The 72,089-nt window shown below is 32.5% G+C and overlaps 1 protein-coding gene and 2 pseudogenes across 1 annotated transcript; 1 reads left to right on the forward strand and 2 right to left on the reverse strand.

The window, feature by feature from the left end:
* Nucleotides 1–4,819: 4,819 nt before the first annotated feature.
* On the reverse strand, nt 4,820–12,478 carry LOC132609045 (UDP-glycosyltransferase 75C1-like; annotated as a pseudogene).
* A 20,377-nt stretch (nt 12,479–32,855) lies between these two features.
* LOC132609040 (UDP-glycosyltransferase 75C1-like) lies at nt 32,856–34,455 on the reverse strand. Its single transcript, XM_060322866.1, has one exon. It carries the CDS (start codon nt 34,447–34,449, stop codon nt 32,995–32,997), a length of 1,455 nt encoding a protein of 484 aa, XP_060178849.1. The 5' UTR covers nt 34,450–34,455; the 3' UTR covers nt 32,856–32,994.
* Nucleotides 34,456–69,155: 34,700 nt separating this feature from the next.
* Nucleotides 69,156–72,089, forward strand: part of LOC132609039 (sesquiterpene synthase 14b-like) — a 4,525-nt pseudogene continuing 1,591 nt past the window's right edge.

Genomic DNA, 72,089 nt, shown 5'->3' on the forward strand with positions numbered 1-72,089 from the left:
GACAACAATCATAGTTGATAATACTGCACGGTACTTGCTAGAGTATCTAGTGCAGGATTTTTTGTTTTGTATTTAATAACAGAACACCGTTTAGCGTAATGACTAACTACGTCTGTGCTGACAAAACCCAATCTATTTTTTTTTTTTGTGTTAAGTAGCCGTCATTATCATAAATAAAATCATTATCCTTTTCGATACCACTACAAATTTAAGTTGCGTCTACGAGGTTGACACTTGACACGATGATGTTGGAATAGTCAAGAAATGTTTTAGCCTCTAACAGTCTAAATAACTCATGATTTTGTAATTCTTGATTAAAGTATTTCTAGGAATAATTTTGAAATTAGCTATGAATTTCGTCATTAATCTGTCGCTAAATATAATTAGTGATGAATTTTATTGTTTAGCAACAGAACTTATCCGTTACTAATATTTCGATTTTTTAAATAGTGTTTTACGTGTATTGTTTTAATTTAAAACTTGTGAATTTGTAACACTTGTAAAAGGTACAGACGTATAATGTTAATACTAGAACATGTTTATCCATTACTTAATTTACTTGATTCCAATAAGATTCATCATGACAAGGGATACGAAAAAGGGTTAAAATTGTCATTGAGATTAAAATTGTCATTGAGATATTGAATTTGGTTTAAAAATGTCGTGTTAATCTATAGGACCCTACTATTATTATTATTATTATTATTATTATTATTATTATTATTATTATTATTATTATTATTATTATTATTGTTGTTGTTGTTGTTGTTGTTGTTATTATTATTATTATTATTATTATTATTATTATACCTAATAATTAAAAGATTAGAAAAAAGGAAGCGATAAATAAGAACATTATAACTAGGAAAATTTGTTAAAAAATAGCTAAGCAACAATAACAAGAACACATAGGGCTAGTGTAATTCCACAAGTGGGGTCTGGAGAAGATAGAGTACGCAGATCTTATCTCTACCTTGATAGATAGGAGGCGGTTTTGGATAGACCCTCGGCTCAGGTAAGAAATTATCTAAGCACAAACCAAGATATTAGCTTCATGTATAATAACTATGACCTAATTCCAAACATGCCCTGAAAAATAGAAATGGTTTAAGTACCTAATTCCAAACATGCCCTGAATAATAGAAATGGTTTAAGTATATTCTTAAGCAGCTAAGAAGGTTCAAATACATATTTGATGTGGCTCCACCATAAGTGTTGGGAGCATGGCTTGCTAACCTTCGGCCATAGTGACTAGTGACGAGAGAAGTTGCTTAGGGACCTACGGAGCTAGTGACCAAAGCGGAGTCAATATTAAAGGAAAAATTTCAATAATGTACAATCTAGCATACAAAATTACATTTGTGTAGCCACATTTTTAAATTAAACCCCGCTTAGCTACTTTTTCACGATATACAACGTTATACAACAATATACAACTTTATATATTTGGAGTAGACAATGCATCAACCTTGTATAAAGTGTATAATAATATATAGAGTGTATAATAATGTATAAGAGGTGTTTATATCCAAGAAAATTCAATTGTATACAACAATATACAATATTTTTTCAATTGTAGTGAGGGTACAAATATACAACACGCTTTTGAAGTTAGGGGTAGAAATGGGGTCATTTCGAGTAATTTTTCGAACCTGAGCTATTTTGGCTAATTATGTTTCCTAAATAGTCATAGAGGGTTATTTTGTCCTTTTTCGAATTTATCCTCTATTAGCTTCTAATTATCGAGTTAGGTCAAATCAATGATGAGAGCAGACAACTAATGCGTTTTACATGATTTTATTGTTTCTCCATGAGCCCTGCATGTTGAAGGCATCATTGGGTGATCTCATATATAGTTTTTATGTGGTTGAGATGACGGGGTTGGTCTATGATTTTTTTTTTCTTTTGCTGCATTTCGCTCAAAGGCTTGAAGGAATAATTATAATTTATATGCACGCATGCAATTGTGAGTAAAGCTACAGTCAATTAAATCCAATCAGTCTATGATTATATCTCGGGTCTTACTATTGTAATCTTATTAGAGGTAATAATTTTCTTTTAAAATGACGTGACATGCTAATAATTAAATGTGTTGGTTGAAAGGTGATATGCATTACATATAAAAAGGATTTAATTTATAACTACAGGGTCGGTTCACTTGGATAAATAGGTAGAACTATAATTTGGACCAAGATGAACAGAGAAGTGGAAGCTTGCACACTTATCGCAACATACAAATCATACAAATATAGTACTGTAATGATCAAACAGAAATTAAAATAACTTATTTCAATATCTCTAATATAATAATGCTGATATTAATCCAAATTCTCAAAGTTGAGATCCAAAGAACGCTTCCTCCTATATTTTGATCACTTTGCATGTCATCGTTTGAAGCGCACACTTTTATGAAGCGCATGACTTCAGCATGAATAACCCTTTGCTTCGTATCATTTCGAATAGTCCAAGTAGACTTGGACATTTTGTAATAAAAATCACCCATTCAATGAAGGATAAATCAACTTCTCTTGAACTTGTAATTTAAAGATCAATTTAATTTGTGCAAATTAATTCTTATTGATGATTATGCTAGTGCAAGAAGTTCATAAATTTTTTGTCAAGAATTTCAGAAATAATATGGCCCATTGATTATGTTGGTTATATTAGTAAATGAGATCCAGAAAATATTATTTACGTGTATGGACTAGAGAGTGATTTCCAAAAAGACTACATACATCTCAATAACAATCACTCATTATATCAATATTTCACTATAACCATCAAGTTTATCGTAGAACTGATTTTTTTATGTTGTATTGTGCCTCTCTCTATAACATTTCCCCCCCTATAATAGCAACATATATCAATATAATACTATAATCTCTTTCTAAAATTCTCCATTTATAACAGTCTTACTCAAATAATGTTGATTTTACTATTTCTCACTTCAGTTGCTAGTCATTTAATTTTCATAAAAAAAAAAAAAAAAAACTAGTATGTTGCTTTGATTTGTTTTCAGAAAGACACATACAGAAATAAAATATCTAAAATAACTAATAAAAATCTAGTACAACAACAACATACCCAATGAAATTTCACAAAGTGAGGTTTGGAGAATGCAGAGTATACACAGATCTTACCCTTATCTTGAGAGGTACAAAAATTATTTTCGATAGACCCTCAGCACATGAATAATAACAAATTCAGTATTTTAAACAAATATTTAAATTTTAATACACCAAATTTAGCAAGAATATAATATAATACATATACTTTGTAGAACACTAGGAAAATTTGGGGGCCCCAAAATTATGGGCCTAGAACGGCAGCTTCTGCTGCATTTTTTGCGTGGACTGTCCTTCTTTTGGGGTGGTCTTTAATTTTTGACCCTCAAATTGTTGGTCTTTAATTTTTTTGCGTTTGCCTATAATACCCCGATATTATGTGGGATCTACTGCTATATATGGAAATTGCTTTGTTGAATTATTTCATTTCAAACATGCCTCTCTATTATTGCAGCTATTTTTGGTCTGTTCAATGTGGTTGCAGATTTACCTTTAATTATTGCATGTGACGTGAAATAATTGACGCTAAACTTTTTTAACAACAGAATCACTTTATTTTTTCCACATTTTTTTTTCACTTTATTTGAAAATTCAGCGTTTGACCAAAATTGTATTTGAAATTTTTGAAAACACCTAAAAGGGTAAAACCCTATTTTCACTTTTTACACTTTCAGTACATTCAAACAACCAAATATTCTTTATAAAAATTATAACCAAACACAACTCCATCTTCAACTCCTAACTTCAAAAATTGCAAATAAAGTGAAAATATTTGATTTTAATTAAGGCCAAACGCCTACTTAATACTTTCTCCGTCCATTTTTACTTGTCTACGTTTTGACAGATAGAGCAATAAATAAAAAGACAAATTGTACTACAATATCACCCCTAATTATTATACATCGTCCAAATAATTGAAATCAATCAAACATACTTTAAAAGTTATGCAATCACTAATAATTTCTTGAAGTTTCCAATCAATAATGAATAATAAGGGTAAAATAGATATGAAATGAATTATTATCTCTTTATTTTCTAAATTGGACAAGTTAAAAATGGGCATTTATTTTTATATACTGGACAAGTAACAATAGACGGAGGGAGTACTTAACTTCGTGCACAATGACAATATGAAGCTCCTGTATCTAATTGCCTTTGCCAGCTTAGAAGGTTCATAAACTTTTATAATGCAATTGAGACGATTAAATCAATTCTGCTTGCATCTGTCTTAGTTTTAACTTTAATTATTCTCTCCCAGTTAATATTTAACAAATATTATTCACTTTTAGCATAGAAAAGTTATGTCGAAACAGTTTTCAATCTAACAATAATACTATTAAACTTATTTAAAATATATCTTTACTCACCAATAACATTATTTTTATAAAACTATTTTTTTAATGTAAATAAGTTCATCATACCTAACACGCATATATAAATTAATTTTTTACTTTGGACATTTGAAAACCTGCTAAGCTGACAAGAGTAGGTGTGACCTCAAGAATGGATAAGAATATATAAACCGCGGTATATTCTTTGTTTGCCAATATGCCATGCTAGCTCAATAAACAACAAAAAGGATGTTTCACCAACAACCGACACTTAAAACACATACAGTAACCACAGTAACAGAGCTAGAATTTTAAATTTATGAATTTTAAATTTTAAAAAACACAACTTATTAGGTTTTTAATAACTTATTTATACATATTAATAAAAAGATTACTAATCAAATATTTAAGAAACAGGAACCATCTCTGCAAGCTGCAATTGATTAGCTAATGTTTTGAAGTAATCAGTTGAGAGGTTGAAATTCCCTCTCCTATACTAATTTATTAAGGTCATCAATAGAGTGACTAATAATCTTCACTCTCTAGATGAAAAATAGACAATCTACTATGACATAGGAATAATAAAACACTTCATTTTCTTATCTTAACAATGACGACCAAGTAAAAACTCATTAACATAAGCTTTGAGATTCACATTTGATGAATCATTTTCCTTCATAGCTGCCTTAGCCAAATCCCTCCATTTCTTGGCATTCTTTCTCAATTCCTCCCCTTCCTTGCTACCTCCCATCGCGATCTCTATACACCTCTCGAACTCAATTCTTTGAGTGATACTTCCTTCACCAACATTCACTCTGACGCCATTCTTCCACACATCTTGAACGAGCTTCGCATTACAAACTTGATCATTCCAAATAGGACACGCCACGACAGGCACGCCAGAAGCTATGCTCTCTAGAGTCGAGTTCCACCCGCAATGAGTCAGGAAACAACCTATAGAAGGGTGTTTCAAGACTTCTACTTGCGAGCACCAACGCACTATTTCCCCCTTCTTTTCCAATGCGTCTTTGCAACTCAACTTTTCCTCCGGTTTTTCCCCGTTTGGTCCTTCCCTAATCACCCACAAAAATGGCCTCCCACATTTCAACAACCCTTGGCCAATCTCTTCCATCAATTGAGTTGATATCTCGGTATAGCTACCAAATGCTATGTAAATAACTGATTCATTTGGCCTTAAATCCAGCCACTCCATGTAATTTTTTGAACTAATCTCAATCATATCAGCTCCAAATGAATTATCACAAGGATTCTTCTTTTCATCAAGAAAATTTGAAGGAATTGTAGGGCCAATTGCCACCATAGTAACATTTTTCAAAATCCTCAAAGCATCAAATTCCAAATCATCAAAAGTATTAACAAGAATGCTTGGATATTCTTCATTATTCAATATCTCAATTTGCCTTTTAATAGACTCAACAGCCCAATTGTTACACTCCACATCATCAAACACAAAAGAAGGAAAATCAATGGGACTAAGTGGTGGCAATCCTGGTAACTCTATGATTTTATCCTGAGAATCACAATTCTTGAAATAATCAGAATAATCAGTAAATCTATAGTAGTAAATATCAAAAACTGTGGCTGGTTGAGTCCAAAATAATGTAGATGGGATATTAATTTTTTTTGCTACTGAACCAGCCCAATCCATAAGCGGAGTGTAAATAACATATGAAAAAGGGGGACCATTTTTTGAATTTGATTTGATTAAATTTAAAATAAATTCTGACCCATGAGACATTATTGAAGAATTTAACAAATGGTACTCATCAAATGAACCTTTGAATTTGCCATCATAGCCATCAGAGAAAGGAGCAAACCTTAGTCCTTGAATATTTGGGAGTTTTTTAATTTTATTGAAAGCTGATAGGCTAGAGGATAAAGTGACTTCAACACCTAATTTGATTAATTGTTTGGAAAGTTGAAGAGACGGATTAATGTGACCTTGGCCTGGGAATATTGCAATAAGAACATGGGATTTTTCATTCTTCAAATTTTCCATTTTCTTGGGTGGTGAAAGAGAGAATTTTTCAAGTAGCTAATGGAGTGTTTGCATTGGTATGGAGTACATAATTTTAGAGTTTATTTATATAAGAGTAATTTTGGGACACTAGTGACGGATGACATTTGCGCTTACAACATACAGTATTGTATTAATTCATTTATGTTGTTACGTCATCAATTTGTATTTTAATTATATAGAAGAGCCGTTTGGCTCAACGTTTTCTCCGTCCGTTTCATTAAAAAAAAAAGTGTGGGTCTCATATTATACACCAATCAATATTAAAAAAAAAAGTGAAACCCATCACCTCCAAACTCACGGAAAAAAAAAGTGAATCCCATATTAACAAAATCAAGCAATATTAAAAAAAAAGTGAATCCCATATTAAAAAAACAAACAATGTAAAAAAAAAAAGTGCATCCCATATTAAAAAATCAAATAATATTCATGTAATTTCCAAAGTATCTCATTAAATCAATAATGATGGATTCATTGCCACATGCGTATCAACCCATTAGTGAGGGCAATTATTGTACAACAACATACTTAAAATACTTATATATTAAAATAAGATATAATTTAATTACTTTTTCATTTTTCCTTACTCTAATAAATGTGAAAAGAGATTAATGTCATAAAAGAAAAAATAATATTAAATGGAGATCAAATAATTAATAAGGTAAATTAGCGAAATTATAATTCTAATTGGCGTTTCCTTAAAAAACCGTGTAAAAGTTAACATGACAAGTAAAATGAGTTAAACAAAAAATATTTACTAAAAATTTAAAAATCGAAGTTCTTCATTTAAATAGAAAATCAAATTTCTACTTTGTTTCATTTTAAACATGTAAAATTAATATAATAATTTGAATTAGAATTACCCAAATCAAAATTTGATAAAAAATAATAGGTATTGTTTAGGCCAAATCTACATACATTAACAATAGAATATTTTACACCTTTAAATTAATCGAATGAAATTTCAAAGTATCAACTAATGCTTAAATATTGCTATTGTTTTATCTCAAAGAGAGAAAAATAGTTTCCTTTTAAATAAGTCTTCTCTTTTAAAAAGTATTAATAAATTTTTGCCAACTTTGTATTCGTAGCAAACACTAACATAGTAAAGTTTTGGATACAGAGCAGAAACTCGTTGTTATATAAATCGTGTTTTGAACATAATATATGTATTACTTTACTACTATATAGAAGAGCCGGTTTATAGAGGCAAGATCGTTGTCTGTGTTCGGTCCCACTTTTTTATTTAAGGGCAAAAAAATCTTTTGTGGTCCCACCCACATTTTTATTTAAGGGCAAAAAAATGACATTTTATACTTTATATTACCAACTCTTCTAAAAAGTAGATATAAATACTTTATTATATTTCTATTTTTCTACTATAGAGAAGCATCAGTTTACCTTATGCTTCGTCGTCAGTCACTATTAAAAAACAAAAAAAGGTGGACCCCACACTAAAATGGCCAAACAATATTAAAAAAAAAAAAAGAAAAAAAGTGGACCCCACCTTCTCTAAACTAATGAAAAAAAAAGTGGACCCCATATTAGAAAAAAAAAATGCACCTCATATATTAAAAAATCAAATAATATTCATCTAATTCTCAAAGTATCCCCATCAAGTCAATAATAGTGGATTCATTGCCACATGCGTATTAACCTATTAGTGGGAGCAAATGAAATTATTGCACAGCAAAAAATATGGACCCCATATTATTACTTTTCTTCAAAATATTTAATTGATGTATTTGTTATTCCGCCATGTCATTTATTTGTTATGTTTAATAAAATAAATATACTTAAAATATTTATATTTTAAAATAAGATACAACTTAATTAATTTTTTATTTTTATTCTTACTCTAATAAATGTGAAAAGAGATTAATATCAAATGAAGATCAAATAATGAATAAGGTAAATTAGTCAAATTATAATTCTAATTCATGTTTTCTTAAAAAATCACGCAAAAGACAACATGACGAGTAAAATGAGCTAAACCGAGAATATTACCAAAAATAAAAAAATAGCATTTCTTCGTTTAAATAGAAAATCAATTTCTATTTTGTTTCATTTTAAACATGTAAAATTAATTTAATAATTTGAATTAGAATTATCCAAATCAAAATTTGATAAAAAATAATAAGTATTTTACACCTTTAAATTAAACGAATTAAAATTAAAAGTATCAAATGATGCTTAAATATTGCTATTGTTTTATCTCAAAGAGAGGAAAAATAGTTTTTTTTAAACAAGTTTTCTCTTTTAAAAAGTATTAATAAATTTTCGTAACAAATATGAATATAATAAAGTTTTAGATACGGAGCATAAACTATAATATTATATTAATTATATTTTGAATATAATATATATATATATATAGATTCATTATAATTTAAAGTGCTGTGCAAAGGCATAAGCAGGATAAGAATTAAGAGTAATTTTGGGACACTAGTGACTGATGACGTGCGCTGACAACATACAATATTGTACTAATTCATTTATATTGTTACGTCATCAATTCGTATAGGATAAGAATTCAGGTACATAGCCTCTATTATTAGCTCGGCCAGTCTCTGTTTCTGTTTTTTTTTTTTGGTCACATTAATTTCTCCTTTAATTATGTGGGCGAAATTGTCCTAGTGGCATGCACAAATTTTGCACAAGCATTAGAAGACAATCCGTGCAAATCATTCCACGTTAGCAGATACTACAAGGGCCGTACCCTTGATGTGGACATCCTATCATAGACATCTATTATAATTCAATTTGTATACGTGTTTGGCTTTGGAGAATTCGAAGGCTTATTTTTATCACTAATTAGTGTGTACATTTCTATTATTTTATTTTGATAAAAGTTTATAGTGTTTACATCTAATTAATAAATGCATGACATATATTTGAATACACATGACTATGAGTTAATAATGGTTATTTTACGTATATTCATTTCATTAAGTCACTTAACCCTGATAAATTAAATTGTCTAGAGATAAAAACACTTGAGCGGATAAGTTTTACCTTTTTAGACTATGTCAACCTTTGTATATACGCATTCTTTATAGAATATACATATACATGCGTAGAATTAATTTTTTTTGCAAAGGCAGTGACGGATGACACCACCTAGTTGAATGAAGGAAAAATTATTCCCTATCAAAGATTTCTCGATTCACAGTGCTTGAATCAAATATCTCTGATTAAAGGTGGCTCATGTGTCATATTGATCTCATCCGTTCCACCAACTCCCTTAGCAATGAATTAAGGTGTCTGTGCCACCCTTAACCAAAGGTCAAAATGAATTTTCCTGTAATAGTTGAATTTCTTTTAATGTATATTTCTAAATATGGTGTTTGTATAAATATGATCAATTTAAATTTAAGAAGAATATTTTTTAGAAAAGGTGGGAGAGAGAAAGTATACAGCACATGATTTTGAACCAAGAATCTGCAGAAAAAGTGCAGAAACAATAAAATAATACAGTGAATTGAGTTTCTTTTATTTGTTTGAATCAAAACTGACATTTATAGGGAAAAAAAGGGAATCTAACAACTAATGTCACGAGAAAAGTTTTTAGGATCCAAGACAAGGTTCCAGCTGATGCTCAGATTAATTCTTTTTGTATATTAAACTTCTTTTTAGTATATGATATTTTCCTATGCTCTGTAGTTACCTTTTTTAAACATAATTTTTTTCTATTTTTATGTAAAATGCCGTAAATTTTGGACACTAAGTTAAGCTTAACAAGGACCTCAAACCAAAAAGTGTTCGAGTAGCAAGAGCTGGAGGAAACACCGCCACCGGGAAAACAAAAAGACAAAAGAAAATTACATGGTGATGCTAATTAATTTCAATTTTAAGAGCAAGTATTCACCTTCTCTTTGTGGGAACCTACATTGATTATGACATGGATACGTAGGTTTTGCAGACGACGGCATAACAAGCTAGAGAAGAAAGATTGTTGGTGAGCTCAGCTCTTTACTACCATGAAGACTCAATATTTTCCCCATTCAGTTTACTCTTTTATTTGATCGTTTTGAGGATTAGTCTGGAAATTCATGTCCTGTGCAATCCGCTCATTTATTCAGTTAGAGCCTTCACATAGTGATATAGTTTTAGAGTTGGGTAATGGTTTCACTTTGCATAATGTTTTGCACTATATTTAATATTTAATTTGATGTAAATATTCTGTATAAATAAGTTTTTACCTAACTTTTTGTCGATCTCTCTCTCTTTTTTTTTTTTTTTTTTTTTTTTTTTTTGTGTGTGTGTGGTCTGAACTGGTGTGACTACGATGTTTCTCAATTGAGGAGTTTTCTACACCTAAACACATTTCTATAGACATTATCATGTGCCCATCATTCTCAAAAGTACAAACAACTCAAATACAAACAAAAACTTAACTAATGTCATTAACCAAAATATGATGCTTAATTACTCTTTGCACAAATTTTGAAATTATGCATAATACGATCTAACATAGGCCAAGGTATTATAAGAACGATACTCAATTTATTTTCTATTTTTAACAATGACTCAGTAAAATCTCATTAACGTAAGCTTTCAGATTTACATTTGATGAACCATTTTCCTTCATAGCTTCCTTAGCCAAATCCTTCCATTTCTTGGCATTCTTCTTAAACTCTTCCCTTTTCTCTCCATCTTCCATCACCATATCTATACACCTCCCAAACTCATCTCTTTCGACGATACCGTCTTCATTGGCATTCACTCTGACGCCAGTCTTCCAAACATCTTGAACGAGCTTAGCGTTGCAACTTTGATCGCTCCACAACGGACACGCCACGACCGGCACTCCAGAACACAGGCTCTCCAAAGTCGAATTCCATCCGCAGTGAGTCAAGAAACAAGCTAAAGAAGGGTGCTGTAAAACTTCCACTTGTGAGCACCAACGCACAATTTTTCCATGTTTTTCCAATTCCTCTTTACAAGTCAAATTTTCCTCTGGATTTTCCCCATTTTATCCTTCTCTAATCACCCACAAAAATGGCCTTCCACATTTGACTAACCCTTGACCAATCTCCTCCATCAATTGACTAGATATCTCAGAGAAACTACCAAATGCTATGTAAATTACTGAATCTTTAGTCCTTTTGTCCAGCCACTCCATGTAATCTTCCGAACTTCGTATCAAATCAGCTCCAAATGACTTATCAAAAGGATCATATTCATCACGAAAAGCTGAAGGAATTGAAGGGCCAATTCCAACCATTGTTAAATTCTTCAAATCCCTCAAAGCATCATGTTCCAAATCATCAAAAGTATTCACAAGTACTCTTGGATTTTCTTCACCATTCAATAACTCAATTTGGTCTATGATAGCTTTAAATACCAAACCATAGGTAGAATTCGCATCGCTGAGCACAAACGAGGGAAAATCGCGAGGACTTAACCGAGGCAATCCTGGAAGCTCGACTACTTGATCTTGAGAACAATTCTTGAAATAATCAGCATAGTCAGTGAAGCAATAATAGTAAATATCCCAGACCGTGGCCGGTTGGATCCAAAAAATGTGGAGGGGACATTAATGCTCTTGGTCACTATACCGACCCATGCCATAATGGTTGTGTAAATAATACGCGTGAAAGGAGGGCCCTCGGCCGCCCTGGAATTTATGATTTGAGTTACGAATTCAGACCCCTGACTCATTAGGGAAGAATAGAATGAATCGAACTCATTCATCAATCCCTTAAATTTTCCATCATAGCCATCAGAAAAAGGTGCAAAGCTTAATCCTTCAATATTTGGAAGCTTGGAGATTCGATTAAAAGCTGATAGGCTAGTCGAAAAAGTGACTTTTACACCTAAGTTAACTAATCTTTTGGCAAATTGAAGAGATGGATTAATATGACCTTGACCTGGAAATGTTACAAGAAGAACATGGCAATCATACTTCAAGTTTTCCATAATTCTTTGGTGTTTATTAAGATAGAATTTTCAGGTAGTGTTTATGTGCATTTGTACAAGGTTTTGGAGTTTGTTATCTATAAGGGAAAACTCTTGAAATGTGACTGGTTGATGAGTGACACGTTTGTGGTGACAACATGTATTTTGTACAGATCATTTCTTCGATTTTTTTAAAGAAACGCAGGCCACCAATTCATGTAGGATAAGAGTTCTTGTAAGAATTTGCCAAAGAAATATGTCAAAATATGTCCTTTTAGACAATGATAGCCAAGAAATATGTCTCGAATTTAAAAGGTAAAAATACCAAAAGAGGAAGAACCTATCACTTAACTCCATCTCTCTCAATTTATATGACGCATTTTCATTTTTTTGTCGGTATAAAAAAGAATTGCACATTTCCTTATTTGAAAATATTTTATTTTAAATTTTACCTTTTACGATTAACGAGATGATTTATAACCATACAAATATCTTAAACCACAAATTCAAAAATCTTCCTTTATTTCTTAAACTCCGTGTCCAGTCAAAATACATCATATAAATTGGGATGGAGGGGTCTAATATGTAGACCAAGATAGCGACACATTAATTAGGTTAGGTGTTTGAAACTTTTATTTGTCGAAAGAACACCACAAAATGACAGTGTAAATGGTGTCTGGACGAAACAACACATAAGAATCTAAAGGGTTTATAATAAAAAAATACCAAAAGGTGAGGGGTTTAGAGAGAGTCACAAATGCAAGGAAAGAAAAAACACAGAAACTCTGTTATAGTATTCAATAATCAACGTTTAGTCAAAATTTTGCAAGAGGATGGCTATACAAATCCGAAAAACAAACTTAAAGACATGATTATCATCAAGTGAATTTTAAGCAAACAATATACATTGGTTACATAACGTAGAAATATTGATGGATTAAACTTAGTATATTCTTGTAGTAACACATTAAGGACTCATAACACCTTCAACTCTAACATGCAACTGCTCCGACTACGCTTTGGGATAAGGAGGTCCCTGTTGGGTTTTTGAGTTTTCCCTTCCTATGTGGAATTGGATTAATAAAACCCAATCCACTTTTGGACCAGATCACTTTTGTCCTAAAATCCTCTATATATAGTGTTAGACCTCGTATTTTATACGTCGAGTTATTCGCGAAGGAATCGACGTGAGATAGAAACCTCGGATTTTTAATTTCTAAACTAGAACTAATCGGTTATAAATTTTAATTAGTATAAGAATGTTGTTGGAAATTAGGAACTACTTAATTGTGGTGTTAAGTAAAAATTAGTGGCAACAATGAGCCAATATGAACATTAACATGCCATGTCCAAAAGATGACTCAAAGTCATCTAAAACAAGGCTATTATGGAAGACATACAAATATGCATGTAATGTTGATTCATCCACTACACTTTCATTATATTATGGACAACCAAATGGAAAGAAAAAGGGATGTGAAATTCGGCCAAGATGACTGAAAATAAGAGGAGAAAAAGTTGAGGCATGCATTTGAATATTGAAAGTATTCATTATTTTATGAAGGCATGCATTATTTTATGAAGGTATACAAGTTGGATGAGTCATTGCACATTTAAATAATGACCATTCATCTTTGTATGATTGCAATGGACAAAAGTTAGTGTATGAATCATGTCACACCCCATTTTTAACCCCGGAGAGTTAAATTAGAAGTACGACGTATTGGAGATTCTTGTTTTTTTGTTTGTTTTAAGGAGTCGCCACCTAATTATTTACGGTGAATTAGGACACCTAAAGTTTATTAAAGTTATGTTTAAAGTTAGCTGTGTTTAAAGTCTGCGAAAACTTAAGATTCTAGGTAAGGGTTCAATTAGTCTAAAGGGAAGGTATTAGGCACCCTTTAAGACCCATTAACAATGGTTGACCGACCGGACTTATGATTAGTTAGGCTACGTGTAAATAGTATTATAGGATAGAAAATAGCTCTGTAAATATGGCTAAAGTTGTAAATAGCCATGTAAGAATGCTATTTAAAATAGGACTTGTAAAAAATAATAATTTGTATAAAAGAGTACTTCTAATGCTATTTTGAAGACACGACTTATAAACGTTGTTAAGGTTTTAAACGAAAGTATAATAGTGTTGTTTAAAATAATACTTGTGGAAAACATAGTATTTTGCGTAAAAGAAGACTCTAAATGTTTAAATGAGACTTAAAAGATATTGCTAAAGCCTTAAATGAAAATATAATAATGTTATTCAAAAATAGGATTTGTAGAAAATAGGATAATTTGCCTATGAATAATAGCCTTTTAAAAGATTATTTGACAATATGATCTTTAGATAAAATGATATTATGTGAATATGGTGGTGTAGAAATGCCTAGACTTATATTCTTAAATATGATGAAAAGGCCATTTGAAATCTGGAAACGAGAGAAAGGACGTTGGGTGTTTTAGTCTTTAAACTCAAGTCATATTCTATGTGAGAAAGAAAATTATTATAGCTATTGCCCTCAGGGACGTGTAATGCTATATGTGCTAAATATGCTTTAGGTTGTTTAAAATATATGAATGTATGTTAAATGTTCAGCGTCAGTACCAATGGTCTCTTTTAAAACGGAACGTTGAAAAACAAGTCGTGATTAAGGTGAAACCTGCAATACTTCATTCATTTCTGGAAATATTACTAACCGGGCAGAGGATCTAAATGTTCAGCATCAGTATCGTGACTTTAACAGCTGATTTTATAGTTGAAATTTACTTAAAACAAAAGTCATTCTTACCAAAAGTACTTGCTCAATACCCTTTATATTCTACATGTTCCATTCCAAACAAATGCTTTCAGTCTATTGCCAACGATAGGGAACTTTTAAGTAAATTTTGTTATAACTATATAGTGCCTCACGTTAATCAATCAATGACATTAAAATGGAAATAAAGAGGTTAGTCCTATAAGGAGTTTTAAACACAATAATGAGCAAATCAAAGGAACGTAGGATGATAATAGGAAAGCTATTTTGGCCTTCGTAAAGGGGCAGCAATATTCTGCCAATTTCAGTCAAGTGAAATAAGAGTATAGGTGATGGAAGGGTGTGAACTCCGTAAGCGGTGTCGTTGAGTTTCGAAGTGAAACTCTTCGGCTCCGGTTGTACATGCGAAAGAAAAAAAAAATAGGATTAGAAAGAAAACCCGATTAAAGAAATTATGGAGGAGAAAGAATAAAATTAAAGGACTCATGCCAAACAAATTCAAAACATCATGTGTAATTAGAATGTTGATAATCTGCAGAAACAAACAAATTTCAATATCGAGGGCGACAAACTATAACCGATGTGAAAGTTGCAAGAAAACTTATGGGTATGATCGAGTGGGTAAAAATAGACAAAGAAATTGTATGCAAACAAGTGAACTACCACGATAGACAAAGAGAGATGTATGCAAACAGTAGGCAAAATAAAGATATGCAAACAGCGCACAAACAAACAGTTTTGTTTATCTGATAAGCGGTCTAAACACCCTAAACTATTCTAATTCAAACAACCAACCAGATGAGTACTGAAATTAATGCAAACACCAGTGAAGAAACCAAACAGAGATGGGACTGGTCAAAATTTCCTAAAACTAAACCGTGATTCCGAGAGGATAGCAAAACGAAGGAGAAGCGATATTCCTTTTTGTAAGCACAATGAACTAAAGAAAACGCATTAACTCGAATGGAGTTAATCCTTAGACATACAAGCAAATAATCTCCCTGATACCAAGGTTTATCATGAGCGAACACGAACATAACAGTCCATTTCTATCTTTAAATCTAACTAGTACTTCAAACAGTCATGAGATGAAGGAGCGGTTTTATGATTTGCAAAAAAAATGGCAATTTGAATAGCTATCATGTTAAACTACATATTCCGAATTGATCTATTCCAAAACCAACACATAGTACACGCCAAATCTCAAACATTATTTTCTAAATGCACAGCTAACAGTTTCAACTATAGGACAGTGATGCTTTTATTTGTTTGGAAGGAGGCAGAGTGAAATAAAGGATCAAAAATCATATTACAAACTTGACTATATAGATTCATTCAAAACCAGAAAAACAGGACAGAGAGTAGGCTGGTTACAGAAATGAATTTCGATCACTTAAGTTAACCCGTCTTGAAATCGTCATAGCACACAGCAGCCCAAAACAATGCTCAAAATCAGTCACTATTCTTTTAACATGGAGAGGACTCATATATACTTGTCGTAATCAACAATATTCGCACACGCACAGATTGACTAAACCAACTTATATTAAGAAACTAAGCTACGACTGACCCAAGATCGAAGAGGCGTAACTATCAATCGATATGCATTCTAAACCAAAAACACCGTATAACTAAGTAAAACTGAAAACTAAACTAAGGTAAGACACAAACATACAAGTATTGTTAACTTTTAAACTGAAATTAAACCGACTGCAACACCAACATACACGAACACATAAAAAATTTATGATTCGAGATAAAGAAAAAGAAAAACACACTGACCTTTTGTGGGTGCAGCGAACGAGGCGTCGGGGTCTCGAATCTAAACTCGAACGTAAACGACACTCGAATTCTTTTTGAGTTCTAAACTCAACAAATCCGCAGAAGAAAATTTCAAATCCAAAGAAAATCAAATTGAATTTGTTGGAAACCCTTTGTCGCGGCTAAAGTTCACCGGAAAAGGAAAAATCAAGTGTTAGAAGATAGTTGGGTCTCCCAAACACTGAATAATTCGTTCTTTCTAAAAATATGATGAGTCCTTGTTGTTCAAAGTGTAAGCTTTTGTTTTATGGAGAGATTTTTTTTGGATTTCAGATCTTGGGATTTTTTGTCCGTTTCTTTATTTCTTTGATCTTGTTTCTTGCTAAAAAAGGATGGGGTCTTTTTCGTTCCAAAAAAATCCTCCTCCAGAAGGTGGAGTCGTCCCCCTTTTTATAGGGAATTTTGAGGTGAGTGGAGGAGTGGGGTGCGGTGGTGATGATGAAAAAATGAAAAGAGAGGAGCGTGTGTCGGTTGTGGGTGAGTGGGACGAGGGAGATGAGGCGAGAATGAGGGAAAAGGGAGAGACGGCTAGGGTTAGAGAGGGAAAAGAAGGAGAAAGGGAAAGAGAAAGGAGAAAAATAAAAAATGAGGGGCGGCTGAGGGTTTTAGGTTTTAGGGAAAAATTGGGCCGGGTCGGGTAGTTTTGGTTTGGGCCGGGTAGGACAAATGGGTAATGGGCTGAGGGAATTAAATGGTAGTGGGCTGAAAAAATGTGGGTTGTTTATTTGGGTAAAAAATAATATTGTGTTTGTATTTTTGGCTATTAATTTGGCTAAAAAATATTGATCCTTCCTCCGCTATTTAATTATTTTTTGGGCTTCTAATTTAATAACATATACTATGTAAAGACAATAAATAATTAATATATATATATATATATATATATATATATATAAATAAATATTTTACAAAGTGTTGTCTTGTAATTAATTTAACGAATCCAAACCCGAAAAAATAGAATGATGACGAATCATCTAAAATTTGTAGTAAAGTAATACTTGTAATGTCGAAAATAAAAGTAATGATATTAGTAGTAGTAGCAATAAAATATTATAAAAAAATAAAGTATTTAGCTTGTCAGTAAATTTAGAAACCCGAGTAAATTAAATAAAAGAGGGAAAAAATTGGGTGTCAACAAATCATCCACTACACATGCAATTGTCTTATAAACAATTAAAAGGAAAGGAGAGACAAGGGAGGCTCGGCCAAACATATAGCCGAAAGTGAGGGAGAAAGAATTGAATTTTAGTTCAAAGTTAATTGAGTGCTCAATGTCATGAGTGGAGCATGTGTTGTTTCCAACTTGTAGTCATCTTAGTTTAATCAAATGGATGACTAAGAGAGCTCATCTTTTCATTTCAACTTCACAACACAAAAATAGAAAGACTTAGAGGTAAGGGGAGAAGCTCTCGGCCAAAGGGCTGAAAATTGAGCTCTTTGTGTGTTGATCAAAAAAATAATTCTTCAAGCATTTCAACCCTTTAGAAGGTCCCTAGAAACGTGAAGATAGTCATTGGAGCAACAAGAACCATTATCATTTCAATTCACAAACTCTAGCCAAGTTGAGAAGTCGGATTGTCAAGGTAAGATCTAACTTTCTTTTACATGTGTTAAGGGTGATGTAGATGTGTGAATATAAGTTTCATGCATGAAATGATGTATGTTGATGTTGGAACATGATAGTAGACATGAACTTATATATGTTAATGTTGAAGTATGGTTGTAACTTGATGAACATGAATTGCATGCCTAAGATCATGAATGTTGGTGTTGGAATGTTAATGTGGCCGTAGGGACTGTTTTAGTGGCCATGGTGGACTGATTTTCTTTAGTAATTATGGATGTTGCTATCATAGATTGCATGGTAAAAAGAATGAAAAGAATTGGAAGGTTAAAGGTGAAGTTGTGTGAATATAAATTGAATCCATGAAATCTTGTGTGTGATGTTGAAGCATGTTGAAACCTTGTAGGGACTGTTTTGTGTGGAAGATAATGAACTGATTTTACTTGATATTTTGAGTGTTATTGTCAAGAATTTTATGATGGAAATGAATGTGTTTAATGGTTGGAGTTGGAACTAAAATCGTTTGTGGGTTGTTGTAAGGATTATGGTGATGACAAGGTAACTTAGTTGCGTATGAATTGATGATGTACATGGCGTGTGGTTGCTGGTCATAACTTACTGAAATTATATGAAAAGAAGACATGAAATAAGGTGTAAGAATCGTATGTGGATTGCTTAATATGTTCGTAAACGTTTGCAAGAATTCCGAGCATCTTTATGTTGTTGGTTAGGGATTGTTTTGGACGTATTGTTATTTTTGTTAAGCTGGAAAAACTAATTATAATTAAGAGTATACATCATGTTGTCATAGTAATTGGGCTGTTATAGAATCATTTTGATGAAGTATTACGACTATAGACTAATGAGAATAAAATAGAGGTGTCATAACCGCATGTAAACTATTATCATTGATTTGAAATCGCATACGGGCTGTTTTGACACGTTGTTGTTGTTCTTATTGAACTTGGAAGAATAATGATAATTAAGATTATGCATTGTGTTGTATGTTGGATGGGCTGTTATAAAGTTGATACATGCAAACGTTAAGGCTACAAACTATTACGAATAACTTGAGAATGTAGTAGCCGTATGTGAATCGCTATTGAATGTTGTGAATGTGGACTGTTTGGAATGTTGTGTGTGCTGTCCGAATTGGTATTGAATGTATAATTATTGATGTGGGATTGGTTGTATGTAGTTGGTTTGGCTACAAGAGAAAACGTCGTCTAAACATCTAGAAAGGAGTTACTAACGTTAGAATACGTTTTGAATCTCCCTGTAGCTTAACCGTAGTTGTTGGCGTCTTAATATAGGTTGAAGTATTATTGGGAAGCGTATACATATTGTGTGACAAATAAGCGCTAAAGTTATGTGAAGCTAAACCTTCTTTCTTTTTGGCATGATCGTTGTGAAATGAATATACAATATATATATGATTCCGAAGGAATTCCTATTCCTAGAGCCACTAGGATGGCTAATGATCTTGATTCTCATAACTTACATTATATATATATATTTTTTGATATGTACATATGATTTCAAAGTTCCATTTTGATATAATCCACAGGGACATCCGAAAGGTAAATGATATGACTATTATTTGAAATTGCGAACGATGGTTCGTGTTGACTATTCTATTGAGTCCTTAAAAACGTTTTGAATTGCATATAGTTTCTCACTACTCTGCTCGTGCATACCTCAATATATCTTTCACCGAGTCCCGTGCCGGGTATGTTATCGTGCACACTTCCACTGCATTGTTCATCGAGTCCCTCACTAGAGGGTCGGGTACGGTATATATATATATGGTGTTATGCTTTGTTATGGTGTTATGCTGTGATATGGCGTTATGCTGTGTTACGGAGTTATGCTGTGTTACGGAGTTATATTATATTCTGGACTATGCTGTGTTATGGCGCCAGAGACGGGGTGGCGACCATGTTCACCGAGTTCCATAATGGGGCCGGATATGATATATGATATTGACATGCATGAGTTATGTTTCAAAAGCAAGTATTTGGTATTCTGGTTATTGTACTCGGTTCCTATACTTCTTATTCAGTTATGATGCTGTTTACTGTATTTCATGCTTTATACACTCAGTACATATTCTGTACTGACCCCCTTTTCTTCGGGGGGCTGCGTTTCATGCCCGCAGGTACAGATACGCGTTTTGGTGAACCGCTAGCTTAAGACTTCCCTTCTGCTATCTTGGAGAGTTCCGTTGTTTCGGAGCCCAGACTTTGGTATAGATCCTTTTGATCTAAATATATGCATATGTTGTTTAAGGGTGCGACGGGGCCCTGTCCCGTCATATTTCACGGTTGAAGCTCTTAGAGGTCAGTGGACATATGTGTGGGTTGTGTATGGGTTCTGTTCAGCTGTGTCTATATGATGTGATGTGGTATGATGTTCGTCTATAGTGGAAGCCTTGTCGGCTTGCATATGATATTGATATATGATGGCAGCCTTGTCGGTTTGCTTTTATATGTATAATTATGCGACAAATCTGAGACCATGGTTTGGTCGTTATGAATTCCATATGGTGTTTATTGTGGACTGAACATGTAGCTAACGGATGTGTATACGAGTGCCCAGTTCGGGTACTTAGTCACGGCCTACGGGGTTGGGTCATGACATATACGATCAACTTAGGTCTTATTTCAATAACACAAGAGTGAATTCATAGCAACCATATAGAGAGAAAAAGTGAGAGGAGCAGATTTTCGTCCAGAAATTTCCTGCTACAGCAGTCCGCTTCAAACAGCCTTTCCTGATTCGTTAACCATTGGATCGTTCTCAAATTTGCACCGAGAGTTCTCAACATCTGGTTCTTCAATATCAACGGTGGAGATTGGGTTTTGTGGTCTTTAGCTCCAGTTTTCGAGTACGAACAATAGCTCATTTTTTGGGTGATTTCTCTCCTTTCTTCACTAGTTTTGGTGTTATTTTTTATGTATTGTTTCTCCGTCTTTGGCGTTGATATTGTAGCCATTTGGAGAAAAATATTGTAACTCTTGTTGATTATAGTGGAGCTTTTGTGAGCCGGAGGTCCCGTGGATGTTTCCTCTTCACCTTGAAGGGGTTTTACCATATAACTCTTGCATTGACTTATTTTTCATTGCTTTGTGATACGCTCAAATTACACCTATTAATGGCGTAAAGCGGACGTTGTCAAATATAGTAACCCAACAAGGTTGGGGTCGAATCCCACAGGGAATATGGAGAAAAAAAGAGTACTAATCGTATGCGATACCGGTCTTTAAATGTTTTAATCCTATTCCGAATCGTTTGAATTGATTGTTGAATAATGTAATTGAATACTTTGACTTAAAGTGTAATTAATGTGAGAGAGAGACTAAGGTTGTGTTCCCCAATTTGATTAGATATTATGCTTCAGGTTTCAAAGTGATATACTTCTAATGGTTGTTCTATGAATATGCACTTGGTCTCTTTAAGACTTCTTAATGTTTCCCAACAGTTAAGCAGTATTTCCTCTTTATAATTCTTCCGAATATAAAAGAGTTACAATCGAAGAGCGACCAATAATGCCAATTTAGACTTATTCTTATTCCTAAGTTAGTCTATTAAACGAGGGTTAACGCCTCGAGTCATTGTTATTCAATCTTACCAATATTGACTCTCTTTCCCAAGAAAAGTCAATATAATGGCTTCGGCTAATGCTTGCAATCATTACCCAACGTTACAACTCAAAGGTAGAATAAATAACAACAACCATTATGCATATATCATAAATAGAAACCCATTCACATAATACCCATCATGGGATTCACAACCTTAGAATTGAAATTAGCTACTCATAATGTTTCTTGATAGAAAAAGCTTAAAGATTAACATAATACACTTACAATACTAATACAAGATGGAATGAGAGTGAAGTTGTTCCCTTAAATGCTCCAACCACTTCAAGATTAAAAACCTAGGGTTTGTGTGTTATGTCCCGTGTTTTCGTATAATTGGAAATCGAGAAATAATCAAGACTTGTGTGTTATAAGGAAATATTTGACTCTAGTTGATATGACTATGTTGGGTATGAAATCAATGATGTTAAGACGTTGGGGAAGGCCGAGGGTAAATTTGGAATTTCGGAAATTAGTTTCGGGAATTACAAAACGGGACTTTTAATGAATTGGGCCAAGAATTGGACAACCAAAAATTGAGGCCCAAGCCTTGAAGTGGCCGGCCATGGCATGGTCCAAGCCCACATTTTTAAAGGTCATGTGATATACACATAACCTATAGTGGATATATATCAATGATCCTTGGGAATTATCAAGAAACAAATCACAAAACAAAACCTTGAGCCAAGATAGCTCTCGGCCGAACCAAGAAAAGGAAAAAAAAATCCCAAGCCTTGTGTTTGATCCAAAAATCCTTGTTCTTCACATATTGTAAAGTACTCAAGACGCTCTCCGACGGGGTACGATTAGTTTGGCGAGAGGTGCACGTTTGCGACAAGTCGGAAATTCAAGAAAAGGTATGAATTTTGTCCTTTTAATGTTATGGAAATTGTATGAATGTGTTAAGGATTTAGAATAGACGAGAATCCCGTAACTTTGGTGTATGTGTATGAGGCCGTGTGTGTATGTGTGTTTGGTATGCTAGCCGTGAGGTATAAAGTGTGTAAGGCAAGGTGGAATTGATTTGTTAGTTCGCTAGTTGCGTCGTTGTGACATTTATGACGTAAAGGATCGTTTAATGAATTGAATTGGTGTTGGAAAATGATTTCGGAACATTATCGGAAAGTATATACCTTTGGTATATTTGTGTATATCATTGTATATCTATGATACCAAAAGACTTTAAATGTGACTTATGGTTGATGTTAATGAATTGGGAATGAAATAATGAGAGTTAGAATGTTCGTCGTAACTTTTGGATGTTTTGGATAAAATATGCAAAGTAATGAACTTCGGGAAATTTTGTATATTGTTGGAGTGTAATTGGGATGGGTTTGAATAATCTTGAATGGGTGAATGAATACAATAATGTGGGCATAAGTTTGGAATTGTGAAGTTTGAATGAAAGTTTCCAACTTGTGTAGTAAGGTAGAACTTTAAAGTTAGAATGACTTGATTGTGGTTTGTGTTGTTTGATGATGTTTGGGTTGTTGTTGTTGTTGTATTTTGAGCCGAGCTAAGTCTCGGGGGTGTTAGATTTATAGGGGAAATGCTGCCGAAATTTCGGTAGCCAAGTTTAGCCAAAGATTAAGATGTTAACTTTCATGAATAGTAACTGGTAAAAGTGACCATTTGCAGTTTTTGGACGAAACGGGAATTGAGATTTGACGAGCGTAAGGCGCAATCCAGGTATGTAAAGCTTACCTTTCCTTCTTTTGGCATGTCCTAGTTATACTAAGTTAAGATCGGACCCTCGGGGATAATTCTGCTCTTGGAAATCAGAGTTTAGTTTTGGACACTATTCATTCAGCGCAATTGAAACCTATTCTTTATATTTGGTTGAAAGAATGTTCGAACCTTCATAACTTTTGCTGTTGTGTCCGAATCTCTCCGAAACTTTTGTAGATGGCTTTATGGAGCCAAAAGTCTGTGATTTGTGTCCGCCGCCTCGATTTGACTCGAGGTGGGCCCGCAAGCCCCGAGGCTTCCCTTATTTGATTTGTTTGACTCACCTCCGTCCGATACGAAAAGTAATCATTTGCCTATGACTCAAAGGTCTGTTTGAAATCTTCTACGCCATTATTGAACGTTTTGCACTACGAATGATACTAGATTTTCGAAAAAAATGATCTGTGAATTGCTTTTCAAAGGTTTTGCAGTTTGGAACTTCGTAACTTCTATACATTAATTTTGATCGACCTGGCTTCTACTCCGAGCCTTCTGGCGTCGGTATATGCCTATATGTAATTATATGTCGAGTCCTGTAATTTACTTTTACTATGCATATGGTCTCTGCAGTACTCCGTTCGTGCCATTCGCTATGAGTTCGTTCGTCGATACCCGGGCCGGCTTTGTGATCGTGCGCGCTATACCATATTCGGAAGTATGATGTGTTACGGTTTCCGAGGCCTCGCCATAGGGCCGGTTACCGTCTATGGAGTTATGATGTGATATGGCATTTGACATGTTCTGATGATGTGATATGTGTGTGATATGATGTGTCTGGAGACTGTACGGAGATTTGAAAACTTCTGGAGTATGATGTGTTGTGGCACCAGTGTCGGGGGTGACCACGTTCCTAAGCCCTATACATGATTTTATTTGCATTTGTACATTATCTTTCGCACAGGTTTGATTTGCTACTTTGATGTTTGTGTTTGTTCTTTCCGACTCCAGTTATGATTTGGATTTCTGTACCTTCTGCTTTACATACTCAGTACTTCTCCCGTACTGACCCCCCTGTTCTTCGGGGGGCTGCATTTCATGCCCGCAGGTACAGAAGCTCGTTTGGGTGATCCTCCGGTTTAGGCTACCTATTCTGCTATTTTGGAGAGCTCCCCTTGATTCGGAGCTTAGCTTTTGGTACATACCTTTTGCTGTGTGTGTATTCTGTACATTTGTGGCTGTGTGGGTACGGCGGGGCCCTGTCCCGTCATATGTTCGTATGTTCTGTTTTGTTTTAGAGGCCTGTAGTCATGTTTGTGGGTCGTGGGTCCGGTGTGTTTGTATGTGGATCTGTTTTGCGTTCTTAAGCGACCCGTATGCTACTATGGCCAAGACGGCCCCTGAGTTTGTACGTGTGTGTGTGCATTTGGGCGATGTATATTCCGCCACCTTTCTGATTTTGATATGACTGTTCTGCACGGGCGACCGCTTAAGATAAGTGTTCGATAAATGTTTGTGTGACGTCTGTTGTTAATTTTCAGTTCGAACAACGTATGTTAAGTCTGAATGAGTCAGAATACGATGAATTGGTTGTGAGTCTGTTTGGGGTGCCTAAGTAGGGTACCAGTCGCGGCCCACGGGGTTGGGTCGTGACATTGTGCCTCTAAAAATAATATAACTGTAATAAAGATGGTGAAATATATAATCTTGTATCCTCACTGAAATACCCAAAATATGGTCTTCAATGCTCACCAACCAGTGGGACTTTTTGTTCTGTGTTATAAGCTAAGCTTCCCATAAATGACCTAAAATGTTCTTTAAATAGGCTCCAAAAACGCACAGAAACAGCTGACAAAATTGCCCCCGAATAGCAAAATCGACGGACCGTCGATCATTCGACGATACGTCGATGTCTTCGTCTTTTATATCTTCAGCTCAGTGTGCCATTCGACGTTACCGTCGATCGATTCGACCCTTCGTCGAGTAATCCGTCGATTTCTCCTCTGTTGAGAGGTCCTACTGGTTGACACAAACGACGAACCGTCTATCAGTCCGTCGTTTGATTGACGATACGTCGATTCCTCCGTCCTTTGTCATCCTCAACTTCGTCCTCTCTGGAAAATTATGCTATTCGACGATTCAAAGGACGGTTCGTCGATCAATTCGACGACCCATTGATTCTCATTTCTGGCCAATTTTTCTGTTGTTCTTTGCTCTTTGCTTCTGGGCCATTATTTTCCCAAAACACAACCAAAACATATCAAAGAGAACCAGACTCACTTAAAAACAACCAAATTTCATAGTAAAAAGGCGTCGAATGTGCCACGAATTCGCGGCACATCACTTTGCTATTTTATTGTTGGTATAGTTGCTATCCGGATTTTCATTTGTGCCAGTGTTTATTGTCTTCTCTTGGTTCAAATAGTGTGAGAAGTTTTGACTTGAGTATTTCTTCCGCTGTTACCTCGTCGTGCAATTTCGTTATTGCTTGTTTCTTCCCAACAGAGTGGTATTAGAGCTTGTGATTGTATTTGACTGTGTTGATCGTCTATTTGAATGATGGAGGAAAATATGAGCAAGATAGTTTGTTTAAATGGCAGTAATTACTATATTTAGAAAAACAAGATGAAAGATCTTCTATTTGTTAAGAAATAGAATTTACCTGTGTTTGCTTCTAAGAAACCCGAGTCTATTGAAGATGAGGATTGAGAACTTGAGCACTTACATGTTTGTGGCTATATTAGGAAATGGGTTGAAGATAATGTTCGAAATCATATTGTGAACGAGATAAATGCTAAAAGCTTGTGGGAAAAGCTCGAGACACTTTATGCTTCAAAAACTGGCAATAATAAGTTGTTCCTACTGAAATAATTGATGAATATTAGATACAAAGAGGGCAGTCCTATTTCTGATCATATAAATTATTTTTAGGGGGTCCTAGATCAGCTGTCTGGATTGGGTGTCAAGTTTGATGAAGAAATACATGGACTTTGGCTTCTTAATACTCTGCCAGACTCTTAGGAAACTCTTCAAGTTTCTTTGACTAATTCTACTCCCAGTGATGGTGTAACTATGGAATATGCTAAGAGTGGTATTTTGAATGAAGAGATGAAAAGAAGATCTCAAGGTTTGTCTTCTTCAACTTCACACTCCGATGTTTTGGTTACTAAAGACAAGGGGAGAAGCAATATTAGAGGTCAAGATGGCAGAGGCAAAAGTAGAAGCGAGTCAAGATCCTCAAGGTACAAGAATCTTACATGTGACTATTGTCACTTGAAAGGGCACATTAATAAACATTGCTACAAGTTTGAGGGAGACTAGAAAAAGCAAAAGAAAGAAGACAATAATGAAAATCGTGTTGCTGTTGTTGCTGAAAATGATCTTCTTATTGCTTGTGGTAAAAATGATATCAATCTTGTTTGTGATGAGTGTACCTGGTTTGTGGATTCAAGTGCCACTTCTTATGTCACGCCAAAGAAGTAATTATTTTCTTCTTATACTCTAGGTAATTTTGGAATGTTACGAATGGGCAATGATAGTGACTTGAGGTATTTGGTATTGGCACGGTTTGCTTGAAAGGTAAGAATGGTTTGAGGTTGGTTCTTAACGATGTCAAGCATGCTCCAGATATTCGTTTGAATTTAATTTCTGTAGGAAGGCTTGATGATGAGGGTTATGATCAAACCGTTAGTGATGGCCAGTGGAAGCTTCTTAGAGGTTCAATGATTGTGGCTCAAGGTAACAAGATATCTGACTTGTACTTATTTCAGGGCTCCATTTGTGGTGACTCAGTTAATTTGGTGGAGAATGATACTTCATCAGAGTTATGGCATAGAAGGCTAAGTCATATGAGCAAGAAGGGGATTGATAACTTGGCTAAGAGAATTTGCTTTCTGGAGTGAAACAAGTAAAGTTAAAGAGATGTGTTCATTGGTTAGCCGGGAAACAGAAAAAAGTTTATTTTTCAGCGTCATTCGCCTTCAAGAAAGCTTGATTTGCTAGAGTTGGTACATTCTGATATGTGTGATCCTTTTAAAGTAAGATCCCGTGGTGGTGCAACTTTACTTTGTGACTTTTATTGATGATCATTCTCGAAAACTCTGGGTATTTCCTTTGAAGTCCAAAGATCAAGTACTTGATGTGTTCAAGACTTTTCAGGCCTTGGTTGAGAGACAGACAGGGAAGAAACTAAAATGCATCCGCTCAGACAATGGTGGTGAATAAATTGGTTCTTTTGATAATTATTGTAGCCAGCAGGGTATTCAGCATCAAAAAAATTCTCCCAAGACTCCTCAGTTAAATGGTTTAACTGAGAGGATGAACAAAACTCTAGTTGAGAGGGTTAGGTATTTGCTTTCATATGCTAAGTTGCCAGATTCATTTTGGGAAGAAGCACTTAATACTGCTGCTTATGTTATCAATTTATCTCCAACTGTTGCTTTGGATGGTGATGTCCCTGACAGAGTTTGGTTTGGTAAGAATGTCTCTTATGCTCATCTGAGAGTCTTCGGGTGTAAGGACTTTGTGCATGTTCCTAAGGATGAGAAGTCAAAGCTGGAAGTTAAAACTAGGAAATGTATCTTCATTGGTTATGGTCAAGACGAATTTGGCTATCGTTTCTATGATCTTGTTGAGAAGAAACTTGTTAGAAGCTGTGATGTTGTGTTCTTTGAAGACCAGACAATTGAAGATTTTGATAAAGCGGAGAAGGTTGATTCTCAGAGCAGTGAGAGCTTAGTTGATGTTGATCTAGTTCCTGTGACTATTGCACCTGAAGAAAATCTTCAAAATGATGAAGATCAAGTTGAAGATAGTGATCATATTCAGAATAAACAACATAATGTTGTTGATGCTCCAGTAGAAGATGATGTGGTTGGCCAGTAACCATCTGCTATTGATACTCCAGAGAGTTCTCTCAGAAGATCTACTAGAGAGAAAGTACCTTCATCTCGTTATTCTCCCAATGAGTTTGTACTCTTGACTGATGGGAGAGAACCTGGAAGTTTTAATAAGGCCATGGATAGTGAAGAAAAAGAAAGGTGGTTTAATGCTATGCAAGATGAGATTAAATCCTTACATGATAATCATACATTTGATCTGGTTAAGCTTCCTAGAGACAAAAGCTTTGAAAGACAGGTGGGTTTTCGGGGTAAAACATGAAGATGGTAACCCAGTTCCACGGTACAAGGCTAGATTGGTTGTCAAGGGCTTTAGTTAGAAGAAGGGAGTTGATTTTGATGAAATCTTTTTTCCAGTTGTGAAGATGTCATCCATTTGGGTTGTTCTGGGCTTGGCTGCAAGTCTAGATTTAAAGGTTGACCAAATGGATGTTAAAACTGCTTTTCTCCATGGTGACTTAGATGAAGAAATTTATATAGAGCAGTCAGAAGGTTTTGAAGTCAAGGGTAAAGAGAATTATGTTTGCAAATTGAAGAAGAGCTTGTATGCATGGTTTGAAATAAGCTCCCAGGCAGTGGTACATGAAGTTTGGTTATTTTACGAGTCAACAGGGCTTTAAGAAGACTTCTTCAGATCATTGTGTTTTTGTGCAAAGATTCTATGATAGTGACTTTATCATTCTATTGCTTTATGTTGATGACATGCTTGTTGTTGGTCATAATGCTTGCAGAATTCAGAAGTTGATGCAAGAGTTGAATAAATCTTTTGCTATGAAAGACTTGGGACCAGCAAGACAGATTCTTGGCATACAGATTGTTCGTGATAGAAAGGCCAAGAAGTTGTGGTTATCACAAGAGAAGTACATTCAGAAAGTACTTCGCAGGTTCAACATGGATAAAGCTAAGGTTGTCTGTACACCTTTAGCTATGCACTTCAAATTGAACACGAAGTAGTGTCCTTCTATTGATGATGAGATGAAAGGTATGAAGAAAGTTCCTTATGCTTCAGCCGTTGGCAGTCTGATGTATGAGATGATTTTTACAAGACCAGATATTGCTCATGTTGTTGGTATTGTTAGCCGTTTTCTTTCTAATCCAGAAAGAGAGTATTGGAATGCAGTGAAGTGGATTATGAGATATCTTTGTGGCACTTCTAGTCTGAGTTTGTGTTTTGGGACAGAGAAGCCCATTCTTTGTGGTTACACTAATTCAGATATTGCTGGTGATGTTGATACTCGCAAGTCTACTTCAGGCTACTTGATTACTTATGCAGGGGGAGCTGTTTCTTGGCAATCTAGGTTGCAAAAATGTGTTGCTCTATCTACTACAGAAGCTGAGCTTATTGCTGCCGTTGAATCTTGTAAAGAGTTTCTCTGGATGAAGATTTATGGAGGAACTTCGCTTTACTCAAGAGAGGTATGTGCTTCATTGCGACAGTCAAAGTGCTATTCATCTTGGCAAGAACTCTACATTTCATGGTAGGTCAAAACATATTGATGTGAGATATCATTGGATTAGAGATGTGTTAGATTCTAAGTTGCTTGAACTTGAGAAGATTCACACTGATGATAATGGTTCGGATATGTTGACTAAAGCTTTACCAAGAGGGAAGTTTTAAGAGTGTTGCATGATCACCGGGATGACGGTCTCCTCCACATAGTCGGGAGGGGGAGAATTGTTGGGTTTTTGAGTTTTCCCTTCCTATGTGGAATTGGATTAATAAAACCCAATCCAATTTGAACCAAGCCACTTTTGTCCTAAAATCCTCTATATATAAGATCAACTTAGGTCTTATTTTAATAACACAAGAGTGAATTCATAACAACCATATAGAGAGAAAAGAGCAGATTATCGTCCAGGAATTTTTGCTACAGCAATCCGCTTCAAACAGAGTTTTCCGATTCGTTAACCGTTGGATCGTTCTAAAATTTGAACTGGAGGTTCTCAAGATCCGCGTCTTCGGTTTCAACGGTGGAGATTGGATTTTGTGGTCTTTAGCTCCAGGTTTTGAGTACGAACAGTAGCTCATTTTTGGGGTGATTTCTCTCCTTTCGACACTAGTTTTAGTGTTATCTTTTATGTATTGTTGCTCCGCCTTTGGCGTTGATATTTTAGCCATTTGGAGAACAATATTGTAACTCTTGTTGATTATAATGGAGCTTTTGTGGGCCGGAGGTCCCGTGGATATTTTCTCTTCACCTTGAAGGGGTTTTACCATGTAACACTTGCATTGACTTATTTTTGCTTGCTTTGCTATTTTATTGTTGGTATAGTTGCTGTAATGATTTTCATTTGTGCTAGTGTTTATTGTCTTCTCTTGGTTCAAATAGTGTGGAAAGTTTTGACTTGGGTATTTCTTCCACTGTTACCTCGTCGTGCAATTTGGTTATTACTTTTTTTTTCCAACAGTCCCCTCCGCCATATAAACCAAAACTTGCATTACTAATCCCAGCAATACATCTTTCCGAAAAATATCATACGCTCAATGCATGTAATGGGCAAAGACAAAGAAATACAAAACGAACTCAATCATAAGTTTCCCTTTGGCACCAAATACCTGGAAGGGCATATGCTTACTAAATCAACGTCAAAGATCATCCTTTTTTGTAATAAAAAGTTTACTCAATGCATTTTAAAACTTTTTTTTGCCCGGATTGCCCTTCATTTGGGATGGTCTTTAAGTTTTAGCCCTCGCCTAACACCCCGAGATTGTGGGTTTGAACCCCAGCTCAGTAAAAAAAAAAAAGATATCGCAAGGCAGAATTTTGCAAATCTGCCCAACGAAATGCTGCCTTCCGGAAGAGTAAAATTTAAAGACCACCATTTAAGACCACCCCCAGCGAAGGACAATCCTACAAATTGCCCATTTGAAAACAAAATGTAACCTATTATGACCTATAACTATTAAGGGTACTATTACCAAAAATTGGGCCTCCAACGTTTTTAGGCCTAAATCAGGTACTTTACGTGTTTCACCCTCTGGCTGCCCTGATAACGGGTCCGCCCCTGCCCTTTTCAAGTTGAATACGTTTTGAATAACAGTATAAAAGTTCTAATTTGTTTAACACTGACAGACCTTTGTCAATTCATTTGCAAGAAGAATCCAATTAACAATCTTTCAGCTGCTGAAGATTGTCAGACACAAGAAATAAAAACTCCTATTGCATTTAAACCAATAATTTGGATTTCATAACTCTTAGTTGAGCTGATAGCAGGATCGATTTCTTGTCCGAGGTTCAAAATATTAAAAGACACGAACAACTTGCAAATATTCAGCACACATACCTGGTTACTTTACAATTATAGCTATTAAAAATGGAACAACAAATGTTGTAAAGCATAACTGAATGATCACCGGGTAAATCAACCGCCCAAATATTCCATCTGGTCAGACATAAGTGGCCGAGATGAAGCACCCGATGCTATTTCTCACGAGCATTCATATCTGAAACCCAGAATCATACAAAGTTTGAAAAAATCAATCAGCTAAACACATTCTATAGCATAGCTAGGTTAACAAGTACTAGTAACTGCATTCTTAAAGTTACTAACAAAAGATGCCTATTGGGAAAATTGCTAGAGTATAAAGACGCAAAACATGAAACTTGTCATTTCGTTGTGTATGAACATCGGAAGAAATAATGCACCAGACAGAGTGCATCATTTTCATGTACCCTCAAGATTTGGGGGGTAGTTGAGGACATTGGAGCAACAACGAAAAATAAGATGACTATGCATCATATTATGTACGCGAGTCATGTTCAGAAATTCCCTCTTGTTCATGTGTGAACGTATTTTATTTTGTGCAGGTGAACACTTTCACTTCTCTTTTCTTGTATTTATTCGTTCTTTTTATATTGGCTACTATATATCTTCAAGAAGCCGTATACAACGGTACAGGCACAAGATGACCTCCTAACTATTTGAGTAGATCTAATATTTTGGACCAAGTTAGAATAGGAAAAAATAGACCAGAGAAATTACACAAAAAGCCAGAGAGAAAATAACTGTTTTAACTTAAAAATACTTAAGAGATAATGGCCTAGTGTAAATTCGCTCATTGTGGTCTGAACTGATGTGACTCTGATGTTTCTCAGTTGAGGAGTTTTCTACACCTAAACACATATCTACAGACATTATCATGTGGCCATCATTCTCAAAAGTACAAACAATTCAAATACAATAAAAAGCTTAACTAATGCCATTAACCAAAATATGACGCTTAATTCCTCTTTTCACAATTTCTGAAATTATTCATAATATGTGCAACATAGGCCAAGGTATTACCAAAATGATACTCAATTTTTATTTTTATTTTTAACAATGATTGAGTAAAATCTCATTAACATAAGCTCTGAGATTTAGATTTGATGAACCATTTTCCTTCATAGCTTCCTTAGCCAAATCCTTCCATTTCTTGGCATTCTTCTTAAGCTCGTCCCTTTTCTCTCCATCTTCCATCACGATCTCTATACACCTCTTGAACTCATCTCGTTCCACGATACCGTCTTTATTGGCATTCACTCTGACCCCAGTCTTCCAAACATCTTGAACGAGCTTAGCATTGCAACCTTGATCGGTCCAGAGCGGACACGCCACAACCGGCACTCCAGAACACACGCTCTCCAAAGTCGAATTCCATCCACAGTGAGTCAAGAAACAGCCTAAAGAAAGGTGCTGTAACACTTCCACCTGTGAACACCAACGCACAATTTTCCCATGTTTTTCTAATTCCTCTTTACAAGTCAAATTTTCCTCTGGATTTTCCCCATTTTGCCCTTCTCTAATCACCCACAAAAATGGCCTTCCATATTTTACTAATCCTTGAGCTATCTCCTCCATCAATTGGCTTGATATTTCAGAGTAACTACCAAATGCTATGTAAATAACTGAATCTTTAGTCCTTTTGTCCAACCACTCCATGTAATCTTCCGAACTTCGTATCAAATCAGCTCCAAATGACTTATCAAAAGGATCATTTTCATCAAGAAAAGCTGAAGGAATTGAAGGGCCAATTCCAACCATAGTTAAATTCTTCAAAGCCCTCAAAGCATCATGTTCCAAATCATCAAAAGTATTCACAAGTACTCTTGGATTTTCTTCACTGTTCAATAACTCAACTTGGTCTATGATAGATTTAACTGCCCAACCATAGGTAGAATTCACATCGCTGAGCACTAATGAGGGAAAATCACGAGGACTTAGCCGAGGCAATCCTGGAAGCTCGACTACTTGATCCTGAGAACAGTTCTTGAAATAATCAGCATAGTCAGTGAAGCAATAATAGTAAATGTCCAAGACCGTGGCCGGTTGGATCCAAAAAAATGTCGAGGGGACATTAATGCTCTTGGCCACTACACCGACCCATGCCATAATGGTCGTGTAGATAATACGCGTGAAAGGGTGGCCCTCGGCCACCCTGGATTTTATGATTTGAGTCACGAATTCAGACCCGTGACTCATCAGGGAAGAATAGAATGAATCGAACTCATTCATTGATCCTTTAAATTTTCCATCATAGCCATCAGAAAAGGGAGCAAAGCTTAATCCTTCTATATTTGGAAGCTTGGAGATTCGATTAAACGCTGATAGGCTAGTGGAAAAAGTGACTTTAACTCCTAAGTTAACTAATCTTTTGGCAAATTGAAGGGATGGATTAATATGACCTTGACCTGGAAATGTTACAAGAAGAACATGGCAATCATTCGTCAAGTTTTCCATAATTCTTTGGTGTTTATTAAGATAGAATTTTCTGGTAGTTTTTATGTACATTTGTATAAGGTTTTGGAGTTTGTTTATATATAAGAGAAAATTCTTGAAATGTGAACGATTCATGACGTTTGTGCTGACAACAATTACAGATCATATCTTCGATCTTTTCAAAGAAACGTAGGCCACCAATTCATGTAGGATAACAATTCTTGTTGAATAAAGCCAAAGAAATATGTCAAAATGTGTCCTTTTAGACAAAGATAGCCATGAAAGGTTTTTTTAGATCATGCTCAATGTCTAGAATTTAAAAGGAAAAGAATACCAAAAGAGGAAGTGCATATCACTTAATATTTAAACCAAGATGGTGAAAAGATGGTGAAAGTTGAAACACTAGATAAAAACAATTACGTACAATAATTAAGTTATGTGTTTGAAATATTATAGCGTCGAAAAAAAAAATCACAAAGTGAGAGTGATCAAAATGGCGTCCGGACGAAACAACACACGAGAATCTAAAGGGTTTAGATTAACTTATTTTTCAACTATTTTTTAGATATTCTAAAATTCAAGAAATTAAATTCCTATCACTACCACCAAGGGATATGGTGAGATGAATGTGATCTCACTACTCTTAACTAGAAATCTATAGTTCGAACTTGAAAATAGAGAAATTTATAATAGGAAACGCTTCGGCGTTAATTGAGTCCTACGTGGCAGAATATGAATTAATCGAATCAGTGAGTCCCAAATAACAAATGCATGGAAAGATGAACACAAAATTAAATCTCTCCGTTATAGACTTATAGTACTCAGGAATCAACGTTTGTCATATTAAGAAATGATTATTATCAAGTGTATTTTAAGCACACAATGAGCCCGTTTGGATTGACTTATAAGTTGCTGAAAACAACTTATAATTTGTTTTCAGGTTCTTTTGAGTGTTTGGCTGGCCAGCTTATAAGCCATTGTGCTTAAAATAAGCCCAAAAAAATAAATTGGACTGTTTTCAGCTTATAAATTGTTTTTTTTAAGCTAAGCCAAACAGGCTCAATATATACTTGTTCCAGAACATAGAAATATTAACGCAACGTACATATACTCGTAATGATTCCAAGTGATAGATTAAACTTAATATATTCTTGTAACACATAAGGACTCTACTAATTAACACCTTCAAATCGACCGCCATATAGACAAAAACTTGCATTACTAATCCCACCAATACGTCTTTCCAACAAATATCATACGCTATTTGAATGTAGTGGGCTAAGACATGGAAATACGCGGTGCAGCCTAGCAAATTGAACTACAAAAGGCTAAATATCCAGATGGACTCTTAAACTTGGCATGTTTTATAAGATAGGCATATAAACTTACAAGGTGACCAGATAGACACTTAAACTTACTCAAAGTGTATTTTTCAAGTTTTTCAGTTATTTTGAAAACAAAAACTATATTTTTCAAACACTCACAATTTTCATGGCCAAACAAGCCCTAAATATATCACAAAATATATTTTTTTTAAAATGCAAAAATAAGGCAAACGCATATACATGAGACTATAAATGTGCACTTAAACCAATAAATACTCGCTAATCGCAATTTTGCAGCTTTCAATTAACTCAGTTTTTATTTTTACACTTGAATAATTAAACAACAATAACTTTAACCAATAAAAATCCATAAAAAAAGAAATTTCAAATTAAGAAAACTGTAAAGCCGAGAAGAAAATCCTTAAAAAAAGAAATTTCTTAATTTGAAATTTCCTTTTTTAAGAATTTTTATTGGTTAAAGTTATTGTTTTTTAATTATTCAAGTGTAAAAAAAAAACTGAGTTAATTGAAAGCCGCAAAATTGCGATTAGCGAGTATTTATTGGTTTAAGTGCACATTTATAGTCTCATGTATATGCGTTTGCCTTATTTTTGCATTTTAAAAAAAAATATTTTGTTATATATTTAGGGCTTGTTTGGCCATGAAAATTGTGAGTGTTTGAAAAATATAGTTTTTGTTTTCAAAATAACTGGAAAACTTGAAAAATACACTTTGAGTAAGTTTAAGTGTCTATCTGGTCACCTTGTAAGTTTATATGCCTATCTTACAAAACATGCCAAGTTTAAGGGTCCATCTAGGTATTAAGCCAACTACAAAACGTCACACAAGCAACATTATTCGTCACAATGAACTCAGTCATACGTACAACACGACGACTTAAACTATGATGAATTAACTTGAAGGACATGTGTGTATCCCAATGAATAACAGAGTACAACATGAAAAATTGAACTACAAAACGTTACAGAAGGCTGCAATACGTATTCCAATAAATCAGCGTACAACACGACGACTTGAACTATCATGAAGTAACTGGAAGGGCGTGTACAGATGCCAATAAGTCCGATTACAACATGACAAATTTAAACTTCCATGTAGAAAGAGAAGGCAATCGGCAGAATGCTAGATCAAGCGACAAAAAACTGGAAGGCGATCGATGGACTAACAGTAGGTTGGAAAGCCACTATAAACACACCAGCAAGATGTCCGCTGAAAGAGACACAAGAAAATTATTCATCATCTCAAAGAAGATCATAAGACACATGAGATAAGTAACTTGGATCTTCGAGTTGGATACCAAGTAAATATAAACAACCTTTGTAGTCTTATTTTTAACAGAATATAAGACTAGAGAGCAGGATTGCCCTTCGCTGGGGTGGTCTTTAATTTTTGCCCCTCGGGTTCGAACCCCGCTCGGTCAAAAATTTTAAAAATTTTGCAAGGTTAATGTTTGGATTTGCAAGGCAGAATTTTGATTTGGCTTATAAACACTTGCCTCACAAGTATTTTGGTGTTTACCAAGCGCGTAGATAAGCTAAAAAGTGATTATAAGTCAGTTTGATCAGCTTATAAGTTTAGCCAATCACCCTCTAATTTCACCCTCCAAAGTCCAAACAAGAATATGAGAAGTAAAGGATCGCCCGTAAAATTAAGGTGCATAAATAATTTTTTCGAATTAAGTTATGTGGTAATTTTTAAGGCGCAATGGAGGACCGCAGACAAAAAGAGGAAGCTGCACATTATTTTTGCGTGAGATTAAAATGAAGCTACAACTTACATGCAGTTCATGCGTAGTTTATTGTGGCCCAAACCTATAAATTTACTTTCTTAGAAACATATACGCATTTCCCTCTTCTTCGAAGGTTGTTGAGAAATAGCCCTGAATAACTAGCTGCATGAACTCCATATAATCCATACACCCACCCCCGAAGTTGGAGGGCAGGAAGAAACGCCCAACTTAGCTAAAAGTTTGTGATGAATCGGGCCGGTAAGGGATTTCGTGAACAAAATGGCGAGTTGAAAATCCGATTTAACATATGAGAGAGAAATTAGACCGGCGAGATATTGTTGACGGATGAAGTGGTAGTCAATTTCAATGTGCTTCGTCCGTTCATGAAAAACAGATTTTTTGTAATGTGAATCGCAACAAGATTATCCGAATGAAGAGGAACTGGGAGAGAAATGGGAACAGAGAGATCTTCGAATAGACACACTAACCAGGTAAGCTTTGCTACAACCCTTCTCATTGACTGATACTCATCAGCTTCTGCAGAACTAAGTGAAATGAAGGTCTGATTTTTAGACTTATAGTTGAAGAACCGAGAGAAATATAAAACCCACTAACTGATTTGCGTGAATCTGGACATGTACTCCAATCCGAGTCAATGAAAGAGGAAGCAGACGACATAAACAATCCAAGACCTGGATCTTTCAAAAGATGCCTGAGTACTCGCAAAGCTGTAGCAAGATTTGGTTCTCGAGGGTCCTGCGTATATTGCTTAAATGTTGGACCGTGAAGGAGAGATCTGATGAACAAAGTAGGATCTTTAGCAAGAGTACCTTCTTGAGCCAATAATTTTGTTGTAGGATCTAATGAAACAGACACGGGAGATAAATGGAAGAAATCAAATTCATGCAATAAATCTAAAATAAATTTCCTCTAAGAAAGAATCGATCCATGAGGTTCTCGAATGACCTCAATACCCAGAAACAAATATAATGTAAGTTCTTCACAAGATCTTTAATCCTGAATTCCTTATCCAGAAACAACTTAAGAGAATGTAGTTCACCTTCATTGTTGCCTGTCAATAATATGTCATCTACATATTAGAGATTGAATCATCCAACTTTTTAACAAGCAAGGGATAATCATTGAGTGTGTTTAAAATCTTTGAAATTGAGAGTTGATGTGAGTTTTGAATAATACCATTGTCTGGATGCTTGTTTAAGTCCATAAATGAACTTTTTCAACAAACAGACATGATTAAGTGATTTTTGACCCAATTAGGTAACAATAAGGACATTCTTGGACCAAACTATTAATGGCATGAGCATTTTTGGAGCAAACTATTAACGGAAGGCATTTTAATTCAATTTGACATAATTTAAGGGCATTTTAAAACTATTTTCCGCAGATTCTATTAGAATTTAGATGATGCGAAATTATTTACAAATAACTAACACAATTAGTTCTTTGTAGCCTATGTACGTTCATAGGTATTATTTGCTTTTCTGTTTCACTGCACGAGAAAACGTCCTAGGTTACGTTTTAATAAAAACAAAATGCATGCATTTATGTCACTAAGATGTTTTTTTCCACTAAGATGTTAAACTTTGTCCATTAGGAAAATTAATTTCCTTCTGTTTATGCTTTATAAACCGAACAAGCAAATGTGAAGTTCTACAAGTTTTAGTTCCCCCTCCTTTAGCATAATCTTCTATTTTCCACTTAATTATCCCGATTTATGCCCTCTGTCCAAGGAAACAAAAGAAACGAAAAGGTGCGTCCTTTCCTAATGCCTTACGCCTCTTCTTCTTCAGTCTCCCAACGAGTTTTAAAGTTTACTCTTCCATTTTACTCCTTTCTTCACAGCACACATCTATGCCTACCATTATCGAAGCCATTATTATTAAAAGCACAAAAAAGGTATTCAAATTTCTTTCAATTTCCACCCCAGGGCTTATATTTATTGAACTTGTTTCTGCAATCCCTTCTGCTTTTGCGCACAACTTGGTGCTTTGACTTCTTTTAGACCCGTAATGATTTCCTACCTGTCATTGATCTTTAGCAAAATGATGTATTAGTTTAAGGCAGATTCTCTTTTAATGGTAAAAAGAATTGTGTACTGTCATTTTTTTGTTTACATTCACAAATTTGATATATTATCAGATACAATGTTAGAAGATTTTTAAAAAATTGTGTTGTATTTCTCTTGAATGCTATGGTATTATAAGACGACATTGTTTGTGTAGGTTATCATGGCGTTTTTTTACAATGGAATTCCTTTTCCCTCTTCTTTGCTGCAAACCTCTTCTTATTCCAAGATTAAAATTGAGGCACGATTCGAACAGTCTTAAATGCTTACAGTTTGATATCTTTAATAATGTTGTCATTTCTTTTTTTGTTTGTGCACAACAGTTAGGTGTCCGTTAAACAACAGTGATTACTGACAACCCGATTCAGAGGCGGATCCAGAATTTGGAGGTTCTGGGTGCCGCATCATCCAAAATAATAGACGGGTCAATTTGTTCAATTTTGGGCTACGGTTCGGATTATTATCTTTTTCGATTTATATAGACAAATTAACCAAATATGCACATTTTTTTTGGTTATGTTCTCTTTTAGATATTATGAGATGGAAGATACCTAAGGCCTTATTCTCTAAAAATTTGAGAAAGAAAAAAAAAATCACTTTAAAAAACTGAACCTATATAAACCATCTAATACATTTACCTCATGTATTCATACTCCATTGTCTATGCGTGTTGTTGCACATATATAATTGAGAAAGAATCAAGCATTGTAACTTCAGCCCAGTCATTTTCACTTAACGTGAACGTCGGTGAAAGATAAAAAACCTTCAAATTTTAAAAACTCTAACATAATAATATTCATTATTTTTAAGAACTTAAACCTTTTTAAAAAAAATTATAATACTATTTAAGTATATTTTTATTAATATTTATGTGATGTTTTAAAATTTAATACTTATTAGCATGGAATACGCACACAACACGCATATCAAGAGATTAATACTTAAAGAAAGAAAGAAGTAAAAAGAGTCAAGAATTAATTAGAGCAAAAAAGAGTCAATTTGGTTTAATAAAGAATACAAGTAAAAAATAGAATTTAAAAACAAAAGATAAAAAATAAAGATGAATAGAGCTGGGCGTGTACTTTCCAGCAAGCAAAATAACAAACTAAAACAAGTAGAGAAGAATTAATCAAAAGGATTAAAAAATTGGAAAAGAAAAGAGCTGAAAAGTGTATTTCAACAGCAAACCAAAAGAGGCGCATTGGGTTCGAACTCCCCTCGCCTGGCTGGAATGCCATGCCCATTGCCAGTGGCACCTTTTGCTCTTTTGGTATTCCGGGTGGCAAGTATAAATTATATCCTATTTCTTATTCATAGATACATATATATACAGAGTTTCAACCGAGGCATCCGGGTGCCGTGCCACCCCTACCCTTCTACATAGATCCGCCCCTGACCCGATTATCCGTTGCAATGCCTGCAACAGCAAACATGAGGTATAAAGTGATCAAGAATTCTAATTCAAGAGACTGCAAATCTGAGGTTGCTCTTTCTTGAACATTAACTTATAGTGGCAATTGTTAGAGTTTCACCCACGACTTGTGCTAATACATATGCTGGCACCTGAAAATAATGTCCTTTCTTGCTCATGCCTGTTTTATTTTGGGTTAACTGAGAATGAAGAAACTTACATGTCTCCATGTAATCCTCTTACATGTAGCAAAAGCGATGGTGACACCCGGGTTAAAATGGACACTAGAAACATGCTCAACAGTGTAAATGTGCACTTAGTAGTGATAATTAGAGGAGTATAAAGTAGTAATAAATTCTTCAAGGAAGCTTATGTCATTTTAAATTCTCTACTATTGTTGATACATTGAAAATAATGGTGATGTTGAGATTCTTCATTTTTAATTTTTTGTTGGTGATTTGTGTATCCTTTTCTAATTTTACGATCTTTAGGTATGTTTTTCCCTAATTATGAGCATATAACTGTTGTCGATTCAACTAATTAGACGATTTCATCATCCAACAACATGAGTTTTTCTTTCAACTGTTCTTCTTTTTTTATTTGCAATTTGGGTTGTCATTATTCAGAGAGAATACATTTATACCTTTCTCTGCCAGTTAGGGGAGTTACAAAATTTATACCTTTCTCTGCCAGTTAGGGGAGTTACATTTGCTTCGCTTCATGGGAATCCGGATATTCTATAACATCGAATAGGTTCGTTAATTCTACTTAGAGTCTCTCTAGAGTCATAACTTGCTTCAATTCGGCTAAGTAAATGTTCTTCCCTCTGGCTGATTAAAAAAAATTATAATCTTTTATTTAAATTTAAATTATTAGATGTAATTAACTTACAAGCATGAAATTGTAGCTTTCGGGGAACAAAGGTTAGTAATTTTCTATTCTCCGGCTTAGAGTTGAAATGATTTTCTCTGTCCTATATCTAAGAATCCCTTGATTCTACCTTTTATCCTTGTGTTCCTAAATCCTAATGTATAACCGAAAATGAAAACCTCATTGCATTTACTATCTCAAAGAAAAACCTCATTGCATTTATTGAGCTACTCGAGGTTTTCTGAAATATTTCACTTTCAAGCTTGGAAATTTTTTCTCTCTTGCTCCAATTGTTATACTAGTTGCTTCTGAGTTACATTCATATAATGACACTGAGTATTGATTTTCTTTTATTTTTCTAATTCCAAATACTCCATAGGTGTTTTCCACTGCTTTCACATTGGTCCTTATTAAAATAACTGGCTCTTGGCGCACCGAGGATATCTCAAAGCTCTAAAAAATTGGTTGTAATCATGATACATTTTTTTTTATCTATATATAAGAGACATGGAAAAATGAAATTCTGGATGTTCAAGTTTTCAAAATATGTGAGTTGGTTTAATTTCCTTTTTAGAATGACCTTTTTAAATTCTTTAGTTGACGCAAAGTTTATAGAGTTTTTATTTGTCTCGAAAGCTTGGCTTATGATCTTTTCTGTATGTTAGAATCTCACAAGTCTACTTTTTATATTTCCATTCCTTAAAGATATTATTGAAAATGAAATCCCTATTGCAAATATTATTAGCTTCTTTGGAATATTTCTGAAAATTTTCACTCTAAATTTTTTCTCCCTTTACTTTCTCCCTACTTTCTTTATTAGTATTTCTGTTGTTTCTCTATTTCAATATTTCCTTCCATATTTTGATTTTCTTTAGGATGTGAATAATGGGATTAATCTCTCATCCCTGCTAATCATCACAAACGTGAGAAAGATATCAATGGGGTTGAATGCAACAACTCATGAATGGATTTAGCAGCTTATGCCTAAAGGCTAAAGGTGTTGAGTATTATTTGGATTATACAAACTCCTTTAAACTCCATTGTGTCTTTGTTGTTTCGCGGCTTTGGCCTTTGATTTGTTTTTCCTTCTTGTATGTTAGTACATTATAGCTTATGATAGGAAGATTGTAGGAACTTTCTTTCTTCTATGCCAATATATCTTCTATTAATAAAGTTTCTGGTGTTACGTTGGTTATCTTGTGAAAATCTACTCACATCTTTATGCTAGGGAAGTGGTATAACCGTTGCTTTGCATACTTTATAAAGTAGTACCAAAAAATCTTATTGCTTGCAAAAATAGTCCATTTAACTGTGCAGAGTCAACAAGTACCAATGAAGCTGGATGTGAACATGAACAAACAATTATAATGCAAAATAAAATGAAAGGGCAGCAAGAAAAATAGTCCTTAGCTTGTCACCAAAATAATGCATATATGGGGGAAGAAGCAAAGGAAAATAGAAACGAAAAAAATAAAGTGTGGAAAGACGATAAATTAACAATGAGGAAAATGGTGACACTTTACACAAGGTAAGAGTACAAAAGTCCTTAAAGCTTTCTGCAGAGTTCAGTTGAAGAAATTATTATGAAAATTATCATACGTAAATATCAAGGATACTTCCTTTTTGAAGGAGTATAAATATGTAAAACGTGTGTTGCTAGTGCATGCATGTTATTGTCACGACCCAATTCGCGAGTCGTGGTGGCACCTACACTATCCCTCCGAGTAGGCGAACCACATTACTGATAACAAGTTAAATAAGCGGAAAATTAAATATGAATAAGTTATCATGTCTTAAATACTTATCATAACTAGAAATGCCACAACAACTCCAAAATCTGGTCAAAGGGTACAAGAGTGCTAACATAGTACGGAATAGAAGTCTGAAAATACCCGAAGGCTACATATTGTCTGTCGAATACAAAAATAGAAATAAATAGAGGAGGTCATTCAAGGGCCACGGATGACCAAGTAGCTCACCCTGAATGACTGAAAGATGTCACCCTCGCGTATCAGCCACGGGGTGTAGAACTGGAGCCTGAATCGTACTCTGCACTCAACAAAAGTGCAGTAAGAGTAGTATCAGTACAACACTATTACCGGTAAGCATCATAGGCCGACAATGATTAGATAACGCATGAAGAAGTGGAAACTAACAAGTAGCACATAGAGCAAACAGGTATGGTCACGTATCATATACAAGTAAAGTGTAAGGAATCATGAAATCAACTAAGACATGTATAGTTCACCAGATGATCAGTCAAATATATGAGTGAATGAATGCAATGCAAGGCAAGGCAACAGTCACCTCTCTCACTCCACTCTCGTACACACATGCTAAGGGCAGTGCCTCGAAGCCATGACCCATGGGGGACCCGCGAAGTCCATGGACCACTCGTGCTCTCCGGCAAAAACCTCGGAGGCTATCAATCATTCTCGATCTACGGTAAAGACCACGGAGTATCTCTGTCACTCTCAATCTCCGGCAAAGACCTCGGAGTCTCTCAATCACTCACCTCACCAATCATCACAACAATAATATGGAAAGCATATCATGCATGATATCAGTCTTAACAATATCACCAATATGAAATCAACAAGTACAAGTCATATTACTGTCAACTGTTCAATTATCAATATTACCATTCCTTTTTATGTGATGAATGAGCTAGTATGTGACGGAGATACAAGCAGATGATAATCACAGAAAATAACACATACGGAGACAAGCCCACATAACAGCTGACAGAACCAACCTAATTGGAATTCATCTCCACTTCATGCCCGAAGGCCTATCATGCTATCCCCGTCACTTTCTACAACTACATACGATTCTCTAATCAGAGTCTAACTAAAGTAGACCGTAACCTACCTCAATGCTGAGCGGTGCCACGAACAATCAAACTAATGTCTTCTCTTTGCGTAGAGCCTCTGAACGATCAAAATCTATAAAATATGTGATCTACGTTAGAATACGAATCTAAGGACACCCATATTGCTATATTTATAGTCGAAACCCAAAAACGCACCCCAAAAAGTGGCCTTGGGCCCACAAGGGCAAGATTGGAATTTTTATTGAAAAATAATTTCACCCATTATCGAAGGATCATATATTTTTAAAATTAGTCAATTTCATTCATAAATGGACTCTCAAATCATTAACACTCCTTTCTTAGGACTAGGACTCGAAACCTTTAATTTACCCAATGTTTTAACTCGGACAAAAATGCTAAACCCAATCCGTGAATTCACTATAAAGAAGAAGAAAAGGACGTACTGTGCAGTCAATGTAGGGAGGAAAACGTGTGAAATTTTCAAAAAAAAAATTTGGTTATATATATATATATATATATATATATATATATGTAAAGAAAGTCTGACAAGGAGCATGCATGACAAGACCTATAAGAGGCCAAAAAGCACTAGTTTTCCTTTCTAGGTTCTGCGGTCATTGTTTATTTGTCATATAGAAGACAATGTCATCATTAGAATAAATATATATAAAGAAAGTCATAGATTGCATTTAAAATAGATGAAGAAGGACGAAAGTGGGCTGCCATTATTTCTCACCTGCTTGTCCTTTCCGCTGCCAGCCACTGTTGTTAGCAGTGTACTACTGCACGTGATTCTTCTTCTCTTGAATATCCAACGAGATGGAGTAAAATCATAGCACTAAATGTTAACCTACTATGCAAAATTTAATTTCAAACCTTTTCCTTTTGTGCACATGAGTAGGTTCTATTTTTTTTTTTTAACAGAGATTTGGTTATTTATTACCTCAAATGGATTTTATGTAAACTAAGCAATATTATTCTACTATTAATAAGAGAGAAATCCATTTTTATACGAAAAGAATTACAATTTATAGTGTTTTTCGTATTTTCAAGTATCTAAATTTTAATTGTAAAATATTGATATAATCTAATTAAATATTTGGCTCCGAAGATTAGTTAAATTGACTCTCGAGAAGCAAAACATGATAAGTATTTTGGAACTAGGGGTACAGTTAGATACTTTTATATTTTTAATTATAATTTTATGTCATACTTTAAGAATTGATTGAATTTTGTGTTCAGTAATAATATTGCAATGTGCATATGTTGACAAACACATGTAACCAACAAAGATTTCACTTAGATAATGTGACGACCTCCTCTGGGGACCCACTACTCAAGGTATTGTCTATGCCAGGGTACAGCCAGTCCGCACAGGGGCTCGCAGCTCAATTGGTGAAAGGCGATTCCCTTTGGGGAATGTAAAGGAGTCAGAGGTTCCGGGTTCGATACCCCGTAGCGCTGCAGCGTGAAGAGGGATAATGGGGCGAGCCCCTGTGCGGACTGGCTGTACCCTGGCATAGACAATACCTTGAGTAGTGGGTCCCCAGAGGGGGTCGTCACAAAAAAAGGCGCCTTTTTTGTGATAATTATGACGGACATGATTTCATAGTTGAAAATCTCGAATTATGGACTCAATATGAACATGAGAAAATAGAGTTAGTTCCTAATCCTCAATCTTATTTCTTTGAACATGATTCTACTTTCTAAAGACTTCAAGAATACAAGTTGACACCTTATGAGGTTTGTGATCTTATTATATGTCTTCTCTTAATACTACCCTTTATTTATAGTCTTGCCTTATAGTACTAGTTCCTCCAAGGCGAGACAAAGTGACCATGGTTATTCCATAAGATAATCGGAGACTACCGACCTTATGCCACTCCGATACGGACATGATTTCCTTTGGGCTCTAATGCATGCTGCTTATATGTTATAAGTATATGTACATGTATATGGGGAAGATTGGGAAAGAGAAGGCGCTATAGACGCATAGCCACCTGATCAGTTGGAGTATGGTACATGATATCGTCCCGGACGCGGGATATATGGTTAAATGGATCGGAGCCGACGCCTCGGCAATATGATATGTTCTATGTTATATATATATGAAAAGAAATGTTTTCCAAGAAAGCAAAGTATTATATGTATATGGATCGGGCTGCACGTGCCGCAGCAATACGTTATAGTATATGCACATATGGATCGGGCTGCACGTTCCGCAGCGCTAAGCATGCATGGTATCCGCCAACGTGCACTTATATGTACAGGTTATGTTTCTACTTCATGACATGCGCTATATCTCTTTTAAGTCATTATCCATGTTCTATATTTTCTGTATGTTACTATTCATGCCTTACATACTCGGTACATTACTCGTACTGACGTCCCTTCTTGTGGACGCTGCGTTTCATGCCGCGTAGGTCAACAGGTAGACAGATTTGACTCTTAGAAGCTCCATCAGCAGTACTGTGGCAGCGCTCCAGTTGTTCCGGAGCCTCAGTTTCTTGGTACTACTTTTGTGTACATATTCGGGCACGGTAGAACCGGTCCTTCTTGTATATGTAGATGTACTTTGTTTAGAGGCTCGTAGACAGATATGTACAGTCAGATGTTTTGTACTTTTGTGGTCCTCGTCGTTGTATAATGTGCTAGCAAAGTTTATAAGTCCATGTCTACAATTATGCCATTAATGTTAGCGTTAAGCAACAGAAAAAAAAAGATACGGTATAGTCTATACGGCCCACCTAGTAGTAAAAGTACGATACGAGATAAGGGGTGCTCGGTACAAGTATCGGGTACCCGTCGTGGCCCCTAGTTGGGTCGTGACAGATAAGTTCTCAATTAAAAAACACACAAATAACTTATAATATTATTAAATTTAAAAGTTATCAAAAATTCAAATCTTAGTCCTTCCATATCAATTGAGTTTTATTTCAAAGTACGAAAATTAAATAATCTAATTTTACGTGTGCACTCTTTTAACATAAATTTTACCTAATAAATGACTACATTGAAAGATTTCGGAATAACTACTTATACACTTAAATTCTACGGGCGGTCATTTACCTCTGAACTAAAACCCACTTGAAATGTCCTAATTGGACGTATAGTTGTTCGGTGAAACTATTAAAATCTGTTGAATTTGAAAAATATTTCTCCAAAAAATACTTAGAGAGTAGGTGTTAGTGTTGGGTTAGTCAATTTGACAAATTCTTTTTATTAATATTATAGAGCAGCAACTTGTGTTCGCCAAGGTCAAATCCATAGTTTTAAGTTTATGAATTCTGGACCATGATCTTTTTGTTTATTGGGTTTTGTATAAATTGTTTATACAAATTAAGTAAATTTCTGAGTACAAATACAATATCTGGACCAAAGCTCTTGGGTTTTGTGGAACCTACGATCTCTATTGTGGCTCCACTAGTGGTTTATGTTTCAAAAGTGCTGATAGATTAAAAAAACCTATTTTTTAAAGCTTCCCCTACCAATCAAGAAGCAAAGGAAAATAGAAACTAAAAAAATAAAGTGTGGAAAGACGATAAATTAACAATGAGGAAAATGGTGACACTTTACACAAGTTAAGAGTACAAAAGTCCTTAAAGCTTTCTGCAGAGTTCAGTTAAAGAAATTATTATGAAAATTGTCATACGTAATTCAATATCAAGGATACTTCCTTTTTGAAGGAGTATAAATATGTAAAACGTGTGTTGCTAGTGCATGCATGTTATGCAATGTAATTAATTTGTTCCGACTATATATGAGAAAAGGTAAATACATAAGTTGTCCTCAAAAATAATTCACACACTTTTTCTACAAGCTTGACCAAACACGTGAAATTTCTAAAAGTAAACATTTTCTTTGAAGAAAAATCATCTTTTGCCTTTCCACAATAAATTTCGCCAAACAAGCTATTAATCCTAATTATGGATATACGTGCCAACACGTGTCATGTGAACACTTTTTCTTCATTTTCTTCCTTCTTGTGTCTAGATAAAATTATTCTAACAACCACTAACAAAAGAATTTGAACGAAAAAAGGAAAAAAAAAAAAAACATATGTACCCCCAAAAAGTACACACAATTATATCGTACTGGAGAAATCAGCAAGAAAGTTCACATGTATACGAAAGTACAAACCAATTTTTCACGGAAACTACCGACCAATTCAACGCGCTTTCAAGAATTTGTACAACATACACATTACTTTACTTTACTACTATATATAAATGCTGATACAGACTTGTTGATCGTCCTCACGGGGTCAAATGTGTCATTTTAATTAAGTCTTTTTGTCTTTAATCACCGACTTGGCAAGTGGAGATATCTGACATATGATGCTTATTTTTTGAGCTTTTGTAACAAATATCACATATATGGACTTTTTGGTCGTCCTCACAGGATCAAATGACACGTGTTGGCACGTATAAAATAAAATAAAAAAGAAGAAAAAAAGATAACAGAAAGGGAGATGTAGATCCATTTTTTTTAACTGTAGCGTCACCGGTCACCACCATGACTAACATTGAGAAGCATAAACTAAGAAGAAAAATTCATCTAATTCGCCTCTGTTATGCTCTTTCTTTGAAGCATGAAGAGAGAAATGAAGAAAGAAAATAACTCTTTTTCTTAAGAAACCTTAATCTTATAATTAATAATTAACCTAATTACTTTTTTTTTATAGCTAGACCAAAAAAATTTGGAAGAACAACCAACGATCAACCATGGTGCATGAAGATATAGATATTCAAAGAAAATGTATTAAAATATCTCTTTCCGTATTTTTTTTAAATTCTTCTTTAAATATATTTTTTAAATTTGAATTCTGTTAACTATTTTATATCTGTTAGCTTAAAGACACGTTTAGGTTAACTGAAGGTTTAATGTGCTTAACAAAATAATACAAAGATCAAAATCAGAATAAGGTAATAACTCATGGACCAAAAACGTTATTTTCCCATTGTTTTATTATTGATAAAGACATCTTTCGAAAGGAATTTGTCTTGGTAGAGTTGGAAATCCAGGCGAAGAAATTTAGTGCACAAAATGTCCGGTACTATCTGAGGGTCACAACAAGTATTTATGGACTTTTTGGTCATCCTCACAGGGTCAAATATGTCATTTTAATTAAGTCCTTTTGTGTTGTCCAACTTTTGATCACCATGTACAGTTTAATCACCTACTTGGCATATGGAGATATCTGACGTATGATGCTTATTTTTTGAGCTTTTGCTAACAAATTTTATTATTATGTTATTACCATTATATAGAAACATCAGTTTCTATACAGTGGATCGTCGTCCGTTCCAAAAAAAAAAAGGTGAGTCCCATACTAAACACTAAGCAATTAAAAAAAAGCAATATTAAAAAAAATATGGACCTCATATTAAAAAAACAAATAATGTCAAAAAAAAGTGCACCACATATTAAAAAATCAAACAATATTCGTGTATTTCCAAAGTATCCCATTAAGTCCATAATGATGGATTCATTGTCACATGCATATCAACCCATTAGTGGGAGCAAATGAAATTATTGTACAGCAAAAAACATGGACCTCATATTATTGCTTTTCTTCAAAAGGTTAAGTAGCCAAACCATACAATTTTCTTTCTTTTTTTATATTAGACTAAGATCTAATCTAGATATTGAACTGTTATATTTGCTATTTCGCCATGTAATTTATTTGTTATGTTTACTAAAATAAATATACTTAAAATTTTTATATTTTAAACTAAGATAGAATTTAATTACTTTTTCATTTTTATTCTTACTCTAATAAATGTGAAAAGAGATTAATGTCGTAAAAGAAAAAATAATATCAAATGGAGATCAAATAATGAATAAGGTAAATTAGTCAAATTATAATTCTAATTGGCGTTTCCTTAAAAAACTATGCAAAAGACAACATGACAAGTAAAATGAGTTAAACCGAGAATATTTACCAAAAATCAAAAAATAGTATTTCTTCGGTTAAATTGAAAATAAATTTCTAATTTATTTCGTTTTAAACAAGTAAAATTAATTTAATAATTTGAATTAGAATTATCCAAATCAAAATTTGATAAAAAATACTAAGTATTTTTACACTTTTAAATTAATCAAATTAAAATTTAAAGTATCAACTGATGCTTCAATATTGTTATTGTTTTATCTCAAAGAGAGGAAAATAATTTCCTTTTAAAAAGTCTTCTCTTTTAAAAAGTATTAATAAATTTTTGCCAACTTTGTATTTATAGCAAACACTAATATAATAAAATTTTAGATACGGAACACAAACTAAAATGTTATATTAATCGTGTTTTGAGCATAGTGTATATATATATATATATATATATATATATATATAGGTTATTGAAAGAGAAAGAGGTTTATGTCAAGTTTTCTATGTGTGAGTTTTAGCACATAGTTATGTGCGTTTATTAGCAATATATATATATATATATATATATATATATATATTATCACTATCCAAATACAATTACATATATATAGATACACTATAATTCAAAATACGCCGTCTAGTTATTATTTTATATTTACACTATATAGAAGCACGGGTGAGATCACTTTTCGTCGTCCGTTTCAAAAATAAAAAATTATGGGCCCAAAAAAGTTGTGGGCCCCATATATATTATTAAACAACAATTAATAATTAAAAAAAAATGCCCCATATATATTAAACAACAATTAATATTAAAAAAAAAATTAGGCCCCATATTAAACACCAACCAGTAATTAAAAAAAGAAGAAGAAAAAAAAAGTGGATCCCATATTAACAAAATCAAGCAATATTTAAAAAAAAAGTGAATCCCATATTAAAAAAATAAACAATGTTAAAAAAAAAGTGCTTAGAAAATCAAACAATTAAATCAATAATGATGAATTCATTGTCACATGCGTATCAACCCATTAGAGCGAGCAAATGAAATTATTGTACAGCAACATACTTAAAATACAAAAGTGCTTAGAAAATCAAAAAATTAAATCAATAATGATGGACTTATTGCCGCATGCGTATCAACCCATTAGTGGAAGCAAATGAAATTATTGTACAGCAACATACACAACAACTAATAATTAAAAAAAATGCCCCATATATATTAAACAACAACTAATATTAAAAAAAAAAAATTGGGCCCCATATTAAACACCAACCAGTAATAAAAAAAAAGAGAAGAAAAAAAAAAGTGAATCTCATATTAAATAAACCAAGCAATATTAAAAAAAAAAAGTGAATCCCATATTAACAAAATCAAGCAATATTAAAAAAAAAATGAATCCCATATTAAAAAAATAAACAATGTTAAAAAAAAAGTGCTTAGAAAATCAAACAATTAAATCAATAATGAGGAATTCATTGCCACGTGCGTATCAACCCATTAGAGCGAGCAAATGAAATTATTGTACAGTAACATACTTAAAATACAAAAGTGCTTAGAAAATCAAACAATTAAATCAATAATGATGGACTTATTGCCGCGTGCGTATCAACCCATTAGTGGGAGCAAATGAAATTATTGTACAGCAACATACTTAAAAATCCATTAGTGAGAGCAAATGAAATTATTGTACAGTAACATACTTAAAATACTTATATATTAAAATAAGATAGAATTTAATTACTTTTTCATTTTTTTCTTACTCTAATAAATGTGAAAAGAGATTAATGTCATAAAAGAAAAAATAATATTAAATGGAGATCAAATAATTAATAAGGTAAATTAGTGAAATTATAATTCTAATTGACGTTTCCTTAAAAAATCATGTACCGCCCGTTTCAAAAATAAAAAATTGTGGGCCCCATATATATTAACCATATATATTAAACAATAATTAATAATTAAAAAAAATGCCCCATATATATTAAACAACAACTAATATTAAAAGAAAAAATTTGGGGCCCCATATTAAACACCAACCAGTAATTAAAAAAAAAAAGTGGATCCACCACATCCAAACTCACGGGAAAAAAAAAATGAATCCCATATTAACAAAATCAAGCAATATTAAAAAAAAAAAGTGAATCCCATATTAAAAAAACAAACATTGTTAAAAAAAAAAGTGCTTAGAAAATCAAACAATTAAATCAATAATGATGGATTCATCGCCACATGCGTATCAACCCATTAGACGGAGCAAATGAAATTATTGTGCAGTAACATACTTAAAATACAAAAGTGCTTAGAAAATCAAACAATGAAATCAATAATGATAGATTTATTGTCGCATGCGTATCAACCCATTAGTGGGAGCAAATAAAATTATTGTACAACAACATACTTAAAATACTTATATATTAAAATAAGATAGAATTTAATTACTTTTTCATATATCAAATGAATAATTCTAATTCACATTTTCTTAAAAAAACCATGCAAAAGACAGCATGACAAGTAAAATGAGCTAAACCGGGAATATTTACCAAAAATTAAAAAATAGCATTTCTTCGTTTAAATAGAAAATTAATTTCTACTTTGTTTCGTTTTAAACTTGTAAAATTAATTTAATAATTTGAATTAGAATTATCCAAATTAAAAGTTGATAAAAAATAATAAGTACTTTACACTTTTAAATTAATCGAATTAAAATTGAAAGTATCAATTAATGCTTAAATATTGCTATTATTTTATCTCAAAGAGAGGAAAATAGTTTTCTTTTAAATAAGTCTTCTCTTTTAAAAAGTATTAATAAATTTTCGTAACAAACACGAATATAATAAAGTTTTAGATACGGAACACAAACTACAATGTTATATTAATCGTATTTTGAACATAATGTGTGTGTGTGTATATATATATATATTATCACTATCTAAACATAACTATATATACATAGATACACTATAATCCGAAGTGTTGGGCCCGTGCGCAGCACGGGCATAAGTCATCTAGTTTGTACTCTTTAGAAGAGCCAGTTTATGGCACTTTTGTCATCCGTTTTTTTATATTAAATTGTAGGCCCCACTCATGTTTAATTCCCCACTCATATATATTAAACAAAACAACTATTATTAAACAAAACAACTAATATAAAAAAAAATGCGGGCCACATAATTTTAAGGTGTATATATATCCGTTCCAATTTTTTTTTTTCAAAAAAAGTTATGAGCCCCACATGTATTAAGAAATAATTAATATTAAAAAAATAGTACAAATTAATAATGTTAAAAAAAAATTGCCCCCAAATTAAAAAATCAAACAATATTTATATAATTTTCAAAGTATCTCATTAAGTCAATAATGATAGATTCATTGCCACGTGCGTTTTCGTAGCAAACACTAATATAATAAAATTTTAAATACGGAGCATAAACTACAATGTTATATTAATCGTGTTTTGAATATAGTATCCCATGTGTGTGTATATATATTATATGCATAAAAATAATGCAAACTAATAATGTTCAAAAGGGTGAGCTCCATACTAAACAACACCAAGCAATATAAAAAAGGGAAAACTACGTATATATACATGTTAAGGAGAAATATTTACGAAACGTAACGATAGTTTTCCTTATTTACAAAACATAACGATATATTACGAAACATGACATATATATTTTTTTAATTTTTTTTTCTCAAAGACTTAAAAAATTACCTCAAATTTCTATGTATGAAAGTTGTATGAGAAATGCATGAAATATGTATGTGTGGGCGAAATTTTTAATATAATTTTCATATACAAAATTTTGAGCGAAAACTTTAAGCCTTGAATATTGTATGAAAATTGTTACAATGTTATTGTAGTTATATTAATTTTCGAGAAACCTAATATGAACTTTTATATATAAAAAATGTGAATGAAATTCTAAGTCTTGAGGGTGATATACACATTTCATACTGTTGTCATGCATAAAATTTTGAGTGTAATGTTTTAGCCTTAATCAAGATATACACATTTCATACGTTCTTCATACATAAAATTTGAGCGAACTTTTTAAGCCTTGAGCAAGATATACACATTTCATACATAAAAATTTGAGCGATTATTTTAAGTCTTGAATATTGTATCAAAGTTATATACAATGTTATTGTAGTTGTATTAATTTTACAGAAATCTAACATGAATTTTATATACGGTAATGTGAGCGAAATTTTAAAACATGAGCAAGATACAAATTTCATATTGTTTTTATACACACAATTTTGAGCGAATTTTTTAAGCTTTGAACGAGATATACACATTTCATACATTTTTCATACCGTTTTCATACACTAAATTTTTAGCAAACTTTTTAAGTCTTGAGCGAGATATACACATTTCATACAACTTTCATACATAAGTTTGTGAGCGAAAAAAAATATTAATTTTTAAAAAAATAATAAAAATAATTTTAAAAATAATTTTTTTAAAAATAAAAAATTTAAAAAAAATAAAGCATGTTTTGTATAGGATTTGTAATGTTATGTTTTGTAAATATAAAACTATCGTCACGTTTCATAAATATTTCTCCTTAAGATGTATATATATGTCAAAGACCCTATAAAAAATAAAATTAAAAAAACTATATAAACCCATGCTTCGTCGTCCGTTGTCCCTTAAAAAAAAGGAGTGGGCTCCATACTAAATAATACCGAGCAATAAAAAAAAGGAAGAAAAAAGTGAAACTCACCATCTCCAAACTCATGGGAAAAAAAAAGTGGACCCTATATTATCACAATCAAGCAATATCAAAAACAAAAAAGTGAACCCCATATTAAAAAAATATAATGTTAAAAAAAAGTGTTGGCTTTGTATTCATAGCAAACACTAATATAATAAAGTTTTAGATACGGAGCACAAACTATAATGTTATATTAATCGTATTTTGAACATAGTATATGCATATATATTATATACATAAAATAGTACAAACTAATAATGTCCCAAAAAAAAGTGCATCCCATAAAGGTTGGAACTCATACTAAACAACATCAAGCAATATAAAAATATAAAAATTGGGACCCACCATCTCCAAACTCACTGTAAAAAAAAGGTGGACGCCATATTAATAAAACCAAACAATATAAAAAAAAAAAAAGTGAACACCATATTAAAAAAATATAATGTGAAAAAAAAGTGCGAACTTTGTATTCCTAGTTAACACTAATATACTAAAGTTTTAGATACGGAGTACAAACTACAATGTTATATTAATCATGTTTTCAACATAGTGTGTGTGTGTGTATATATATATATATATATATATATATATGCCTAAAAATAGTGCAAATCAATAATGTCAAAAAAAAAAGCGGACTCCATATTAAAAAATCAAACAATATTCATGTAATTTCCAAAGTATCTCATTAAGTCAATAATGGCGGATTCATTGTCACGTGCGTATCAATCCATTAGTGGGAGCAAATAAAATTATTTTTCTTCAAAAGGTTAAGTAGTCAAACCATACAGTTTTTTTTTATATTAGCCTGAGATCTAATCTAGATATTAAACTGTTATATTTGTTATTCCGCTATGTCATTTATTTGTTATGTTCGGTAAAATAAATATACTTAAAATATTTATACTTTAAAATAACATAGAATTTAATTACTTTTTTATTTTTATTCCTACTATAATAAATGTGAAAAGAGATTAATGTCGTAAAAAAATATATCAAATGGAGATCAAATAATGACTAAGGTAAATTACTCAAATTATAATTCTAATCGACGTTTTCTTAAAAAATCATGCAAAAGACAACATGACAAGTAAAATGAGATAAAAAATAATAAGTATTTTACACCTTTAAATTAATCGAATTAAAATTGAAAGTATCAACTGATGCTTAAATATTGCTATTGTTTTATCTCAAAGAGAGGAAAATAGTTTCCTTTTAAACAAGTCTTCTCTTTTAAAAAGTATTAATAAATTTGTTGATTTTGTATTCGTAACAAACATTAATATAATAAAATTTTAGATACGGAGCACAAACTACAATTATATATATATATATATATAAATATATATTCAAAGACAACTACATACACATAAATGCATTATAATGTAAAGTGTTGGGCCCGTGAGCAGCACGGGCATAGACCGTCTAGTAACTATTATAGAAGCACCAACTAATATTAAAAAATAAAAAAATAAAAATCAACCAATATTAGAAAAAAAGTAAAAAAATTGAAACTCACTATCTCCAAACTCACGAGAAAAAAAAAGTAAATCTCATATTAACAAAATCGAGCAATATAAAAAAAAAAGTGAATCTTATTTACATTTACATTTACATTTATTTACATTTACACTATATAGAAGAGCCAGTTGGGCTCACATTTCGTCGTCCGTTTTTTGTCATCCGTTTCAATTTTTTTTTAATTGTGGGCCCCATATATATTAAACAACAAAAAAATAATAGCTAATATTAAAAAAAATTGTGAACCCCATATTAAACACCAACCAGTATTAAAAAAAAGGGAAGAAAAAAAGTGTAACCCACCACATCGAAACTCACAGGAAAAAAAATTGGACCCCATGTTAAGAAAATCAAGCAATATTTTAAAAAAATCTCATATTAAAAAAATAAACAATATTAAAAAAAAGTGCTTAGAAAATCAAATAACTATATAAATCAATAATGATAGATTCATTGTCACATGCGTATCAACCCATTAGTGGGAGCAAATAAAATTATTGTACAACAATATACTTAAAAATTGTAGGCCCCAAAAAAAAAAAAAAAAAAAAAAGTGCAACCCACCACATCCAAACTCACGGGAAAAAAAGGTGTACCCCATATTAACAAAATCAAGCAATATTAAAAAAAAAAAAACGAATCCCATGTTAAAAAAATAAACAATGTTAAAAGAAAGTGCTTATAAAATCAAACAATTAAATCAATAATGATAGATTCATTGCCACATGGTATCAATCCATTAATGGAAGCAAATGGAATTATTGTACAATAACATACTTAAAAATTGTGAGAGCAAATGAAATTATTGTACAATAACATACTTAAAAATTGTGGGCCCCAAAAAAAAGAAGGGAAGAAACAAAAAGTGCAACCCACCACATCCAAACTCACAGGAAAAAAAAGTAGACCCCATATTAACAAAATCAAGCAATATTAAAAAAAAAGTGAATCCCATATTAAAAAAACAAACAATGTTAAAAAAAAGTGCTTAGAAAATCAAAAAATTAAATTAATAATGATGGATTCATTGCCACATGGATACCAATCCATTAATGGAAGCAAATGAATTTTTTTTGTACAGTAGCATACTTAAAAATTATGGGCCTCATATTAAACGCCAAACAGTATTATAAAAAAAAGTGGAACCCACCACATCCAAACTCACGAAAAAAAAAAGTGGACCCCATGTTAACAAAATCAAGCAATATTAAAAAAAAAAAACTAATCCCATATTAAAAAAACAAATAATGAAAAAAGTGCTTAGAAAATCAAGCAATTAAATCAATAATGAATTCATTGCCACATGCGTATCAACCCATTAGTGGGAGCAAATGAAATTATTGTACAGGAACATACTTAAAATACTTATATATTAAAATAAGATAGAATTTAATTACTTTTTCATTTTTTCCTTACTCTAATAAATGTGAAAAGAGATTAATGTCATAAAAGAAAAAATACTATTAAATGGAGATCAAATAATTAATAAGGTAAATTAGTGAAATTATAATTCTAATTGACGTTTTCTTAAAAAATTGTGTAAAAATAACATGACAAGTAAAATGAGTTAAACAAAAAATATTTATTAAAAATTAAAAAATATAATTTCTTCATGGACCCATATTAAATACCAACCAGTATTTAAAAAAAATTAAAAAAGTGGAACCCACGACCTCCAAACTCACGAAAAAAAAAATGGACCCCATATTAACAAAATCAAGCAATATAAAAAAAAGTGAATCCCATATTAAAAAAAAAATAATGTAAAAAAAAAAAGTGCAGACTTTGTATTCGTAGCAAACACTAATATAATAAAGTTTTAAATACGGATAACAAACTACAATGTTATATTAATCGTGTTTTGAACATAGTATCCCATATTGACAAAATCAAGCAATATAAAATTAAAAAAGTGAATCTCATATTAAAAAAATAAACAACGTCAAAAAAAAAAAGTGCAGACTTTGTATTCGTAGCAAACACTAATATAATAAAGTTTTAGATACGGAGAACAAACTACAATGTTATATTAATCGTGTTTTGAACATAGTATATGTATCAATCTATTGGTTGGAGCAAATAAAATTGTTTTTGTTCAAAAGGTTAAGTAGTCAAACCATACAATTTTGTTTTATATTAGCCTGAGATCTAATCTAGATATTAAACTGTTATATTTGATATTCCGCCATGTCATTTATTTGTTATGTTTACTAAAATAAATATATTTAAAATATTTATATTTTAAAATAAGATAGAATTTAATTACTTTTTTATTTTTATTCTTACTCTAATAAATGTGAAAAGAGATTAATGTCGTAAAAAAAATATATATCAAATGGAGTCAAATAATGAATAAGGTAAATTAGTCAAATTATAATTCTAATCGACGTTTTCTTAAAAACCATGCAAAAGACAACATGACAAGTAAAATGAGCTAAACCAAGAATATTTACCAAAAATTAAAAAATAGTATTTCTTCGTTTAAATAGAAAATCAATTTCTACTTTAATTCGTTTTAAACATGTAAAATTAATTTAATAATTTGAATTAGAATTATCCAAATCAAAATTTGATAAAAAATAATAAGTATTTTACACCTTTAAATTAATCGAATTAAAATTGAAAGTATCAACTGATACTTAAATATTGCTATTGTTTTATCTCAAAGAGAGGAAAATAGTTTCCTTTTAAACAAGTCTTCTCTTTTAAAAAATATTAATAAATTTGCCAATTTTGTATTCGTAGCAAACATTAATATAATAAAGTTTTAGATACGGAGCACAAACTATAATTTTATATTAATCGTGCTTTGAACATAATATATATATATATATATATATATATATATGTAAAATCACTATTTAAAGACAACTACATACATATATATGCACTATAATCTAAAGTGTTGGGCCGTGCGCAGCACGGGCATAGGCCATCTAGTTTGCACTATATAGAAGAGCCGGTTGGGGCTCATGTTTTCGTCGTCCGTTCCACTTTAATTAAAAAAAATAAATTGTGAGCCCCATCTCTTCTATATAGTGTAAAACGAATATTAAAAAACATTGTGGGCCCCATATATATTAAACAACAACTAATATTAAAAAAATAGTGCAAATTAATAATGTAAAAAAAAGTGCACTCCATATTAAAAAATCAAACAATATTCATGTAATTTCCAAAGTATCTCATTAAGTCAATAATGATGGATTCATTGCCACGTGCGTATTCGAAGCAAACACTAATATAATAAATTTTTAAATACGGAGCACAAACTACAATGTTATATTAATCGTATTTTGAACAGAGTATCCCGTAATTGATAAAATCAAGCAATATATATATATATATATATATAAAAAGTGAATCCCATATTAAAAAAATAAACAATGTCGAAAAAAAAGTAAAAAAAAAAATTGTGGGCCCCAACAACAACTAATATTAAAAAAAAATATTAGGCATCATATTAAACACCAACCAGTATTAAAAAAAAAAAAGAGAAAAAAAGTGGAACCCATCACATCCAAACTCACGGGAAAAAAAATTGGATCTCATATTAACAAAATCAAGCAATATTAAAAAAAAAAAAGTGAATCCCATATTAAAAAAAATAATGTTAAAAATTATGGGCCCCATATATATTAAACAACAACTAATTTTTTTTAAAAAAATGGGCACCATATTAAACACCAATCAGTATTAAAAAAAAAAAAAAGAAGAAAAAAAGTGGAACCCACCGCATACAAACTCACGGGAAAAAACAACATGACAAGTAAAATGAGTTAAACAAATATTTATTAAAAATTAAAAAATAGAAGTTCTTCATGGCCCCATATTAAACACCAACCAGTATTAAAAAAATGTGGGCCCCATATTAAACACAAACCAGTATTTAAAAAAAAAAAAAAGTGGAACCCACCACGTCCAAACTCACGAGAAAAAAAAGTGAACCCCATATTAACAAAATCAAGCAATATTAAAAAAAAAAAGTGAATCCCATATTCAAAAAAACAAACAATGTTAAAAAAAAGTGTTTAGAAAATCAAACAATTAAATCAATAATGATGGATTCATTGCCACATGCGTATCAACTCATTAGTGGGAGCAAATGAAATTATTGTACAGCAACATACTTAAAATACTTATATATTAAAATAAGATAGAATTTAATTACTTTTTCATTTTTTCCTTACTCTAATAAATGAGAAAAGAAAAAATAAGATAGAATTTAATTACTTTTTCATTTTTTCCTTACTCTAATAAATGAGATTAATGTCATAAAAGAAAAAAAATATTAAATGGAGATCAAATAATTAATAAGGTAAATTAGTGAAATTATAATTCGAATTGACGTTTCCTTAAAAAACCGTGTAAAAAATAACAGGACAAGTAAAATGAGTTAAACAAAAAATATTTACTAAAAATTAAAAAATAGAAGTTCTTCATTTAAAAGAAAATCAAATTTCTACTTTGTTTCATTTTAAACATGTAAAATTAATATAATAATTTGAATTAAAATTATCCAAATCAAAATTTGATAAAAAAAATTATATGTATTATTTTACTATTACTACTATATAGAAGAGTCGGTTTATAGAGATAAGATCGTCGTCCGTGTTCGGTCCTACTTTTTTATTTAAGGGTAAAAAAATCCTTTGTGGTCCCACCCACTTTTATATTTAAGGGCAAAAAAATGACGTTTTATACTTTATATTACCAACTCTTCTAAAATGTAGATAGAAATACTTTATTATACTTCTATTTTTCTACAAGTAAAATGAGTTAAACCGAAAATATTTACTAAAAATTAAAAAATAGCATTTCTTCGTTTAAATAGAAAATTAATTTCTACTTTGTTTCGTTTCAAACATGTAAAATTAATTTAATAATGTGAATTAGAATTATCCAAATCAAATTTTGATAAAAAATAATAAGTATTTTACACTTTTAAATTAATTGAATTAAAATTGAAAATATCAACAAATATTGCTATTATTTTATCTCAAGAAAGAAAAATAGTTTTCTTTAAAACAAGTCTTCTCTTTTAGAAAGTATTAATAAATTTTCGTAGCAAACACGAATAAAATAAAGTTTTAGATACGGAGCACAAACTATAATATTATATTAATCGCATTTTGAACATAGTATATATATATATATATATAATTATTATTATTATTATTTAAATACAATTATATATACATAGATACACTATAATTCGAAGTGTTGGGCCCGTGCACAACATGGGCATAGGCCATCTAGTATATATATAGAAATGTGAAGTGTTGGACGAGCAAGGGTAATATTGATCTTTCATCCTAGCCCATGCTTGCTTCATTAAAAAGACACGTGTCAGCCATCTTCTTCCATCTTTTAATTCCTGTCAGTCCTCTTAAATGCTGGCTTATGTCCAGCACCAAGGGTAATATTGGTATTTCATCCTAACCCATGTTTGCTTCAATAAAAAGACATGTGTCAGCCGTCTACTTCCATCTTTTAATTCCTGTCAGTCGTCTTAAATGCTGGCTTATGTCCTGCCATGGTACAAATATCTAACATGTCAATAGAAGGTTTCATTTCCACGCGCCATTAATTTGTGGCTAAATTTGTTTTGTCTATTGCATTATTAGGGGTAATTTTACACCCCTCTCAAGTATATCCCAAATAAAAAAAATGCTTTAGTAGTATGTAATTTTTCAAATATTTTCACCTGAAGATTTTTGGAAATCTATAATTTCACTATTTATTCGAATTAATTGTATGAATAAATGATATGACAAATAATGTAAATTTGATAAGAGAACCAAATTCAACAAATATATGAAACAATTTGTAAAACCTTATAACTACATATGCATATTTGGAAATAAAAATATTGACTTAAATGATTTCACTTAATAATAGAATAATGAATTTTTGACATAGAATATAACAATACTTCCTTCGGTCCATATTCCTTAAGAATTCACCCACCTCTATATAGTAAGAGGTGCTTTCACTAAACTATCCTTAATAAAATAGTACATATTTATAAACACTCACTTATTTATCTAAATATAAGGTTAAATTTGCAAAAGAACAATTAATATCTTTTTGATTATGTAAAATTTTATTTATTTTGAACTAAATGAAAAGGCTAAAAACACCATATAATATGAACCAGAGGAATTATATAAAATACTCTATATATGTGATATATTTAGTCTTGTTTATAATTATATATATGCAAACTTAATTCCTCGCATGATAGAAGGATCTAGCTAGAGAGTGAGGGAGCTTCACTTATTTAATATGGAGTCGTAAGTTTGAGCCAAATAAAGTTATCTTTGAAACGTTCATCTATAATTTAATAAAATTGATCAAAAAATTTGTAAAAAAGTTAATCCAAGGAAGATTAGCACATGAACAGAATTATTGTTTTAAAATGATAATGAAAATTTTATACATAGTCAATCGTATTTTATTTTCTGCAAAAGGATTCATTTTTGTTCTTAAATGCCTTACTCTTTTTTTTATTTTATTGTGTACTTCAAAGAATTACACGATTTATATTATAACAATAAATCCAAGGTAATGTATACCCTAACAGAAAGAGCTCCAATCTATCTAACAATTAGTTAACCGTATAGGGTTTAATTTTTAGCAAATAAAAACCCAAAATGAATAACTAAAGAACTTGGGAAAATTACAAGTCTATGACTTTCCTGGTTATCAAAAAGGAAAGTACACATAAATATTCAAAATCGTTCTTCTGACTTCGATTAACATGCAATTAAATCACGAAGACGATCATTCGATGATACTAGGTAAATTTAAAATGATAGAAACTATTAACATCTCGCTTCTATAAGAGGATATCACAAACAAATCGAGTTAAGGTCTATAAGTTACTGTCACACTTTAAAACTAATTATATTGTGAGTATTTCGTCATCACCACGGGCAATAATCTTCACATTAATGCTGTCATAGTTTAATTTCGTTGGTGTGGTAGACAAATCCATGATTGATATAGCTTATGTTAAAAATTGGTTTTTATTCGTGATAAATGAAATTAGTAATTATAGGTTGAATTTAACTATTGCTAATTATGTGGATCACATATATATGATTATACAACGAATACTATAATTAATTGAACTTTTTATACAGACCAAACAACAATGATAATAAATACAATAACGTAAAGAGTATTAATCAACAAATTCTTAATTTTATATTTAATTTTAACATTGTATGTACATTATATTTATATTAATTCCTTTTTGAACGAATATAAATACGTAAAACGTTTGTTGCAATCGAGTGCATGCATGCTATGCAGTGCAATTATTTGCTCCTTGTATATATATGAGAAAGGTTAAATACATAATTAAGTTAGTTTCATAATTTGTTCGGAATAACTACTTATACACTTAAATTCTACGGGCGGTCCTTTATCACTGAACTAAAACCCACTTGAAATGTCGTAATTGGATGTATAGTTGTTCGGTGAAACTATTAAAATCTGTTGAATTTGAAAAATATTTCTCCAAAAAATACTTAGAGAGTAGGTGTTAGTGTTGGGTTAATCAATTTGACAAATTCTTTTTATTAATATTATAGAGCAGCAACTTGTGTTCGCCAAGGTCAAATCCATAGTTTTAAGTTTATGGATTCTGGACCATGATCTTTTTGTTTGTTGGGTTTTGTATAAATTGTTTATACAAAGGGAAAATACATTAAAACCCCCCCAACGTATAGCCAGATTAATTATGACGCACCCAACCTTTGCGGGCGACCTATTACCCCCCCCCCCCCCCACCCAGTCTTAATTTTTTAGTATTTTAGTAGCATTTTCGACTGACGTGGCAATTTTTTTTTTATGGCGAGTGAACATTATTCATTACTAATTATGGCAGTGACGTGGCATTTTAGGCATTTTTTGCCTAATTATTTAGTTATTTAGGCATTTTAGTAGCATTTTTGACTGACATGGCAAAAATAAATAAATTATGGCTTTCTTATTTTTCTCTTTCTTCTTCTTTCTCCTCAACCACCGCTGCCGCCGCCGCCACACCGCCACCTCCGCCGCAGCAGCAACCACCTCCGCCACACCGCCGTCGCTGCCACCGCAGTAGCAGCAGCAACCACCGCCGCCGCTGCTACACCGCCGCCACATCGTCGCCGCCGCTGGAGGAAGAATGTGTGATCGTACCACATGCAAAGTATAATTTATTATTTTAACATAAATATCATAATGAAATAAAAAGTGGCAGTGACGTGGCGGTGACGTGGAAGTGACTTGGCGGTGACGTGACAGTGACGTGGCGGGGAGTGTGCAACACTCTCCACTGTGCAACTAGGCTTCAATTTTTTTTTGCCACGTCAGCCAAAAAATGGTATAAAAATAAAGAAAAATTAAGACTGGGAGGGTAATAGGTCGCCCGCAAAGGTTGGGTGCGTCATAATTAATCTGGCTATACGTTGGGGGGGTTTTAATGTATTTTCCCTTTATACAAATTAAGTGAATTTCTGAGTACAAATACAATGTCTGGACCAAAGCTCTTGGGTTTTGTCGAACCTACAATCTCTATTGTGGCTCCACTAGTGATCTATGTTTCAAAAGTGCTTATAGATTAAAAAAACCTATTTTTTAAAGCTTCCCCTACCAATCAAGAAGCAAAGGAAAATAGAAACGAAAAAAATAAAGTGAGGAAAGATGATAAATTAACAATGAGGAAAATGGTGACACTTTACACAAGTTAAGAGTACAAAAGTCCTTAAATCTAGTTACTCACTTTAGCTAGTCTTTATGATTTGTATATTATGCAAAGAATACCGCGATTTTCTTTAGTGAGTCTCTATATTTTGTGATTAATTTAGTTATTCACTTTAGTTAGTCTTTATGGTTTATATATTTTCCAAATGATACCGCGATTCTCCTTAGTGAGTCTCCGTATTTTGTTTATTTTCCTCTTATTTTTTCCCCTTAATTTCTCAATCGTTGTTAAATTTGTCTTATTTTGGTTATGTCCGCCTCTTTTTATATTTAGTAAGTTGGCAATTCAAATATCCTACATGTCAAATTTATAATCATAAGATTCAAATGATATTTTATTATATTATACACATTTTTAATTTAGAACACAAGATTCAAAAATCTATCTTTATTTACTCGTGCGATGCACGGGACCCAGCATAATTAATTTGGTAACTCACTTTAGTTAGTCTTTATGGTTTGTATATTTTGCAAAGGATACGACGATTCTCCTTAGTGAGTATCCATATTTTGTTTATTTTCCTCTTATTTTTCCCCTTAATTTTTCAATTGTTGTTAAATTTATCTTATTTTAGTTATGTCTGCCTCTTTTTATATTTAATAAGTTGACAATTTAAATATCCTGCATGTCAAGTTTATAATCACAAGATTCAAAAGATATTTTATTATATTATACAGATTTTTAGTTTAGAACCACGAGATTCAAAAGTTTATCTTTATTTCTTAAACTTCATATCTAGCCAAACTTAGATACTTAAATTAAGACAGAGGGAGCATATGCCAAATGAAGAAAATGAAAGAACAATTGAGACACTGTGAACACGTGAGGACCTAAAAAATAAACACATAGAAGGTAGAATTAATGTTAAACTTCTGAAATATACATAGCCATCCGAAGACTGAATTATTATGTGAGAATTAAAAATAGAAAAGGAAGCAGATATCCGAAATTGCTAAAACATGTGTCAACCAATAGAGGTGAAAGGCTTATTAAGTGTAGACATGAGAAGTGGGAAGAAACTATTTGCCAATGAGATACAGCCAAGTTTATAGAACAATGCATTCTACTTTTTGTACAATTAGTCATTTGCTATGTTTGTCCACCCTTTCCCACTTATATATAGTAGAAAATTCCTCTGGCCACATCGTCACTTGGGATATTAATAATCCACACCCCAAAGTACAAACAAGACTATGAGAAGTAAGTCCGTAAATATTAACGTGTATAGATAACTTTTTCGGATAAATTTAATTAGTAACAATTTATATATATATTTTATAGGAAATGAATTTGATAATACGCAACGGAGAACCGTTATTTATTTATTTTTAAAAAAAGAACTACATGTTGTTTCTTGCGTGAGATTAAAATGAAGCTACAACTTAATCATATGCAGTTTATTTGGATGGGAGCTTGTTAAGATTTAAAATAACTTTTTAAATTAGAGAATATGAACTTTTCTGGAAATTTTCATCAGAAAATGGGCAAAATAATTTATTATGAAAATTAGTGAAAATTGAGTAATTTTTCTACTATATTACAAGAGTGGGTTGAATCGTCATCCACTCACTCTTCTAATATAGTTAAAAATAAAATTAAAAAATTAAGAGGGGGGGGGGGGGGGGGGGGCAACAGTTCTACAATAGTATTAATATAGTTAAAAAAATAATTAAGGTGGGGTCCACGTGAACACCTAGGAGACAATTGAAAAAAAACATTTAAATAATGGTAATAAGTTCAGAAAATAGTAAAGGTACGCTTAGATAAAATTTAAAGAAGAGAAATTCATGAAAAAATAAATAACGATTTAAATTGAACACAAAAACCCCCTAAAGAAGTCATAAAACCAAAAAATTTAAAACTTATACCTTTGGATATAAGTTTAGACACATATGTCTCACACAAATAATGAGGAATAATATTAAGAAGACGAAATATAAACTGTCAAGAACACACATATTTTCTTAAAATGATGAAGTTGGTCTATACTTAAAAATTTAAGACTACAATAGATGCTAACACATGATAGCGCTTTTCAGTGTTGTTGAGTGGAAAGAGATGATGACATGAAACTCAGTAGGAGAAGGTGTATTTCAAATCTTTCAATTGGAGAACCAAACCAGGAAAGTCATATATGGGAGAAGCAGACTAAGTAAAATAATTTATTGATATTTTCAATTAATTGAATTATAATACTTTCTATAATAAAAAATTCATAATTATATTACTAAAAGGTACTCTCTCTGTCATAATTTATGTGACATAGTTTGACTAGATACAAAGTTTAAAAAAGAAAGGAAAGATCTTTAAAACTTGTGGTCTAAAACAAGTCATAGATATTTGTGTGGATTTAAATCATTTCATTAAAGATAGAATGAAAAGTTTCAAGTTAAATGATTTCTAAACATAAAAATATATTCCGTATCATTCTTTTTAAGACAGATTAAAAAAAAGTGTGATACTATTTTTTATATTTGGTTCGTGATAGCACATGCTTTCATCATCTAGTCATGACTAGAAGAGCAAGAAGTACTACATTGTAGTCAGAAAACTTAATCTTCTAATTAGAAGTTGAGTGATTTCATGATTAGGAGCCCGTTTGGATTGGCTTATAAATTGCTTATAAGTTGCTTATAAGTTGTTTTTAGTTTTTTTGAGTGTTTGGCTGGCCAGCTTAAAGTCATTTTGTTCTTAAAATAAGCTCAAAAAAATAATTGAGCCTATTTGACTTAACTAATCTAAAGCAGCTTATAAGCTGAAAACAGTTTATAAGCCAAAAAAAAAAATAAGTTAAATTACTCCAACTTATTTTTTTAACTTATAAGCTGCAAACAGCTTATAGGCATAAGCTCATCCAAGTAGGCTCTAGGAGTACGTTGAGCAATTTCACACAGCACGACAAAATGACGGACATAAATCGACGTAAGCAAAATGACAGATATAAATCGACGTAAGCAAACTTATTAAATGACGGATATAAATCTACGTCATCATTACAATTCCATTTGTTTCAAGTCGGTCGTCGTGATTTTCTTTTCCGTTTTCTTTTTAGTCTTCAAAAAAAATGTTTTTTTTTTAATCTTTAATTTCAATATTTCATATAGTATGTTTAGAATCACGCGATTGAATGATAATTTTGGTATATTAAACATATGTATAGTTTAAGATATCATAAGACTTCAAAGTTTTTATTTTTTAAAAACTTCATACCAAGTCAAACCGACAAACAAATTGAAACGAAGTGAGAGAGTATACACTATCAACGTAAATATTATTTACACAATCAAATTACTTTCACTTGTTGTAACAGATAATATATTTTATTTTCAAGATTTTAAATTCTATTTCGAGAAGGTTTACATATCAATTTTATTTGGACGGTTTAAAATTATTTATTTACACAGGATATTACTTAAACTCACCATACAGTAACTCCACGTAAGTCTTGTAAGATATCTCAGTCCTACGTAGTACAAAATTAGTACTATACATTATATGCTTGGGCAATAAGTGATCACACGTTTAGAGATACCTTTCAACTTTTTTTTCACCCGTCTCAATTGCACTATAAATACTTCACCATATAACCATCAACTCTTACCAGATTAAAAACAATTTTAGAAAGAGAAAAAGAAAAAAAATGGTTTCTTCTCTGAGCTGTTGTCACCTGGGAAATATTCAATCAATTGTTTGGGGAAATCATTTTCTCCCCAACAATACTAAACTCACAGTAAAAAATACACACTCGTATGTCCCTCTAGGAAAAATAGGCAGAGAGCAAAATATGAGTAAATTAAAGATGAGTGGAGCAATGGTTGATTCTCCTAGTACTGCTACACGTCCACTGGCAAATTTTCACTCAACAGTTTGGGGAGAATATTTCCTCTCCTACACTCCTCAACTCACTGTATGACATACACATATATACTTATATACTTTAAAATCTTTGTCGTCAGTGGCGTACGTAGGATTTTTACAAAGCAGTGTTGAAATTTGAGTTTTAACTTTAAATTGCTTAAATAATTCTTTTCCTAGATGAGTTTAAACTATATATTGTCAATCGGCAAATATATAGCAGTTTCATATGCCAAATGGACGAAATTTTTTAATAAAATTTTGTTTCACGCGCATTTAGGTGATTGAGGTCAAAGTTTTAGTCTAGTCAACGTTCAGGTGTGTTTTGCTAACTATATAGTGATAGTTTAGATGTGTTTTGCTCACTTCGAATAGTTCAGGTATGAAACACACACACATACAAAAATTATAGTTTAAGTGTGTTTTTGACCCTTATCTCTTTTATTATATATGGTGGGATTATTTTTTCAATCTTCCCGACTAAACCACCCCTTAGTGTCATAAATATTTTGTAGGAGAAAAAAAACGATGCAAAAGTCAAATATGGCATTGCATTTGCAGCTATTTTGTCTAAAGCTAGGTAGTCAAGTAATAGTAATGCATAATTATATTCTTCGTGCAGGAAATTAGTACTCAAGAAAAAGTTGAACTTGAAGAGCTAAAAGAAAAAGTCAGGCAAATGTTAGTGGAAACTCCTGATAATAGTACGCACAAAATTGAATTGATTGATGCAATCCAACGATTGGGAGTGGCATATCATTTCAAAAATGAGATTGAAACATCCATTCAGAACATCTTTTATGAGTCGTAACAGAGTGAGAATGATGACGATCTTTACGTTGTTGCTCTTCGTTTTCGACTAATGAGACAACACAGGCATTACGTATCTTCAGGTACAGTTCAAGTGTGTGATCATCAAATCCAATAGTTTAAATTGTTTAAGAGGGTGCACTTTTGTTGACTCTTATATTTTCAACATAAAATACTTCAAGAGGACGTTAATTTTTGAAGAATGTCTAATCCTTATTACGTATAATCCTTGTTACCTAGCCACAAGACTAGTATAATTTTTCTTACAGTGTTAGGTTATATAGTACTTTTCTTTTGGAAATGTGGTTGAGGTAGTCAGATATGAGTGAACTTGAATTTCAGTATAAACATACAACATGTGGAAAGAAACAATTTGATGATGATGTTGTTGATAAAATAACAAAATCCAATATTTCATATTTGAATATGCTCTCTCTTACATAGCGAACAATATAAACCATCGCGTTTTAACTTCAATATAGATTTGTGCTTTATGAAATTTCTGTTGTTGACATTTTAAATATTTGTGTAAGACGACTCGAACATTGTCATCATATTAAAAAGGCAGAACAAAAACATATATCGAGTATCGTATTCACTAGCTAGTCTTGATTTTGTCCTTGTACTAAAAGAGTCATTACCTACTCTTTCAGATGTGTTCAAAAAGTTCACTAACCAGGACGGAAAGTTCAAGGAAACTCTTACTAAAGACGTCCAAGGATTATTAAGTTTATACGAAGCAGCACATCTAAGAGTACATGGGGAAGAGATTCTTGAAGAAGCTTTGAGTTTTACCATCACTCATCTCGAGTCCATGGTGCCTAAAATGAGCAACTCGCTCAAGGCCCAACTTAGTGAAGCCTTTTGCCAGCCCATTCATACAAATCTACCAAGGATGACAGCAAGAAAATACATAAGTATTTATGAGAACATTGAATCACATAATGATTTGCTTTTGAAATTTGCAAAAATTGATTTTAATATTGTGCAAAAGGTTCACCAAAAAGAGCTTGGCGAGCTTGCAAGGTACATACACTAATCTTATCCTCTTCATTCACATGAATATGGTATAACCTATGGGCCGATTGCGTCAGTCATAATGGGTCAAATCAATAAACATGGTCCAATGCACTCAAAATTTTCTTTGCTCGAATAAATGGTCATAATTCAACTCGCCCGATACGACAAACCTCTTCTCCTCTCTATCTTTTACTATTTAAAGAAAATGTGAAAGCTGATGTATTTCTTAAAGTATTAGCCTAAGTTGATCTTCGAAATGTACATAATTCACAATCTTCAAACTTAATTGTGTATATTTGGGTTCGATTTATACTATTTTGACCCGTTTTGCCCCACTAGTTTGATGGGTCATTTTGTATTTAATCATCAGATCAAGACAACAAACAGAGTCATGACCCAATCCGTTTAACTTGGACGGATTACTTTCAAACAGGGTCTTCAAACAGTCTCACCTTTAGTACATATACTTCGTGTAATGAGATAGATTTGCAGAATTAACCGATACCCTCATTCTATAGGTGGTGGAAAGATCTGAATTTTGCGGAGAAATTTCCATATGCAAGAGATAGATTGGTGGAGTGTCACTTTTATACAGTAGGAATATACTTTGAGCCTCAATATAGTCGTGCAAGAGAAATGATGACGAAAGTACTCACCATATACACTATTATTGATGACACCTATGATGCTTTTGCAACTTATGATGAACTTGTGCCTTTCACTTATGCAATCGATAAGTGCGGGTAAGTTTTTACTGTCTAAAACATAATCACTCTTTTAATTTTATCATTGATGACTAAGAAAAAAAACATGCGTCAACTACATTTACTACTATGAGATAATTTGTATAGAAATGTGAAAATTTAGCAT

The sequence above is a fragment of the Lycium barbarum genome, chromosome 9, assembly GCF_019175385.1.
Source record: "Lycium barbarum isolate Lr01 chromosome 9, ASM1917538v2, whole genome shotgun sequence".
NCBI lineage: Eukaryota > Viridiplantae > Streptophyta > Magnoliopsida > Solanales > Solanaceae > Lycium > Lycium barbarum.

Excerpts from the sequence above, each read along its gene's own strand:
- LOC132609040 (XM_060322866.1), bottom strand. The coding sequence starts at position 34,449 with ATGTACATAAAAACTACCAGAAAATTCTATCTTAATAAACACCAAAGA.